We start from the raw sequence: 68,430 nt of genomic DNA, 5'->3' as shown, positions 1-68,430 counted from the left end.
CGAAAGACCCATTCGATTAATCAAAATTGAGTATTTAACTAGTACCATAAATACTCTTTAAATTTCAATATTCAAATAATCTGTTTCTTTAAAGTTATATTTAAAAAAAAAAAAAAATCAATTTGAAATATAAAATTGTACCCAACCAAATCAAAATTTTCCCTCTGATGAATGGTTAAGTAAGAAAAATATATATTTTTTTAAGGGAGAGAGTATCCATGAACTTTTACAAGTTTAAGAATAATTTTGAAACAAAGTATTAACAATTTTTATCATATTATCATATATTAATGCTTATCAAACATACGTTTGGCGAGTATCGCATCTTTCATGTCACTTATCTTTGGTTGTTCTTTGGAATCATCAATGAAGTACCCTCCCTCCATCAGTCCATTGAGACTTGATCTTGCGAAGAATTCTCGAGAGAAGGGGTTGATAGAATCCCTGTGCCATTATCAACATCATACATAACAAAATAATATATAAGAAAAGAAGCATATTTTACTCAAAGCAACACAAGAAACCAATCAATCAAGTTGGCAAGGATGTAAGCTCACTCACCTGCTTGGCAATTTCTCCGATTGATCACAATCTGTATAGATTACTCCTGGCCCCCTAATATAATTTTGTATCCCATGGACCTTTTGAGTGAGATGGACACCAAAGCTTCTTATACTTACCTTAGCCCTATCACGTTTTATAACTTTAAATTGTACTGTAACATCATTCCAATCCTTCGTCATGAAGGAACATTGAGGAGGAGAAGCTATTAACCACGTATATTCTGATGTTGATGATGGAAATATTCTCCTAAAAGAACTTTGGAGTATGTAGCCGATGAATATGTTACATAAAATTAAGGCTCCCCTTGATATGAATCTCCATCCACTTTGAACTTAGCATAGGTAGCTAAAGTTCTTTTTATACTGGGATCATGTAAAAAGCTAACTTTCATTGAATTTGATATCGTATTGTGGCTAAACCATTCTGGGATTTCTCCGTTCATTAGAATGAACTGTCTACGAATGTTACCACCCTGTGTAATGTTATGTGACAAAAGAATTAACATGCACAAAAATATTAACGATAGAGAAAAATGCAACATAAACAAAGAAAAATGAAATGAGAAGATATAAACCTGCTTGCTTGATATTATATCCAAAATGTTGTGTGGACTTCTAACCAACGATTCACAACCAGTGGCATCCATTATTTCCATACATGGAGAAAGGTTTGGAATTTATCGAAGAAACTTGCAATTCCTCACTTTGAGATTCGACAAGAACATGAAATTTTGGAGACATGAGGGCAGACTACAGAATTTGTTACCCGACAAGACCCTTTAAGAAAGGGTTGACACACCATAAATGTTCCAAAAAATCTGCATTTGATAGGTTGCAATTTTGAAGATCCAACGAAATGAACTTGGAAAGTATATGGTTTGTGCGTAAGTTTCCATGGATTGGTGAGACCCTTTTATGGGGAAGCATTTCAATTCTAGAACACCCATCAAGAAAAAGACTTTTAAGCGGCAATAGCGAATAAATTGCATTAGGAACCAAGATGAGGTTTGTGCAACTATTAAGGTTTAAGAGCTTGAGCCCAGTAAGGTTTCCAATCGATGAAGATAGCTCCTTTATATCGATAAAATCCAAATACAATGAGTAACGATTTCATGTCTTTAGTAATTTTTGGAAACATTTCAAGCTTATAGCATCCAGAGACTACTAAACGTAGAAGAGATTTTAACCTAAGGCGGCTTGGAAGCTTCTCAAATTTAGTGCATTGACTAAGGTCCAAGTGAGTAAGACTGTCTAAAGATCCAATAGACTCATGAATTACTCTTAAATTTGTGTAGTTATTGAGATACAAGATTTCAAAGTTTGATAGTGCAGAGAAGTCGTGAAGTTCCTCAAGTTTATTGCAATAAGAGAGATCCAAATATTTAAGAGACTTCAACATGAGATAGTTTGGAAGCTTTTTAAGGTTCGAACAATGACCAAGGAATAAGAAAACAAGCTTATCTAGAGATCCAAGCGAGTGAATCATTCTTAAATTTGTGCAGTAATAGAGATCCAATTTTTCAAGGTTTGATAGTGCGGACATGTCTGGAAGTTCCTCAAGTTTATTGCAATAAGAGAGATTCAAATATTTGAGAGACTTCCCCATGAGATAATTTGGAAGCTTTTTAAGGTTCAAACAATGATTAAAGTCTAAGGTAACAAGCTTACCAAGAGAAGCAACTGATATAGAAATTGTTCTTAAATTTGTGCAGTTGCTATGATACAGTTGTTCAAAGTTTGGTGATGCAGAGAAGCCTCGAATTTTCTCTAAAAAAGTAGAGTAACTAAGATCTACAAGCTTCAACCTTTTACAATCCTAAATACATGAAGAAAAAAAAAAAAAAGTAAATAAAGATCTAAGGTAATTTAGGTAGAATACAATTATTTAAATATCTATTTCTTAAAAATATATATATATATATATATATATATATATTTTAAGCTATCCATTAAAAATAAAATATATATATATATATATATAAGAAAAACTTCCGATCACAGTAAAAATATAATTACCTTCCATCCTTTCTCCAAATTTCGGATGCTTCCCCCAAAACTTCTAGTTTGTTTTCGTACATTCGATGGATCCACCTTATAGAAAATTGGCCAAACTATCTGGCCCTTAGGTTTCTTACCTTCCATTATTTTTACCAATTCATCCAGACACCAGAAAGAAAATGCATAATTTTCAGAGAATATAACAATAGAAATCATAGCTCCCTCTATGGATCGGAAAAGAGAATCAGAAATTTTCTCACCCTTGTTGAGCTTGTCGTCTATGAAAACGTTGACTCATTTTTGCCGCAAGGCCATGTCAAGATGACGGGTGAAATTGGAACGAGTATCCTCTCCTCTAAAACTTAAAAACACATCATAATTCCACTCTAAATTTTGAAACAAAGCCCATGAATCAGCAGAACCCATCAGAAAGAAACACAAACAAAATAATTTCGAAAATATTGGGAAAACACTTCAATTTAGAGCGTTTTGATTGAAAGTAGTTTGAGTGAAATTTTAATGATAAAATTTGAAGACATAATATGTGCGTGGGTGAAATTTCTTGACGGCTTCCTATTGTGTGTGATATTACTTCCTATTTTACTAGTTTTTAGTTGTGCCATTATTTCCGTGGAAAACTGACTTTTGGCTAATCGAAGGGGCCTTGTCTCTTATGGTTAGTGTAGCGCACCACTAACCGATATTGTTGTTTTTAGATTTTAACTTTTGGACTTCAAAACACTGTCCGTTAGTGAGAGGTTTCCACACCCTTATCAAGAATCCTTCTTCTCACCTACGACGAATGTGAATCTCGAAGTTACTTTATCACATATGAATTTAACAAATTTAAACAAATTTTATTTAAATTGTTTGCTGTCTCTTTGTCCATGTTCTTAGCTCATCCCGAAAACCTTCTCTCCAATAGGGAATCATAAAAAATTGTTTATTAGAGGATAAGTTATATGATTTAATTACACATGTATTCAAATGGATTTGCAATTATAACTTACTTGTGAATAGTGGGTTTTCATGAATTAATTATTTTGATAAACACTGGGAGGAGTAAAATGAGTTTGAATTAATCAATTTTATATTGTTTGAGTTTATAATTTGTAAGGCTATAATGTTATCTTGTATCCTCACAAAAACATTAAAAAAAAAGTCTTGCTTGAATAAAATGATGTAAAAGGTGATATGGATAAAAAAAAATTATGTGAATTAGATAAAACTTAGGGTAAAATTGTGTTCAATTACAATGGTGATGATAGAGATACCTCGAAGAAATTTCAAGAAAAAAAACCTGAGGAAATTATCAAGAAATTGCACTTACACACCTTTATATCTTGAATCGAGAACTTTTATATCTTGAATCGAGGAAAAATAATAATAGAAATTGAATCAACCATAAGATTTGTATTACTTTGATGATTCTCTTTTCTCACGTGATGGGTCCAAATTTGTAATGATGTAAAGAAATTCAAGAAATTTCACACACAAATATTATGTCTTCAACCTTTGTAATTTATTTCATAGTTTAGTAAAGATTCTAAGTGGGTTAGTGAAAAGCATAAAAATGATATTTTATATTTAATAATATTAGATAAAAAATATAAATCAAATGTTCTAAAAGTTTAATTTTAGTGTATATTTTCAACCTATACTATCATACTCTAAACTTAAAAAAAAATATATGTCTAGCATAAAATTAGCATAAAATTAATAAGATTATAATCTTTATTTTAAATCTAGTTTGAAATTAATGGTTTTTTTTTAAGAACAAAATATATTATAGTTTAAGAACAAATTGTTGATTTTTGTAGTATACACAATGATCGATCGATTCAGTGAGTTTAAACATACTGATTTCTAAAATCTTTTGAAACCTCCAAAAATTCACAACGCCCGTGTCTTGCAAGGCCGGCATTGGATCTCAACATAATCATTTTCGGCCAAAAATAATTCAATGATTTAAAATATTTTGAGATAAACTATATTGAAATATTTACATACCAATAGACTTGAAATTTCATAAATACAAGTTCATGAAAATTGTGAGACAAACATACTAGGAGAAAAAATACGGTATATTGTTACTATTAGTATCAACATTACTGTATTGGACTAAGCCTATGGTCACACCACATGTGGTTGATTGGATGTTTCCTAAAAAGACTTCAAGAAAGCTTTAACTAGAGACATTGGATACGTCTAGAAAAAGAAAGGTTTTTGGTTTTCTTTTTTGCCTCGTGCCATGTGGAGTATTCGACAAGGTGGCCCGTCATCCCTATGGTTAATGATGTTTACATTAGGTTCTTGTCTTTAGTAAAAGATAGGAGATTAAATGAACATCTATTAGCCTAGTGGTCGACAATGGTAATAGGGCTTAGAGTTGGAATGATTTCAAGTAATGGAAGAGGCATTACAAGAAATAATGGATACGATAGCATACGATGTAATGTGTATATGGCAGTGAAAAGGTTATTTTACGAGGTCATAAAAAGGTCCAGACTCTTAATATATCACAATGTTTTGTCATCCCACCTAAACCATACTCTATGCAAGCTATAACCAAACATTGGAACAATTTGTTACTGACTAGAAGCAGAAACTTACAACATCAACCAAGATACAACACATAAAGAGCATATAAATTTTCTACAAGAAAAGACCAAATATTAGTAACTTGAACCTTTCAATAAGTGACATTCTTTTTTTTTTTTTTTTTTTTTTTTTTTTTTTTTTTTTTTTTTTTTTTTACACAAAGGGAGGTTTGGAATTTCTTGAAGAAACTTGCAATTACTCAATACAAGACGCTACAATGTCGTAAACTTGTGGAGACATGAGGATAGACGAAAGAAATTGTTTGATAACAAAAATAGACTAGATAAGGATGGGGTGACATCACAAAATTTCTAAACAATCTGAATTTGCATTTGATATGTTGCAATTTTCAAGATTCGATAACAAATCAATTGTTTGTGGATATGTGAGTACGATCGATCTTGCTTCCACTTCCGCTACATTAATTGGTATCAGAACATTTTGGTCGTGGCATTAGGGTACAACAATCGGTATCAGAACATTTTGGTTGTAGCATTGGGGTACAACAATTAGTATCAAAACATTTTGGTTGTGGCGTTAGGGTACAACAATTGGTATCAGAGCATTGAGGTTGTGGTATTGGAGTACAACAATTGGTATCAGAGCATTTTGGTTGTGACTGAGAGTGTAACTTTGTACTTTCTTCATATAAGGGTGTGCAAGTGCGTTTTAACATACACAACACTTGTTTAACAATGTCTTGAATAAAATCAGCCTCATTCCTACCATACCTGTTGTTAAGCACGTAATCATACTAAAGTTAAAAATGACAAGTTAAATTGCATCTTGAGATAGAATAAATCCTCTAGTATTAAGAATATATACCTAGGTCTGAGATGCCAACCAGACAAGTTGGCAGCCGTAGTTAAAGCTTCCCTCCAAATTTGAATTTTCGTCTTGAACTCAGCTTGATGTTTGGCTAATGCTTCTCCAAAAGTTTCGGTTTGTTTTCGTATAGCTGATGGATCCACATTATAAAAAATTGGCAAAACTTTCTGGTCCTTAGATTTCTTACATTCGATTATTTTCACCAATTCATCCAGACACCAAGAAGAAGATGCATAATTCTCAGAGAATATAACAATAGAAATCAAAGCTCCCTCTATAGATCGGAAAAGAGATTCAGAAATTTGTTCACCCCTTTCGAGCTTGTCATCTATGAAGACGTTGACACACTTTTGCTGCAAAGCCATGACAAGATGACTGGTAAAATTGGTTCGAGTATCCTCTCCTCTAAAACTCAAAAACACATCATAAGAAGTCGATGATGATTCTCTCATAGCAATGGGATAACCTATGAAAAAGCTTTTTTCTTTTCGAGTGACCGTTTTTGAAGACTACAAAGCAAAAATGGATAAATAGGTATCAAATAAATAGCAAAGCAAACGCGTGGGCTTTTAATAATCTGACCATTTCTATATAGTAGACATGTTCAAATTTAAGACATAAATGCACATGTGGGTGCATTTTCTTGACAGTTTCCTTAGCTTTCCCTTTGAAATTCGTTTGAATTATTCCCATAATAAACACCATAATAAAAGAAAAGCATGAAAGTCAAAAGGTTTGGTAGCTTCTACAAAGTTAGATATATTAGTTCGTCCACTTGATGGGAAGTTTTTATTTTCTAAACTTTATCATATTTGTCATTTCATTAATAATAATTATTTCTTTTTTTCTCGAATTTGTTTTTAATGGGTTTATTTGCTCTTTGATGTTGTTCGTAGCTTGAGATGTCTGTTTTACTCGAGGAATTAGGTCCCAATCCATACGGGGAGGGGATTTCCTATTTAGACACGAAGGCAGTGGGAAAAAAAAATTTCCCGTTGGATAAATGGGATAGAGATGGAATTATATTCTCCATCTCCATCCCGGCCTAATTCTCCACCCCACTTAATATAAATAAATTATAATTATATATTTATATTCAAGACCATGTTGTAGATTGTTTATGTTGGCCAATTCTTCTTCAAATATTTTAGTTTATTTTCATTCAAGTGTACCATTGTTTAAAGAAAATGTTGACAAGTAGTTTGAAACAATAATCAAAATATGCCTTAAAGGACTAAATGTTTTATCTATTTTTAATAATTTAGTTTATAACAATTTAAATCCATTGCTAATATATAACTATAACTCGCACCCAGAACAATATCCACTATTTGGTTCTGATACTATTTATAACATCACAAGTCCACCGCTAATAGATATTGTCTGTTTTGACTCATTACATATTATTGTTAGCCTCACAGTTTTAAAACGGGTCTATTGTTGAGAAATTTTCATGCCCATATAGATAATGTTTTGTTTCCCTCTCAAATTAATGTGGGAATCTCACAATTTTTTTTAATTGAAAAGATAATTTTTTTAAAAATGATTATAAGTCACTCAATCTCAATCCCGAGCAATCTCAATCCTGAGCGAACTACGAATTACTGCTTATCTGGTCATCTTTTGATTTCAAAAGGTGAGTGATTTTTTAACTGAAACCTATTATTCCGAGGACTTTATCAAATAAGAAGGTAAGAATACAATTAACTCTTTCCCAAATAGGATAAGTAGTTTATTTAAATGATTGTTTCAAAATTTGGACAATAAAATTCCACCCTCTCAAGATTTTGGCTTTTAATTGGATGATAACAAGATTATTTATCCATGAGACGAATATATTAAAATGAACTTTGGACTAAATTGTAATTCTAAATGATTTGTAAATGATCAATTTGGATGAACTAAATAGAACTTCTCCTATATTATTGGAGAGTGTTATTGTTTATCTATAATAGAATGACATAATACTTCCCTGTTTTTTTCTATAGCTTTTTCACTACTCTCTTACTCTGCTTCTTTAGTTACTCGATCTTTAAAACTATCCCTTTATTCGAGGTACATAGTTTACATAGAAGAAGGATTCTTTTTTTAAATAAAAAAAGGGCTCAAATAAAAACGTTAGTTCATATTTCTTGGAACGTCTTTTATCAAAATAAGAACTGAACACCCAACACACTAACAAAAGAACTCTCATTCTATATTCCATAAAACTTGATAAGGCAATCCTAATCCTCAGTACAACGATCCAAGCTTTTGTTGAAACAAGAACCTTTGAATCAAAGTAATTAACACCTCCTTATACGAAATTTGGATCAACCAAGAGATAATGCTAGAATTAGATTACCTCTTACGATTGAAGATCTAGAAGCAAGATTTGGAAACCTTGTTCTAAATTGAGTCACTTCACAATCTAACTTGATCAAGGCTTGATTGAATGGCTCGAGTGCAATTCTACCACAAGAATTGGTTGAAACTTAGAAACGGCAAATATGATACTCGGATTTCTAAGGGAAACGTCTCAATTTGAGATCTGAATTTTACATAACATATTGTGGGTATTTATAGTCTCCAGACAAAAGACGTTTGTGGATGGGATTTATTCGAGATGTTTGTGGATGGGATTTCTTCCCGATCCCCTCCAATCTCCACAAAGAATAAGTCAAATTGACCATTTGACTTTTACATAATTTATAAAATTAAACCTAGTTTTTTCTAACAAATGTTGATGTGCTTGAGTGGTTAATGCGACAGACTTGAAATCAATTAAGCTCTCCGTGACACCGTGATTCTTATCAAAACTAGTGAACATGTTGAAAGATATATTAATGACTTAGATGGATGATATTCTTTTCCAAAGAAGCATATCTACTAAAAAGCTTTACAACTTTTGGGGTATTGAGGGTCATTCTAACTTTTCCATGTATTATCAATGAGGCTACTCTCTCATATAAGGTTCTATTTCATCATCAATCCTTAAAAATCTTGAAGAATTCAAATGACCATCTCCATCATCAGCATTGTTCAGATAGTGAAATCTATACCCACATTAAAAAACTATGAGATATTTTTGGGAAGGCAGTCTATTGCTTCTGATACAAATTTGAGATCCTTCACAAAATCCCCTTTTATTCATTAAAATAAATGCACCACACTCATTCAAAGCCTTTCTCCCAAAGGAATGGAACTCATCCTTTATGTTCAATAATTTATCGCATAATATTTGCCGAGTGTAGTCTCTGCCATGCCATCCATTACATGCATGGGAAAGTTGTTCATAAGTTTTATTTTGGAATCATTATCAACTAGGAAGTTTACTACATGCAACGTTGCATTGCAATCTAATTTGGCGGAGACTTCTTTAGTGAAGGATTTGATAGCATCCCTGTGCCCTTATCAACATTATACGTTGATAAAACCTAAGAAAATAATATATATGAAAAGAAGCATAGTTTACTCAAAACAACACAAGAAACCAATGAATCGAGTTGGCAAGGATGTAAGCTCACTCACCAGCTTGGCAATCCCTCTATGTCATCAATATCTGTATACATTACCCCTGGCCCCTTAACATCATTTTGGGATATCTCATGGATCTCTTTAGTGAGATGGACACCACAGCTTCTATTAGTTACATTAACCTCACGACCTTTCACAACTTCAAACCTACTATAACATTATTCCAATCATTCACCACTACGGAGCTACTAAATATTGGAAAAGAAGTTGTTACTAACCATGTATATTTTGATGTTGATGATGGGAATTTTCTCATAAAAGAATTTTGGAGTCTATACCCGATGAATATGTTATATGAGATTAAGGCTTCCCCTTGATATGAATCTCCATCCACTCGAAATTTAGCATAGGTAGCCAAAGTTCTTTCTATATTGTGATCATGTCGAAAGCTAACTTTTATTGAATTTGATATAGTCTGATGACTGAACCATTCTAAAATTTCAATGTGTATTAGAATGAACTCTCTAGGAAAGTCACCTAGTGTAATGTGCTGTGACTTAAGAATTAACATGCATGGAAATATTAACGAGAGAGAAAAATGCAATATGAACAAAGAGAAATAAAATGAGAAGAGATAAACCTATTTGCTTGATATTATATCTAAAATGTTGTTTGGATTTCTAGCTAACGATTCACAACCAGGCATCCATTCTTTATATACATTAAGGAAGGCTTGGAATTTGTTGAAGAAACTTGCAATTCCTCCAGACGAGGACATGAACTTAAGGAGACATGAGGGTAGACTGTAGAATTTGTTTCCTAACAAGAGTAGGTTATTTAAGAAAGGGTTGACATCACATAAAGTTTCCAAAAAGTCTGCATTTGATATGTTGCAATATTGAAGATCCAACAAACATAGGGTTTTTGGGTAAGTTTCCATGATTTGAAGAAGAGCATATTGGATGGATTGGTGACTCCCATTTATGGGGAAGCATTTCAAATCTAGAACACCCACGAAGACTAAGTTTTTCAAGATCCACAAATAAATTGTACTAGAAACGGAGATGAGGTTCGTAAAACCCTCAAGGTTTAAGACCTTGAGTCCGGTAAGGTTTCCAATTGATGAAGGTAGCTCCTTTATGTCGGTAGAATTCAAATACAACGACACTAAAGATTTCATGTTTTCAGCAATTTTTGTAAACATTTTGAGCTTAGAGCAGCCACAGAGTTTGAGATGTCTAAGAGATTTTAACTTGAGGTAGCTTGGAAGCTTTTCAGGCTTAATGCATTGTCTAAGGTCCAAGACAACAAGATCATCCAAAGATCCAATAGACTCGTGAATCACTCTTAAATTTGTGCATTTTTTGAGATACAAGCTTTGAAGGTTTAATGCTGCAGAGAATTCTGGAATTTCCTGAAGCTTTTTGCAGTGATCGAGATTCAAATGTTTAACCTAGTCAACTTTTTCTCCCACTAGAAAACAAGAAAACAAGAAATATGGAGGAAAATCTCGTTTTCTTTTTCTTCAAGCCCATCAAAACTTATTTGAAGAATATCACTTATTTCTTTGTTCAGAGAATTCTCAAATTCATCTAATATACTTCTCCAATCTGCTTGGTCATCTCTGGTACAAAGGAAAGAAGCCAAAACAACAAGAGCCAATGGATGACCTTTACAATAATTTGTAGCACGTTTTGAAAGGTCTAGGTATGTACTTGGTGGATGACTTTTCTTAAAAGCATGCCAACTAAAAAGTTCGAGGGCGTGATCATGATTCATTCCTCTAATACCATACTTTTGATCAAATTCATGGGTAGAAATCAAATGATTGTTTCTTGTTGTCACAATGATCATACTACCAGCGCCAAACCAATCATGTCCACTCACCAATGCTTCTAACTGTTCAAGTTTATCCACATCATCAACAACTATAAAAACTTTTTTTGAACGTAGTCTATTCCTTATAATGTTGATTCCTTTGTCAAAGATTTCCAATCTTCAAATCTTCCTTTAAGATCTCATGGAGTAAGTATTCCTGAAGTTGAACAAGGCCATTGAATTGCTTTGAAGCTTCCCTAACTTTTGATAGAAAGCAGCACGCTTCAAATTGGTTAGCAATTTTGTTGTATAAAGCTTTGGCCAAAGTCGTCTTACCCATGCCTCCAATCCCATATATCCCCACCATGTAAATACCATTACTAGGCTCATCTTCTGTCCAATAATGGGAGTTTGACCTTAAATTTTCTAGTTGAGAATCAATTCCAACCGGATATTTTGCTACATATAAGGGCGTGCAAGTAAGATTTAATATCGACCATACTTCTTTAACAAGGTCTTGAATAAGATCAGCCTCCTTCCTGTTGTTAATCATGTAATCATATTGAAATTAAAGATGATAGATATTGGATGTAATAGTAGAGGGAGTTAAATTTCTTAGAAATATATACCTAGCTCCGAGATCCCAACCAGACAAGTTGGCGGTAGTAGTTAAAGCTTCCCTCCAAATTTGAATTTTCGTCTCGAACTTAGCTTGATGTGTGGCTAATGCTTCTCCAAAATTTCCGGTTTGTTTTCGTACATCCGATGGATCCACCTTATAGAAAATTGGCCAAACTATTTGGCCCTTGGATTTCTTACATTCGATTATTTTCACCAATTCATCCAAACACCAAGAAGAAGATGCATAATTTTCAGAGAATATAACAATAGAAATCAAAGCTTCCTCTATAGATCGAAAAAGGGATTCAGAGATTAGCTCTCCCCTGTTGAGCTTGTCATCAATGAAGACGTTGACACCCTTTTGCCGTAAGGCCATGTCAAGATGACCGGTGAAGTTAGATCGAGTATCCTCTCCTCTAAAACTCAAAAACACATCGTAACTCCCCTTCAAATTTGGAGAAAGAGCCGATGATTCTGTCATAGCAATGGAAAAATCCATCGAAAAGCAAGGCACACAAAATAAAATTGAAAACGATGAAGAAACAATTGAAAACGTTTGGCTTTGTATAGTCTTATCACTTCTCTTTACCTTTACCTTTACCTTGTAATTTCTTTGAGGCCCTACCATTAACATCATAATTAAAGGAAGCATAAAAGTGTAAATCCTAGTTGGTTCACACTTGTTTTTATTTTCTCAACTTTATAAAAGTATTGTCGGCAGATGTATGTGAAACATGTTTAATATGTTATAATGTTAATTATTATTTATATTATTATCATTGGAGCTCCTAGCTCACCCGGTAGAGCTTCCTAGGGGTGTACATTCAACCCGACAATTCGAACTAACCCAACCCAAACTATAATGGTTGGGTTAGGTTGGATTAGCATTTCGAATAGCGTTTGGTTCATTTTTTGAAACTCGAACTGAATCGGTTTAGTTTTGAGTTCGTGTGCAAAACCTTCCGATTGGTCCAAATCAAATAAAAATATCTTTTGGTCAAATAAAATATATTAAGAATTCTTGTGTATTAATAGGTTTGCCTGAGTTTGATCACAGGCCAATACAAGTTTGTTTTTTATTATTTTTAATTTTTTTTGTTATTTTATTTTATTTTTCTTTGTTATTTATATATATTTTTATTTTTAATTTAATAAGCTAAGATATAATTATTAATACATTTTATTATTATTTTTAATTAACTATTCACATTTAAATATATAGTTATTATATAATAGAAAGATTTATTAATTATGATTTATCCGTTATTTCAAAGTTCATAAATTATATATATATCATTTTGAAGCATATTCTAAATTCTAATGTATTTATTATCCGTGTTGCAACATTATTATATCACAGTTTATATATATTTTTATTTTTTAATAGTTTAGAGCTCTCTTAGATCACGAAGAAATAAACATATTTCAATTAAAATATTTTTATATATCTTTTATTTTTGTTATATACCATATCTTTAAACTAATCGTTTTTTTTTTTTTTTAATTTTATGATCTATTCTTATATATTTGTTACTTTAACCAATTCTAAAAAAATGTCGGTATTTAGTTGTCTTTCATTTTATGACAATGTCGAACTATGTTAATATGTTACAATTTTCGCTCGTTGTTTTTTTTTTTTTTTTTTTTTTTTGTGAATAATTATAGATCAATTTGTGTTTGTTTGTGAACTTTTAATATATTTTATCTAAAATTACATCCCAATAATTATAAATGGTAGATAAATAAAACTTACAAGAAAAAATTGACAACCCAACCCGAAAATAGAGGGTTGGGTTCTGAAAAGTTTCGGGTTGGGTTGGGTTACCAATCCAACCAACCCGAACTTTTGAGTTAGGTCAAAAAAAATCTCTCAACCCGACCCAACCCAAACCATGTACACCCCTAGAGCTTCCCTCCATGTTTGCTAAGGCTTCTTCAATTCTTTGGATTTATTTTCATTTTATAAAATGGAAGTATAGAGAAAGAAATGTATTATTGAGGACCCATGTGAGTGGAATTATCGATCAACTATTTTATCATTCCTTATACTATGTTATAAGTTACACTCTGATAAGTTATGTTACGAAACTATGTTATGTAATTAATTTTGTATGATGCATCGGCCTCCATTGGACATGCCGTGTAAACTATATTAATATGTTCACTCTATGCCTATGAGATATTAGAAATTCAGGTAAGTTAATCATGAAAGATATGATAAGTAGTACGTATGTATATCTCATAAGGATGCTATGTCATGAAAAGGATGGAGGTATAACTTGCATAATAAGTATATGTCATGATTTAATACTATGGGACCTCATGTATTTTGCCGGTCAAGTACATCAGGATAGTTCTTTGTTATGATTAGTACGGACAGATACATTATGATATTTATGTAGTTTCCGATAGCATGAGTGTGTGTAAGTTGAAATGCAGGCCCAGGGTACATATACAAGCTTGCCTAGTCGGTCCATGTGGGTTTGTGTGGGTCATGTGTTGAGAAGTATTACACATCTAGTTTTTCACGAGCTTAACCGCAATAATAGGATTACTTTTTGAGTATTTAAATACTTATTCCACGTACTACCTCTTACTACCTTTTTTTTAGATAAAGGTAAGGCACCCCTTTTTTTTTTAGGTAAGGCACCTTTTTTTTTAAGGTAAAGGTAAGGCACCCCTTTACCTATGATTGTGGCGTTGTGAAAGCTATGGAAGCGAAGAAGGGTAGTTTATGTTTGATGAAGTAACCCGAGGTTAGATTAGAGAGTTTGCATTGTTTTATTTAAATTTATGTTATTTATTTTCGTTATTTTTGCTAATATCGTTGTGGTACATGAATTTCTTATATACATTCAAGTCCATAGCATTATTTATGAAATGTTTTGAAGAAATTTTTATACGCATAGCAGACATGTCATGCATGTAATTGTGACCCTGTTTTTAATAGGAAAATAGAGTCGTTACACTTGGTACCATAGCTCTAGGGTTATAAATTTTGTAGACCAACCTACTATATAGACTCATAATGTTTCCATGGCCTTGCAATGAACGCTTCGTCACAATCAGGTATGCCTTAAGAAAGATAATAAATGAAGTCTATATGTTATGATTTCCTATGATTGGAATGTGAGTACACATAATGTGTCGATGCTATAGAACATGTTTAGATTTAACAAGATTTATACTGTGATTGCGAGCTATGATTAGGTCTCACCTCCCACTTTCGAGATGCTAATGATTCACTTCTAAGGCAAGGTAAGTCAATTGGCATGCAAAACCGACAAGGAACTTCCTTATTCGGCAATGAACATGATATAATTCGGGGTATTATATGAAAAAAAAGGTAGAAGCAGAAGGAAAAGCTGAACTCTTGTTCTATAACAGGTTTGTTGCAAGTGATGTTGTAGCGATCCTATTTGTAGAACATCATGGTTATACATATGAATGTGAAGGAAACAGAGGATTGTTTTACTTCTTGGATACATAAGCATAATACTGAGCCATAGGAACAACAAAGGCTATCACCAACAAACCTCCAACTACAAGAGAAAACTGACCTCGTTTCTCCTCTGTCTCTTCTCGTGATTTGAAGTTAGATTCGCGCTTATTTTCCTTAAACGAAGGACCGCCCGGATCTGGAAGACCGTCGATGGCAGCAACTAACCGCTTCGCGCTGCTATATATGGCTTCATTGTATTTTTCATCGGTAGCTAAGACTGCAGTTGCATAATAAACAATCTTACTCAATCTGCACTTTGTCATAAACTAACAACTACAACCATAATTCACATAGGATTAGAAAGGGGCACAAATACTTCGAACAAAGCACTCCATATATGGGGGTAGCAATACAAAACAACAACTAGTTCATTTGTGGTTTTCTTTTTGTAACTGTTCAAGCCCACCGCTAGTAGATATTGTCCGCTTTGACCCTGTTACGTATCGTCGTCAGCCTCACAGTTTTAATACGCGTCTACTAAGGAGAGGTTTCCACACCCTTATAAGAAATGCTTCATTCCCCTTTCCAACCGAGGTGGATTGTGAGATCCCCCATCAATATCAGATGCATTTTAAAACTTTGAGGGGAAACCCGGAAGGGAAAGCCCAAAGAGAACAATATCTGCTAGCGGTGGGCTTGGGCTGTTACAAATGGTATCAGAGCCAGACACCAGGTAGGTGTGCCAGCAAGGACGCTAGGCCCCCAAGGGGGGTGGATTGTGAGATCCCACATCGGTTGGAAAGGAGAACAAAACACTGCTTACAAGGATGTGGAAACCTCTCCTCACCAGACGCGTTTTAAGACCTTGAGAGGAAGCTCAGAAGGAAAAGTCCAAAGAGAACAATATCTGATAGCTGTGGGCTTGGGCTATTTTACACTTTTCCTTAAAAAATGAGAAACTTATAAGCAACGGCGACTCGTATCAAACACACGGTGTGAAGTCCCACATCGGTTGAAGAGGAGAACGAAGCATTCCTTATAAGGGTGTGGAAACCTCTCCCTAGCAGACGCGTTTTAAAACCGTGAGGCTAATAGCGATACGTAACGAGCAAAGCGGACAATATATACTAGCGGTGGGTTTTGACTATAACAAATGGTGTCAAAGCCAGACACCGGGCGGTGTATCAACGAGGACGTTGGGCCTCCAAGAAGGGTGGATTGGGAGATCCCATATCAGTTGGAGAGGGGAACGAAACATTCCTTATAAGGGCGTGGAAACCTCTCCCTAGCAGACGCGTTTTAAAACTGTGAGGCTGACGGCGATACGTAATGAGCCAAAACGGACAATATGTACTAGCGGTGAACTTGGGCTAATACACAAAGACACTCGATTTTAAGTTCAACAACAAGATACCAATGCACTTAAGGCACCTACTAGTTGTAATGTGTTACAATGTAAGTTGAGCAAGAGGCAGTGGAGATTGTTAGCTAAGGAAGCTGATGAAAATTAGCAGCTTTAAGTGGGAGCTTTGTTCAACGTTCATGACAGATTTGACATAACATTCATAAGTGGAGGAAGTGGTACCTGGGAGGTTCTCTGTTACTGTAGCATCAAGTATGTTTTCTCCAACTGCTTGGATAAAGGCAGGGCCACCAGTAATGGCTCCTTCTTTCTGACTGGTGACAAGAACAACTATACCTTTGTTGTTGCCATCTTCCACAGTGGGATACCAACGCTCCAAAACTTGATCAGCATACTCAAATGCATCAGCTTTGCTCTGCATCCAACAGTTGATAAATTCATATCAGAGTTCATACAGATCTTTTCGTTAGGCATCTTCATATATTTTTGTAACGACTCAAGCGCACCGCTAGCAGGTATTGTCCTCTTTGGACTTTCCCTTTCAGCGTTTGGTAAGGAGAGGTTTCCACACTCTTATAAGAAATGTCTTGTTCTCCTCTCTAACCGATGTGGGATCTCACAATCCACCCCTTTTGAGGGCCTAGTGTCCTCGCTGGCATACTGCCCAATGTCTGTCCATGATACCATTTGTAATAGCTCAAGCCCGCCGCTAGCAAATATTGTCTGCTTTGGGTTTTCCCTTCTGGGGTTCCCCTCAAGGTTTTTAAAACACGTCTGCTAGGGAGAGGTTTCCACACCCTTATAAAGAATGTTTCGTTCTCCTCCCCAATCGACTTGGGATCTCACAATCTACCCCCTTTGGAGGCCTAGCGTTCTCACTGGCACACTGCCCGGCTTTGATACCATTTGTAATAGCTCAAGCCCACCGCTAGCAAATATTGTCTGCTTTGAGCTTTCCCTTCTGGGCTTCCCCGTAAGGTTTTTAAGACACGTCTGCTAGAGAGAGGTTTCCACACCCTTATAAAGAATGTTTTGTTCTCCTCCCCAACAAATGTAGGATCTCACAATCCACCTCCTTTGGGGGCCTAGTGTCCTCGCTGGCACACCGCCCTATGTCTAGCTCTGATACCATTTATAATAGCTCAAGCTCATCGCTAGCAAATATTGTCAGCTTTGGGCTTTCTCTTTCAAGCTTCCCCTCAAGGTTTTTAAAATGCATCTGCTAGGGAGAGGTTTCCACACCCTTATAAAGAATGCTTCGTTGTTCTCTCCAACCAATGTGAGATCTCACTATATTAGATTCCCGAGTCCACTTCTTGCCGTTTGCAACCATTACCGCCCACCTTACCACTCTTTGGATAAGCACTGCTCAACCAAAACCAACCTTGAGAGACAAGAAGGATTACTAAGTTTCCCCCAAAGAGCTTAAACCAAGACCTTAGGTTAAAGGTGATATCTCTAGACATTCCAAGTTTTGGTAGCCTTCATTTCAAACAATCTATCACAATATGATACCCACTTTCTGATAATCACTCTTCAGTAAGATTTTCAAATCTTCATAAACAATCATCAGCCTATTAACACATTTCCTCTAACATAAAGTACAATTCTCTTCCCATAATAACAAAAATCAAATTATTTTTCATGGGTTCTACGATTTGTTTCTCTATCAAGAATTTGAAGGACTTACAGTAAGCTTTCTAACAGTGACAAAATCAATGTGAAAATTCTTCCTCGACTCCAAATCCGTCAACAGCCTCTTCAAATCCGACTTCGTGACTCTACTGAGAACTCCAGCATCGTCCACTAGATGCGACTCCTTCGGCGGCCCATCATTGAGCACATCAAATTCAGACGCCAGAGCATTGTGGGTGGCCAACAATGGGGAAAAGTTGAGCGCTAAAGAAATTGCTAGCGCCGCCAACCCATGTTGGAGATGGGAGAACCAATTCGAGGGAACTGGGAGAGATGATCGGAGAGACTTGGGAGAGGGGTTTTTGAGAGAGAACGAAATGGGGTTAGAGAAAGAAACAAAATGTCTTCTGGGTTGGAAGGAATAAGGGAAGAGATTCTTGGGAGAGGAGGGTTTGGGGTTGAGGAGAGGAGAGAGTGTGTGTGAAGAGAGAATGGTTTCCATGGGAAGATGGAGAGATTCAGATATGGTGAGACATGGATTGCAGAGGGGAAATGGGGTTGAAGGTGTGTTGGTTCCATGAGGAATTGAGTGGTTTGGGATTTTCTTTGGTAGGGACAACTACTCTCTTGCCCACAACTTTCTTTCTTCTTTAGCAAAGATCAATTTCTTCCCCTCCTTTTTTTCAGTGTCCAAGGGGTAGGCGTGTTATCCCTGCTTACATGCTCGTTATATACCAAAACTCTTGTCTTGTATCACTTTATCGCTTTCCTGATGCTCGTTATATACCAATACATTTCGGTAGAATCATGTTTACGATGGATAGACATGAAATGCCATAGAATGTACTATAGAAGGATGTGACCAATCGTCAACTCCTCTCACCTAGATTTTGTATGACCGTTCTACGAAATCACTCTAGGCCTACCACACCTAAATCGTCTTAAAATGTACTCTATCGGGTGCGACTAGTTGTCAAATTCTCTCTTTCTGAGAAGTAATATGTTATTTAAGTCGTTATGTTGCCTTCTGCCAGTAGTCATATAACATTGTTTTCAATCTTTCTCTCTCAATCTTGCTTTCAAACTCTCTTAAAAAAATTTCTCTGTCTCGTTTTCTAAAATCTTATTCGTAGAAACAGGGCTAGAGGCTTAAACATACGTTGTCCGGCCGTAGGCGACGCAATCCTAAGTTGCTTAGTGTCACGGTCCTATATTCTTGACCGTGCGGCGTCGTGATCTATACACGCTCACGACTAGCCTTAAGGGGAATTAAGCCCCATATATACTTTTCACCCCGGCTTTGTGGCTTCGTCGGACCTTAGGCGAGGTTTGTCTTCGCCAATCGAACATCGCTTGTGCGGAATCCAAGCTTGTCCAACCACACACGCCGCCTGTGCGTGTATGTTCATCTCATCGGGGCTTCCCGAACATCCATCCATCCGGGTTCTATCGAGGCATAGGCCCTCCCGTGCCCATACCGAGTCATTTACGGATACCGTACCGGATAGCAGGTGTATGTAGCAACCTCCAACACGCGGGCTAGGGCGCAATACCGGCACACCCGTGCCGTCCGGTACTGTCCTTCAAAAACCCATTTCAAAGGAAGTCGCCCGAGACACTCGTCTCGGCACGCTCGCCCACACTGTGACACACGTATGTGCCACAGGGTAGCTCACTTAGGGCACAGGGCCCAGGGGTGGTGGAGAGCTAACACCATGGTACCCCTATAGTACATTTTGAGCCATTTTCATTCTAACACGAGTATACATGATTTTCGTGAGGTGTCATACGGTGTCGTGCATTGTCTGTCCAATGTCCGATCGACACCAAACTTGGCGAGCATTCATATTTCATATGGACGGACTTAACTCCCGAACCGCATGACCAAATTCCTTCCGAAACCTCGACTTTTGAGGCTAAGGCCCGGGGCCCTACCCAGCCCTTCAACAAGCCTATCTTGTCCTTCATGTCTATGTTGATGTCTCTGTTATGCTTGTGTCTCAACATGTCTTCAATACCCACTTTGCGTGGTGGTGTGTTGGATGATGCATCGTCCTCCTTGATCGCATCATGGCATTCTTCTACGTTGGCCCGCATATGGCCGGATGGGCGTCTCTTGAGGGACGCCCCTTTGCTTGTCATGGCGTGAGGGTCACAACCTACTCTCTTCATAGTAAGGTTGTGACATTCTCCCCCACTTAACTTAGTCATCGTCCTCGATGACTTACTCGGGTCACAATCATATTGCAGATTGTGACACTTAGCTCGCTCAGTGCTGAGAGTGAGTATCGCACAATCGACAAATCTATTGCTAAAAAAAGTGTCATTGTGACATGTAGCTCGAGAGGACAAAAATGAGAAAGATATAAAGTAATATAACATGTTCATACCAAGTATCTCATTCCTACTTGAGAATGAGTTTAGGACATCTCTTATCAAAACGAGACAAGCGAGCATGTAGATAGAACGTGAGATGAATCACAGGATCCCCTAAAAGTAGACTATTTTCATACAACCAAAAGAGTATGAGCATTTGAAAACGTTCCCTTTTCCATTCGATTATACTTTATCATCAACTGGATTTCTCTGTACATGTCAATATTACTCGAGATCAACGTCTATAGGCTCGATATCTACTAAAAAAAGAGAGAACTCATTTCCGACATCCTAAGTTTGTAGACCAGATTGTTGCTTAGCTCCTAAAAAAGCTAAAAGATTAAGCCAATTGTGTGTAACTTGTAAGTGGATAGAGTTTTAAAGTATTATGAAGCCATCCTCGTTGTAATTTTAAATAAAATAAATCAGCTTTATCTACATTGGATATGAAAGCTATCCTAATTTCCTTATGGCCCTTCTTCTTTCTTTATGCCTCCACCCTCCAAACCTTCAGCAAAACCCCACCGCCGCCGTCCCCCACCCGACCACCGTCGGATTTCACGAGCCTACATCGCTGAATTCCAATTCCAAGAGACATTTCATCCTCAAAACAGCTTCACTCTGTCTAATTTCATTGATTCCAAAATGCCCAGTTGCCCAATCTTCCCAAATTTCGCCTACTTCGAAACAAGGCCTTCCTGGCCTTGCAAATACAAAGTCTTGGTTTCAGTTTTATGGTGATGGGTTCTCCATTCGTGTGCCGCCTCAGTTTGAAGACCTCACGGAGCCTGAGGTATGAACAAAATACCTCACTGATTTCTGTTTGTTTAATCGTGGTGTTGTGTGTGTTACCTCTGCTTCCACCAATATGAATAGTTTAAGGTTATTTACGCTTCATATTTGTTTGGAAACACACATGTTTAGTTGCTGTTAATGTCAATGGCATTAAGCAGAAGGCTCCAGCTTCAGGGCTTTGAGAATACCCCTTAATGTTTTGATTGGGAATTCTAACCTCAAGCTTTAGAATTATTATTGGCGTTGCTAGGTGGGGTTGAGAGACAGAGTCAGATTTTGGGGTTCTTCGATTGTGAGATCCTAGAATGGTTGGAGAAGAGAACGAAACATTTCTTATAATAGTGTGGAAACCTCTCCATAGCAGACGCGTTTTAAAACCTTGAGGGGAAACCCGACGGAAAAGCCCAAAGAGGAAAATATCCGCTAGTGGTGGGCTTGGTACTGGGCGGTGTGCCAGTGAGGACGTTGGTCCCTAAGGGGGTGGATTGTGAGATTCCACATCAGTTGGAGAGGAGAACGAAGTATTCCTTATAAGGGTGTGGAAACCTCTCCCTAGCATACGTGTTTTAAAACCTTGAGGGGAAACCTAAAGGGAAAGTCAAAAAGGACAATATCTACTAGCGGTGGGCTTGGTAGCGGGTGGTGTACCAGTGAGGACGTTGGTCCCCAAGGAGGGTGGACTGTGAGATTCCACATCGGTTGGAGAGGAGAATGAAGCATTTCTTATAAGGGTGTAGAAACCTCTCCATAGTAGATGCGTTTTAAAACCTTAAGAGGAAACCTGAAGGGAAAGCCCAAAGAGGACAATACTGGTATATGGACAACTGTGTGGACCGATGGGCTTAATCTGCTAGCGGTGTGCCAATGGGGATGTTGGGCCCCAAGGGGGGTGGATTGTGAGATCCCACATCGATTGGAGAGGAGAACGAAGCAATACTTATAAGGGTGTAGAAACCTCATCCTAGCAAACGCGTTATAAACCTCGAGGGGAAACCTAAAGGGAAAACCCAAATAGGACAATATCTGCTAGTGGTGGGCTTGGGACCGGGCAGTGTGCCAGCAAGGACGTTGGGCCCTTAAGAGAGGTGGATTGTGAGATCCCAAATCGGTTGGAGAGGAGAACGAAACATTCCTTATAAGGGTGTAGAAACCTCTCCCTAACAGACACGTTTTAAAACCTCGAGGGGAAACTCGAAGGGAAAGCCCAAAAAGGACAATATCTCCAGCGGTGGGCTTGGGTTGAATTTTTTCTTGATTTTATTAGTGTATTCCACACAAGAGCTTGATGTGATCTTCATGTAAAGAAACAACAGCTACTAATTAGACTATATCTTTGTTCAACTCCTCTCCTACCTTTAGGCATTCTTATAACCATTCCCTTATGCTCGGTAGCTGTGGCCTTTTCTTGTACTTGTAAAAGGCTTATCATTTGCAGCTCGCTAAGTTATGTGCTTGGGGCTTGTAGGATTTCAATGCTGGACTATCTCTTTATGGAGATAAGGTAAAAACGAAAACGTTCGCAGCTCGGTTTGGATCTCCTGATGGGTAATGATATTTCTCTTCGTTCATATTGTTTGCTTTATGTATTTGGCTTATATTCATTCTGCTTTGTTCGTTAACACAGCTCTGAAGTTCTAAGCGTTGTCACTCGTCCAACGAATCAACTTAAGATCACCTTTCTAGAGGTAGCACAATGATGGCTGTGAAGTTTTCATTTGGTAATTCTAAAGAGCATCAATTTCTTACTAAACAGTTCATATCTAGCAAACCGTTTCTAAGCTCGGTGGCTCTTTCGTACTAAGAAGCTCTACCTAGAGAAAATCTCCATCAAATCTTAAACTGTTAAGTCATGTTTTGGAGCTTTTAAGCCCAAGATTGTTTGCTTACTGTTAACTCTGAGCTTCCCAAAGAGGTTTTTGAAGTTTCTAGTCACGAACTTCGATAAAAAAGATTCTGTTTTAGTTCTACGTACGTGCTTATTGAGTTATGTTCGTGTTTTATGGATAACGGTTTTAGGAGCTTCCGTTTTTTCTTGCGAAAAACAGGCGAAAGATATAACTGATATAGGTTCCTTGAGGGAGGCTGCAAAAATCTTTGTTCCAGGTACACATTTTGTGTTCAATATGCTAAGTAACTTTTTTGTGGTCATTTGGCTGCACATTTCATTCTAGCTATTGGGTTTGGTGTTCTTACAATGATAGGTGGTGCAACGTTGTTTTCGGCCCGAACGTTTAAAATTAAGGACGATGAAGGTTTCAGGTAACTATGCTACCAAGGCGTCCTTAGCTAGTTAGATTTATTTTTATCTTTTCGAGCTTTGATTAAGATCAATGAAACAATGGAATTGCATAATACAAAATGAAGAAAAGGCCACTTTAGCAAAAGCTTGTAGAAAGAAAGTCGACTCGAGATTACGAAAATGGTTGTGGTTGTTGAGAAGAAGAGGCAAAGGCTAGTTATAGAAATCCTTAGAAATCAAAACTCTAGAAAGGAAGGAACCTAACCATAGAGCATGCCTCTCAAAGGGCTCACGAGCTATCTAAAGTGCGGATCGATTGTTCCACAAAATAGGTAGGAAGTGTCGGTACACCAAAGAGTCCATCATTGAGCGATAGATTGAATGAGTTCAAGCTATGGTAGCCATGTACCGGAGGTTTATTGTAAATACCCAGATCCACCGCTAGCAGATATTGTCCTCTTTGGGCTTTCCCTTTCAGGCTTTAAAACGCGTCTGCTAAGGGAAGATTTCCACACTCTTATAACGGGTGGTTTGTTCTCCTGTCCAACCAATGTGGGACATCACAATCCACCCCCCTTCGGGGCCCAGCGTCTTCGCTGGCACTCTTTTCTTCCTCCAATCGATGTGGAACCGCCCCCAAATCCACCTCCCTTTGGGGCCCAGCGTCCTTACTAGCACACAGCCTCGGGGAACAGCGAGAAGGCTGGCACATCGTCCGGTGTCTGGCTCTGATACCATTTGTAACGACCCAGATCCACCGCTAGCAGATATTGTTCTCTTTGGGCTTTCCCTTTCGGGCTCGCCCTCAAGGCTTTAAAACGCATCTGCTAGGGGAAGGTTTCCACACCTTTTTAAATGGTGGTTTGTTCTCCTCCCCAACCAATGTGGGACATCACATTTATATTTTACGAGTTTTCTTGGCAACCAAGTATGATAAGGTTAGACAACCGTCTTAAGGTTTAGATGGAATGAGTTCAAGCTATCGTAGCCATGTACCTGCGGTTTATATTCTACGAGTTTTCTTGGCAACCAAGTATGATAGGGTTAGACAGTTGTTGAAGTTAGTGGATCCTAACTCACACTCAAGAACATAAACAATGCTATGAAATAATAATCTAGATCTAGTCTTCTTTGCCTATATAAGCTTTCATATTTCCATTTGATTACCTCTGTTTCGTTAAATTCAGGACGTATTACTTCTACGAGTTTGGGAAGAACGAAGAACACGTCGCGTTAGTAGCAACTGTTAATAGTGGACAGGTTTGTGATATACAATTTACCTTACATACTAAACTTCTTACTCTGATGAAGACGTGAGTTTGAGCCCTTTGACTTGCTTTATGACATTTGGATGAAGTTGTAAAATGGTAGAACTTGTATGAATAAGAGTTGATTCAAAGTTAAATTGTTCATGCCAGTAAATTCTTATTAATTGGTATGTGAATATGGCAAACATAACTTTAAAATTTTGAGTTCTGTCTGGCTATGAGATTCCATATCGGTTGGAGAGGGAACAGAGCACTTTTTATAAGAGTGTGGAAACCTCCCCCTAGAAGACGTGTTTTAAAACCTTGAGGGAAGCCCAGAAGGAAAAGCCCAAAGAGGACAATATCGGCTAGTGGTGGGCTTGGGCTATTACAAATGGTATCAGAACCAGAGACCGAACGGTGTGCCAATGAGGACGTTGGGCTCCCAAAGGGGGTGGATTGTGAGATCCCACATCGATTGGAGAGAGGAACAAAGCATTTCTTATAAGGGTGTGGAAACCTCTCTCTAGAAGACGCGTTTTAAAACCTTGAGGGGAAGCCCAGAAGGGAAATCCCAAAGAGGACAATATCGGCTAGTGGTGGGCTTGGGCTATTACAAATGGTATCAGAGCCAGATGCCGAGTGGTGTGCCAGCGAGGACGATGGGCTCCCAAGGGGGTGGATTGTGAGATTCCACATCGGTTGGAGAGGGGAAAGAAGCATTTCTTATAAAGGTGTGGAAACCTCTCCATAGAAAATGCGTTTTAAAACCTTGAAGGGAAGCCCAGAAGGGAAAGCTCAAAGAGACAATATCTGCTAGTGGTGAGCTTGGGCTGTTACAAATGGTATCAGAGCCAGACGCCGAGCGGTGTGCCAGTGAGAACGCTGTGCTTCCAAGGGGGGTGGATTGTGAGATCTCATATCGGTTGGAGAGGAGAACGAACCACTCCTTATAAGGGTGTGGAAACCTCTCCTCATTTTAAAACCTTGAGGGGAAGCCCAGAAGAAAAAACTCAAAGAGTACAATATCTGCTAGCGGTGGACTTGGGCTTGGGCTTGGACTGTTACAAACTCATCCAATTTGTCTTGACATAGCGTCTTCTTTGTCGTAGGCGTTTGTTGCCGGAGCAACCGCACCATTGTCCAAATGGGATGAAGATGGCATAAAACTCCGTTCTGCTGCTATATCTCTAACCGTACTATAATCAATTGCTGATCAAGTTATTTTCATTAGCTTGTGAGTACTCCTCAAAACTTTACTCTCATGAATTGAATATCATATAAAATCTCGAATAAATTATAAATTTATATCGTGAACTTTGAATATTATGCCTATTTAATCCGTAAACTTCAAAAAAAAAACATATGATTTATGTTTCTTAACTCTTGATGATGCTCGTATTTAGCTGCTAAATTAATACCGTTAACGACATGCTCGTAACATTAATATTGATTGAGTTGACATGATATGCTGAACTAAATTATCGTAGTGTTCAATATCTAGAGAATATAATCGAACCTAAAGTCTTCGTTACGGTGAGCATGAAGTGAACTATTTTATGATCACTAGGCCTTAATGAACTTCATTTTAACATCACTCGACCTTTTTGTAACTATGATCTTAGTTTGATTAGGTTGGATTGGAACACTTTCTTCGGTCATTTCTTTCCATGAAAACACGGTTTCTTACTAAACGAACATACGTTTAAGATCCTATTGTTGCTGTCGTATGAACTATAGTTTGCTCTTCCCTATGCAAATATTGAGCTCATTTGAAATGCTCGGCTTGCTCTAAAGATTGTTCGAACCTAACTTGTGAGAATTGTTTGATTCTGTTTGATTGTTGTCAAACTTGAACCCAAGATTATTACGTGTTGAAAATGATCGTTTTTTCTCTTTTGATAAGGTATATAGAGATGTCCACGGGATGGAGAGTGGAGACCGGGATGCTTTCCTTGTCTCTGTCCACGCCTCTTGTTTTAAACCTCATTTTCATGAAATTCTCTATTTATGTAACAGTTCAAGCTCATTGCTAGAAGATATTGTTCACTTTGGCCCGTTACGTGTCTCCGTAAGCCTCAGTGTTTTAAAATACGTCTACTAGAGAGAGATTTCTACACCCTTATAAGGAATGTTTCATTCCCCTCTCCAATCCACCTCCCTTGGGGGTCTAGGGTCCTTGCTGGCACACCGCCTAGTGTCTAGCTCTAATGTCATTTGTAACAGTCTAAGCTCATGGCTAGTAGATATTGTTCTTACAATCCACCTACCTCCCTTGAGGACTCAACGTTCTCGCTGGCACAATGTCCTGTGTCTAACTCTATAACAGTTCAAGTCTATTGCTAACAAATTGTAACGGCCCAAGCCCACTGCCAGTAGATATTGTCCTCTTTGGGTTTTTCCTTTCGGGCTTCCTCTCAATGTTTTTAAAAGGGGAAGGTTTCCACACCCTTATAAAGATTGTTTTGTTCTCCTCCCCAACTAATGTGGGACATCACATAGATATTGTTCGCTTTGGCTCGTTGCGTATCACTGTCAATCTCACGGTTTTAAAATGCACATATTAAAGAGAGGTTCCCACACTCTTATGAATGTTTCATTCTCCTCTCCAACCGATATGAGGTCTCACAATATTTTTTAAAATATTGAAAAGCCTCACTATTTTTATTAATGAATTATTTGATTCCATGTCTAAACATAAGATCCATTGTTCATAGCCATTATCAGATCTTAGTTGTGTAATGAATGCAAGGCCACTAGAACTTGAACTCTAGAGGTAAAGCCAATTTGTTGTCGAAGGGTGGATCGGAATATTTTCCGGTGAGTATTTGTGACGACACAAACTGATTCGCAGCTTCTGAGTAATGAATTCCATCCCAATTGATATACTTCGAGCTATTGTCGCACCCTTTTCCCGTGACTGTCGTCCCATTCAACGTCTTCGTCTGTCCACAGCCGATATCCCGGTCGTAGTTTAGAGGTGGACCTCCGTAGCCACAGCAAGCCATGATAGGTTGTTCAAACCCTGCCATACAACAATGCTGCAAGTCATCAAGATTTTACAGGATTAACCGAGACTATATATAGACAGAAGTAGAGCAAGATGGGTGACCGAGCCGTGAATAATTGGCGATGAGATTGGATTTTATCGAGTAGATATCGATGTATGTGACCGTGCCATCGGTGTATTGGCCCTGCAGTTTCTTACAGAGAGCATGAAGCTGTAGATTGAAGAGCTTGGCAGCTTGGTTGTGTGACGTGACGCATCCAAATTCATCGAGCTTTGATGGGTCGGTTCCAAATTTAGCAACGTTCTGAGCTAAGCATCCTAGGGGACCTGTGTTGTGTATCCAAAAATTCCTGGCCCCTTCATTGTACAGTTGCTGAAAAATAGGCATAGCGAAGGGACGATCGAGCAACAAGTTAAAAAATACTCTTAAGCTTTCAAAAGTTTCTTTATTGTTAGTTTTGAATGAAAATCGTTAATATTTCGTTTAAAAAATATTATTGAATTTTCCCGAGTGTTTTCAACTTTCAAAATTACATTTATACCCTTTCAAGTTTTTTATTCGTATCTTTAATATACGGACAGAACCGATAGTATCATGTATTAAAAATAACTATAAATTTTCAAGAGTAGCATTAATATTTTTAATTTTTTTTAAAAAAGTTAAAAATAGTTTTACCCTCGCTAGGTTAAAGTAGACGAGAGAAAGAAAATCAGACAAAGAGATGATCCATACGACGTTGAAAAATGGTTAACAATATTAATGTTACATCTGATAGTTCATTAGTATTTTTGAAACGTAGTACTCAGTCCATATAGCAATAGTAAGAGTATTTTAAAAAACGTCAAGTATTAACGATTTTCATCCAAAACTAACTATAGGAAGAAACCATTGGTCTAACCTGAATTCCGTTCTCAAACTCGGCTAAAATGGTTGGTATCGAGGCAAGAATTTGATCGAGGGTTTTGGAGTAAAATGCACCAGCAAGATCATTTTGACCAATATCGAACATGTATAGCCCCTTTTGGAAGTAATCTTCATCTGGTATGTATTTATCAAACTTCTTACCACCTATACAAAGCAACACAAACCGTCTCGGGATGTTCGTAAAAACTCGATAACTCGAAAATTCCAATTATTCCAAATCAATTCTTTCGGGTTGAATTGGGTTATGAACTTATTTGAGTTGGATTAGGTTCCAATAAATAAAAATATTATAGATTAGATTAGTTCATACACTATACTAAAATCAGACTATGTTAAACTGAACCACTCGAATTTACTGTGAATTTAAAAAAAAAAACTGCTTACTATCCTATTAGACGTGTAGATATATTTATTTTATCTTGATTTTTATTTAATTTCATAATTATTTTATTATTATTATTTATTCTTCAACCCTCTCCAAAATAACTTTTTAACTATTTGGAATATTATTTTTCAAAATATATATTAAAATTGAGTTGCTAATCTTAATTAAATATTTGATAATAAATAAATAAATATTTTAGGAACTAACATTTTATTTTTATTAAAAATAAAATTTTGAATAAATAATTCAAACAACCGAGCCAATCCAGCCAAAAAATAAAATTGGGATAAAATTGGATTCATCTTACTTAAATATCTAAAAATAAATAAATAAATATTTTACAACTAATATTTTATTTTTATTAAAAAAATTAAATAAATGGCTCGAACAATTTAAATCAACCCAACCCAAAATTTTATAGTTAGGCTAGATTCAACCCCACCCAAAAATTTTATAATCTAATTGGGTTTATCTTAATTAAATATTTAAAATAAATAAATAGGGTTCTAATTAACATCTTAAAATTTAAATTCTGAACTATCGAAATCAACTCAACCTAACTCAAAAAGATTTATGATTAGTCTGTATTGAGTTAAATTCATTATTCAATAACAGTTATTTGGATAACTCGAACCATAACAATTATGTAAACATTTATGTTAGACGAACACAACTCTCCACAATGGTATGATATTGTCCACTTTGAGCATAAGCTCTCATGGCTTTGCTTTGGGCTTCCCCAAAAGGCCTCATACCAATGGAGTTAGCATTTCTCACTTATAAACCCATGATCATTCCCTAAATTAGTCGATGTGGGGACTTCCATCATCCAACAATTTAAACTTGATCGAACTCAAACAAGGGTAGAACGATAGCAAAATTACCTTTGACGGCTCGAAGCTCAAGAACTCTCGCTTTGAAATGGAGAAACTGATTCAACTGAACCCCAAGGGAAAAAGGGGAGACAGCCGTAGCAGCTGCCGGAAGAATAGTGGACCCTGCCGCTGCATAATTGCACCCCTTCCGAAAACTTGGCGCGCCAACCGAATCCAGATACGGATTCAAGTACGGCATATCCATCGCATCCACTGCACCAAAAACACATCCCAACAACATCCAACCCAAGCTTACCATTAGTATATGGACGACATCGTAAATAGACGTTTCAACTCTTTTAAAAGTAATATTAATATCCTTAATTTTATAAAAAAAATAAAAATTAAAAAGTCGTTATTACAGTTAGTATATAGACGAAAACTATCACTCCAAAATTTCTTATTCTTTTTTCTCGCATTTTAAATATTATCTTAATTTTCTTCTTTCGTTTCTCGATCTATCCATATCGATGTATGGACAGATATTTAAATTTGTCTAAAACAAAAAATTATCATGAAATAGGTAAAAATAAAATTTTAAATTTTATATACTTCCCTTTGGAGCCAATGTACTCGCTAGCATATATTAGACGAACACGACTCTCCACGATGGTATGATAGTGTCAACTTTGAGCATAAACTCTCGTGGCTTTGCTTTGTGCTTCCCAAAAGTCCTCATCACAAGGGAGAGTGTTTTCGATTATAAAAACATGATCATTCCCTAAATTAACCATCGTTCAAGCCCACTAATAATAGATATTATCTATTTTGGTTCGTTATTTATCCTTGTCAGTCTCATAATTTTAAAACAAATCTACTAAAGAGAGATTTCTCCATTAACTATTTATTATAAAAGCGAAGAGTATGGAGTGGAAGAAAATTTACTGAGAAAATCAACGATGAGGCGGCCATTGCAGAACCTTCCAGTGGAAGGAGTTTTGAAGTAATTTTGTCCGTAAGGCAAACTCAGGCTAAATCCCTTGCCGGCGACGAGATCGCCGGTGTCGGAGTTCGAATCGCCGAAGTTGAAGACTGCCGGATAATCGAATACAGCCGAACTTCCGATCCGGAAAATCGTCGAACACATTGCGAGGAACAGAGGAATCGCGAAGGATTTTGTTAGAGAAATCGCCATGGCCGATTGTTCAGAAATGATTTCAGTTTCCCGATGATGAAAGATCGTTATTCCGGTGGGATTATTATATCGGCGGAGAAAGAACGTTAGGGTTTAATTCAAGGGAAGGCAATATGAAAGGTTGAAGCTAAGCTTTCCCTTAGAGCCTCAATTCACACACTAACTCCCAATATATTTTTTGAATGGAAAATGGCTGTTTTAAGCCACCAAAATTAATTCAATTGGATTAAAAATTAATTTTTAACCTTTTATTTTTTTAATAATTTACCGAAAATTAGATTTACATTTATTGGTATTTGGATAATTTTTTTTTTTTTTTTTTTTGTAATAATTTAATTTTTTTTTTTTGTTTCATTTCTATAGTTTTTAGGGTTTTTCTTTAATTATTTTTTTATTTTTAAGATGTTTGTCACACTTCATCACAAAAGTCGATGACTAATTTAAACGAGGGAAAACGTCACAACCCTACTAACAAGAGATTATATTGTGGTTAGTAGGGTTGGTTAGTAGGGTTGTGACCCTATGTCTAGAAAAAGGTGACACCATCCATCGGACCACGTGAGAACCAATAAAAATAATTGTCATGACACCGAATATGGGTGTTCATGGGTTGGGCTGAGGCAAATCCCGTGATGTCCCACATTGGTTGGAGAGGAGAACAAACCACCATTTACAAGGGTCTGGAAACCTTCCCGTAGCAGACGTGTTTTAAAACCTTGAGGGGAAGCCCAAAAAAGACATCGTTACAATCCCAGTTGTTCAAGTTTCAAACAACTCTTATTAAATAATAAACCCCAATTTTCAAGTTGTTCCGTTTATTTAAAATTATGTTTTTAATAAAAATAAAATGCAAAAATATATTTTTATTTAAATTGACAACAAATTCAAAGGTTAATCTAGAGAAACTTATAAACCAATCTAACTTATAATTTTTTTATTTATTTGAATTCGACCTCGTCTCAATAAGGTCATAATTCAACCCAAACTATACGAGTTAGGTTGGGTTGATCGAGTTCTCGGGTCATCAATTTTTTGAATCTCCTACCGACTCGAGATTAATTGTAAAACTAACCATTGACTTTTAAAATTATAATTAATGTCTTATTTACCCGATTGATAAGTCAGATTTCTTTAATCCTATCTTATAAAATTTCAAAAAAAAAAAAGGGATTATTTTGCAATTAAGCAAAAGGGGTAAAAAATTATTTAAAGGAAATTTTGTTTTTACTTTAATTTTAAAAAGTTTAAAATGGAAGTAAAAGAAAAAATTATTAATTTGAAAATATTATATGGGATATTTATAAAATATTTTTCTAATTTGAGAGAATTTTATTGGGTGGAAATTTGCTAAATTAATACGTCAATATTTGGTAAGCTGAACCTGTATGATTTGAATTTGATTATGAATTTATTTCGATTGGATTGTGTTCAAATAAATGAAAATTTGTTGAATTAAATTGGTTCGGTATTCTCCTAAATTTAAATTGAATTTAATTAAACTCACTCGAATTGATTTTTAAAAAATACATTTTTTTTATTTAATTTCATAATTATTTTTTTAATTATTTAAAACGGAGTCGTGAATTTTAATTATATAGTACTTTACTTTTATTAAAAATAAAAATTTGACAAAATAAATGGGTTAATTTACAAAGTTAATCTTTTTCTTTATTTTTTATAAAACTGAAAATTTTAATTTAATTTGATAAATATTTAATAATTAATAATTAATAATAGTTCATTAAAATAAAATATTTGTATTAAATAACATATACAAATAAAATCAGTCTATATTCTTCTCATATTATTTTAAACTTTTTTAATTGATGCAATTCTATTTTAGTAAGTAATTATTTGTTAATGTTAAATAAAAATTATTATATCACTATTATAAAATAATAATAAATTTTAACCATATAATATAATTTTATATCATGTCGAGTATGTCATTTAAATTGTTCATACATAGATTATTACATTATCATCGAATATTTTCTATTATAACCGTCCTCATTGAAGCTGCCACAGTGACGGGATCATAGTTTCGAATCGACAATTGAGTTATTGTTACCATATAAACATACACGAACTGTGTTATAAAAGATGTGAGATAAAAATTAGGATTTAGAACTTGAGAAAGAAAGGCCTTTTGTGATCCAACGAGAAGGGTGGATCAGAATATTTTCCGGTGAGTATTTGAGATGAAACATACTCGTTTGCAGCCTCGGTGTAATGAGTTCCATCCCAGTTGACATACTTCGAGCTATCGTTGCACCCTTTTGCCGTGACGACCTTCCCGTCTAACGTCTTCGTTAGCCCACAAGTGATTCGATTGTCGTAGTTGAGCGGAGGACCTCCATAGCCACAGCAAGTCATAATAGGTTGTTCAAAACCTACCACAATTGTAAAAAGTAGTGATTGAGTTATGACGCGAACACGTTTTTATTGTAAGTCATTTCAAATCGATCTTAAATCGGCTGACCTAGTTGGGAATAATTTGCGACGAGATTGAATTTTATCGCGTAGATGTCGACGTATGTAACGGTGGCATCGGCATATTGGCTTTGTAACGTTTTACAAAGAGCATGGAGCTGTGAATTAAAGAGGTTTGCAGCTTGGTTGTGTGAAATGAGGCATCCAAATTCATCGAGCTTTGATGCGTCAGTGCCAAAAGTAGCAATATTTTGAGCCAAGCACCCTAGAGGACCCGTGTTGTGAATCCAAAAATGTCTCGCCCCATTCTCGTACAGTCTCTGAAAAATAAGCGAGTTTTTAGTGTCACACAATCACTTCATGACTTTTAAAAAAATACGATTATGATAATTAGTATTCGGGTCGAGTTGGCTCCTAGAGGTGGAATCAGTAAATATATAAACAACCAAACGGGCAAGTCTTATGTTGACTGATTGACTGAGATCAAAAGGCATATGCTCTATTTGCAAGAAGTTATTGACAATGTTTGATATTTACAATCTCGTTGGGATGAGATTGCACCAAAGCTAATAAGATTGATGCAATAACTGGTGTAACAGCCAAACGGACAAGTCCCACATTTTGGCTCGTTACATATCACCTCACCCTCATGGTTTTAAAACACGTCTACTAGGGAGAAGTTTTCACATCTTTATAAGGAGTGGTTCGTTCCCCTCTCCAACTGATATAGAATCTCACAATTGATTGCCTAGATAGAATGACTGTCAAAGAGCTGATGTTTAAGGTTGAGTTATTAAAAGACAAAGCCATACGATTCAACAGCTTCGAGCGTGGGATAGCTCGACAAGCTTGGCTACCCACATGAAGGAGCATGTCAAAAGTTTAAACAACTCCCCGTAACCGATAGTTAAGATGATTTTAGACCTTTCTTAAGATGTTGTCAAAGTCGAGGTGGCAGAGGAGAACCAAACCCTAAAAGAGGGTATAGTCCAATACAACATAGAAGCCTAAACCCTTCTGTAAAGTTCGAGATGTCAAGACTCGAGAACTTCATCTTCAACTTCAAAAAGTACTTTTGACGTACTAATACAATGACAAAAGAAAACCCTAAAATTAATCACTCGCAAACCTAAACATAACTCAACGATTTTGGGTCGTGTATGCTTGTCAGAAGTACAAATCTAATCCTCTTTTGAACGTAAAAATTATTCAAATTTAACTAGAAAGAAGGTAATATTGATTGAGAATGAACCTGAAGGCCAGTCTGAAAATCAGTTAAAATGGTGGGTATTGCTTGATCCAGAGGAGTTTTGGAGTAAAATGCAGCAGTAAGGTCATTCTGACCTATATCAAACATGTAAACCCCCTTCTTGAACGACTTTTCTACCGGTAGCAACTTGTTCACTTTTTTATTACCTGAAGCATAAACAATATTTTTAAACATTCTCGAGTAGATATTGTCCTATTTAGACTTTTTTTTTTTTTTTTTTTTTTTATAGTTTTTTCTCAACGTTTTTAAAACGCATCTATAGTAAGATGAGATGCGACGTTGTATTGAGAGACTCTAGCCTGAGTAGAGCCAAGGTCGAACCGAATGACTTGGCATAGCGTAGAGGCAAGTCGGATGTGTCGCAGACGATTGAACATGCACACGTAGGCGGCGTGTACGGTCGAACAAGCTTGGATTCCGCACAAGCGATGTTCGATGAGCGAAGAAAAACCTCGCTTAAGGTCCGACGAAGCCACGAAGTCAAGGCGAAAAATATATATGGGGCTTAATTCCCCTCAAGGCTAGTCCTGAGCGTGTCAAGATCATGACGACGCACTGTAATAAATGTAGGACCGTGACAGTTGGTATCAAGAGAGGTTTTCACACTCTTGTAAAAAATGCTTCGTTCTCCTCCCCCAACCGATGTGGGATCTGACACGAATTATGCTCAAACCGACGTGTTTCTTATACCCATTTCTCTTTTTTTTTTTTTAATTCTTTTTTAATCAAAATTCAAAAAAAAAAAAAAAATTAAATCATGAATTATCAAGTATTTACTCAAAAACTTTATTACCCGTAAAAATAGTGTTTATAAGCTTAGTTTTAAAAGTCAAATGATTGTGAAAGGAGACTATAAGGAGTGTTCGACTTATTTGACGTTTTAGGCACAATAATGAGGTATCGTGAATCATGAAAATCGTCGTTTTCTTCGTAAGATCAACGTTTCATATTTTTCAAAATGAAAATGATATCGAAATGTTATACCTTTGGCTCGAAGCCGAAGAACCCTATCTTTGAAATGGAGGAACTGGTTGAGCTGAACCCCAAAGGCAAAGGGGCTAATAGATGCAGCAGTTGCAGGAAGAACAGTGGAACCACCAGCCGCGTAATTGCACCCTTTTCTGAAACTTGGCCTCCCCACCGACTCCAAATACGCCCTCAAATGTGGCTTCCCCGTTGCTTCCACTGACACCCAAGTAGAAAAATCCGTTAAAAAAGATGGAATATTGTAACGTTTGAAAAAAAATTAGATAATCAAAATTTTAAGGGTATTTTCGTAATTAAACCTAACACAATTACGGTCGAATATGAGTCAAAGCTAAAAAAATTAAACGTTCAACCTCGAAGATAGTAATATTGAGTACAGAATGTAACGACTAAAGCTTATCGCTACCCGATATTGTCCTTTTTAAGCTTTTACTCTCGAGCTTCCCTAAAAAAATGATTCGTTCTCCTCCCCAACCGATACGAGATCTCACACAGAAGTAACTAAGTACTCATAATCCCTTGTTCCCACTCTAGAACATGTGTAAATACTCTAATTGTTTTAATGACGTGATATATTTTAAATATTTAATATTTATTAGCCTCTGTTTGGTTGTTAAAGTGAACATAACTCGATGATAATTGTTTTAAGGTTTGAATGTTCAAATTTTCATATTTTCACTTCTCGTAATAAAAAAAATTAAGATATTTTTTAATGTGTATTTAGAAATTGATTTCTAGTTTAAAATGTGTTCGGTGAACTAAAAGTGTGTTCGATAATTAAATTACGAGATATTTTATGCTATGAAATTAGTATAATCAAATTCTCATGTTCTATATTAATTTAATAAATTTTTTTATTAATATAAAATTAAAAATTTTAAAATGTTAAGGCGAAAATGATTTGGGAATATTTAGATAATAATTTATTATTTAAAAAATGACGAAAATGATTTTTTTTTTTTACAAAAAAAAAAAAAAAAAAAAAAAAAAATTAAAAGTAAAAACAGATAAAAGTTCAAAGCATTGAAGAAAAACGGATTGAAACAGAAACTGGAATAGTAAAATTGATGAACAGTCGAGAAGTTTACTGAGAAAATCAACGATGAGGCGGCCATTGCAGAACCTTCCAGACGAGGGGCTCTGGAAGTAAGTTTCTCCATAAGGCAGGGGGAGGCGGAATCCCTTGCCGGCGAGAAGCTCGCCGGTATCGGAGTTCGAGTCGCCGAAATTGAACACCGCCGGATAATGAAAAACACTGGAACTTCCACAGCGGCAAATCGTCGAACACATTGAGATCATCAGCGGAATGGCGAAGAATTTGGTGAGAGAAATCGCCATGGCGGATCCAGATTCAGAAGCAGAGTTCCGATGATGAAAAAATCTGGAATCCGGCGGGATTTTATTGGCGGAGAGAAAGGCTTAGGGTTTAATTCAAGAGAAGGCAATATGAATGATTGAAGCAAAGCTTTCTCTTCCCCTAAATTTAACTTTCATCCATCGCCAAAAATTTGCAGAGAAGTCCAATCGAAAATGGCGGTTTTAACGCAGAGCAAAAAAATTAAAAAAAAATAAAAAAAAAAAATTGAAAATTTCTTCTTATTTGCAATTTAGTCCCTTTACTTTCTATAATTCATTATGGTGCGGAAAAGTAATTTTTTTAAATGGAATTATAAATTTATTTAAGTTTATATTTATTTAGATTCTTAAAAAAAATATATTATATGTAAAAAAGGTTCTTATATTTTTTAAATTTTATATCCGATAGATATTCGATTTATTCAATATTTTTAAATAATTCACAGATCGTAACTACACAAAATTTTTTATTTTATGTTTAATAAATCGATTCATTTTAAAAAATTCAAGTAAGCTAAAATACAAAATTAAAATTTTATAAACTTATTAGATATTTTTTAAGTCAAATGATTGGTCGGGTATACATTTAAAAATTTTAAAATTCATAGGCTAAATTTTTAATTTTTTTTAAAAAAATTAGAGTATAATATTTGAAATTATTAAAGGTACTATAAAAATAAAATTTTAAAAATTATTGGTACTAACTTAAAATAAAAATTTATTTTCAAGGAAAAAAAAGGCACATTTTGCAAGCAAAATGGTTGTTCAAAATTCCCTTACAAGGGGCAATTTCTTTTTCTTTCATTTTCATAAATGGGAAAAATTGTTTTTCTTCAATTTAAAGGTCTTAAAAAGGAAGAGAAAAAAAATAATTGTGAAAAATATTACCAGTGAAAATAAATTAATTTTCTAATTTCAGACTCGTGTAGATTTAAATTAGATACTATATTAATGTGTTTTGGATAAAGTTTATATACCAATTTAAGTTTATATTATAGACAATATATCATTTTCGGTCTTAATAATTTTAACAATGTAATTATGATATTTATTCTGGAAAAAAAATACTATTTATCGAGTTCCGTCAGGGAAGAAAATATCGATGAAAGGGAAGGAGCTTGACCTGATGATAAAAATTTTAATTTATCAGTAATTTGTAAATATGATAAATTAGAATTAAAAAAAAAAATTGGTGATACAAGAAACCTGATTAAGCCAACTTAATCTATACGGTTTGGATTGAATTATCAATTTATTTAGCTGAGTTCAAATAAATAATAACTTTAGGTCTAAAATAATGCTTTCGTATATATATAATTTAATATTAAAAAATAAATAAATTGAGCGGGAACCACTCAAAACTAACTTAAATAAAAATTTGAATAAATAAATAAAGACGGTTTGGATTGAAAAAAAAATACAATTCAAATAATTGAATTGATTCTAAGTAATTTAACTTGCATGGTCGAGATTTTGCATGAAATTTGTTAGATAAATGAGGTCGGGGATAGGTAATATATTCCTCCTCCCCACCCATATAAAGGTGTGTGCGTATGTATGTATGTATGTCATGTTGTTGATAATGTTTAAACAAATTTTTTTTTAAGGGTGGAAAATTATCTTTTAATATTAAAATTTAAAATTTAAAATTATGTTAGTAAAATATTATATTATAAAAATTACCGGGTCGACCCGCTCCAGCCGTTCAAACCCGGTTCAACTAAAAAAAATAAAAAACTTTTCCGTACCTGAATTTGCTTGGATTTGGCCCATTTCTCTATTCTCGCTACTTTCCAGTTTCCATTGCGATTTGATCGCTACGGCGCGCACTGTCTGTACAATCCGACCACCAACCATGGCGGAGGAGCTCGGCATCGACGTCTCTGTTCCTCCTAGCTTCCATCTCATCTCTGCTTTCCTCGCCATGGAGCCAGCTGATTCTTTACTTTGCATAGCCAGGTACCACTCTAATACCCCCACTTAACTTCAGCTGAAATGCTCTCATTCTAACGCGCTTTCTATCTCTGTGCCCATTTTATTGGAGTTTTATATCATTTACCGAATGGATTACACGTTTCTTCTCGATCCCTTTATTTGCGTTTCTCATAATGGAGGTGGATAATGTGTTTTTTTTTTTTTTTTTTTTTTTTTTTTGTCTCTTTTAGGGAATTGGGTGGCGGATTAGTGACCGAGACAGTGCAGAGGTTCATTTGGGATCATTGCATTAGCAAAGCTGTTGAGATTCTAAGCCATTTGATCTCCATTTGATTGTTTTAATTGAATTCAATATAAATTCTCTGCTTGCTTATTAGTTCACTTAGGATTTAAATTTTGTTGGTTCCCTGGAGAGTAACAGAATGTAGATGTTATTGGCATTTGTTGAACAGGATTGATATTTGAGTTTACTTATTTCTCTGTTTCCTACTTTTTGTCAGCAAGAAATCAACCATTTTCATGTACCATATCTGAAGAATTTTATGAAAAAACTGATATCTGAAGTTGAATCAAGTCAAGTTGAAGTGTTAGATGAGTTCTATGAATTGTATGCTCATTACATGGTTTCATGGAAGGTAAGCTGCTGAAGAAGGAAAAACTATAACATTGATTCATTTGCACATTAGACTCCCTTGGCTATTTTTCCTTTCTCTTGAATGATAAGAGTTCTTGTTTGATAGGATGAGAATCTGGGCAAAGAAAGTGCAACAATCTCCAAATTTGTTTCTTTTCTTTTTCCACATGGCAAGTATTTTCTTCGTTTTTGTTCTATCGCACGACTGAAGTAGTCAATAATTTGGTTTTGCTTCCTTGCTAACAAATATTGAATTAAATTGGTTCGTTTAGGTTCTTCGAGTTGCCAAAAGTTAAGGAAATTTGTGGTGCCACTACAATGCTCTCTCAATATGCTTGCAGGTGATACAGGGAATGCTTCACACTCACAACTTTGTTTAAGTTATCTTATGTTCATCATCATGTGTTAGCACAATAATTTGTGGAAGATTTTGATCTTTAGAGTTTCTGGTTATTGTTCATCTGATTTACATTTTTCTCTTTGAGCGTTGTGTTCATATATCGATATACTTGGAACATTGTTTTACCATCTGGATTGATGTGCATTTGCTTGAAGTTAACTGCTAAACATAATAGATTTTATGCATTTATTCTCTGTTAGAGCTGATATTCAGATTTCCATCTTTATTGTTCTCGGGTATTGCCCAAGTGATGAGACTTTTGTTCTTTCATTCTTCTTAATGAGTGGTTCCTCTCTTTATATAAAGAAAGTACATTGTTGGTTAAAGTCTTATTGTTTGTGAGATCCCACATCAGTTGGAGAGGAGAACAAAACATTCTTTATACGGGTGTGGAAACCTCTCCCTAGCAGACGCTTTTTGAAAACCTTGAGAGGAAGTCCGAAAAGGAAAGCTTAAAGAGGACAATATCTGCTAGCAGTGGGCTTGGACTGTTACAAATGATATCAGAGCCAAACATCGGACAATGTGCCAGCAAAGAGGCTGAGCCTGTGGACATGAGGCGCTGTGCCAACAAGGACATTGGGGCTCGAAGGAGGGAGGGTTGGGGTATCCCACATCGATTGGAGAAGGGAACAAGTGCCAACGAGGACACTGGGTTCTGAAGGGAGTGGATTGTGAAATCCCACATCGGTTTGGGAGGAGAATGAAGTATTCTTTATAAGGGTGTGAAAACTTCTCCTTAGTAGACGTGTTTTAAAAACTTTGAGGGGAAGCCCGAAAGGGAAAGCCCAAAGAGGATAATATCGGCTTGCGGTGGACTTGGGTTGTTACATTTTTAGTCCCTGAACTTTCAGGTGGTTTTATTTTGGCCTCTAAACTTTCAAAATGTGTCGGTGGAATCTCAATTTTAGGAATCTAATTTTAGTCCCTAAAATTGAGATTCCACCTTTATTAGTCCGGGGTATTCCCCCTTTTTTTATTACTGATGAGCTTTTGTTCTTTCATTCTTCTTAATGAAAGTGGTTCTTATTTTATAAAAGAAGAAAAAGAAAGAGAGTAAGTATTTAAGTTAAAATAATCTTGCAAAGTTGTTTCAAGTCTGTAGATCTTTGTGTGATACAGGTGTTCAATTTGGCCTTCGAGTCTATACCTTTCGGAATTGATACTCTCGTTTCCAGACATTTTCTCAACAAGAAAATGCTTTGAGGTAAAGTTGTACATGTAGTCCTGCCTTAAATCTAGTCCAAAAACTCCTTACTTTTGCAATCTGAATCGTTGTATACCTCGATGGTCGGTCACTATACTCAAATATTTTGCTTATTATTCCGATCATACGTTGTTAGGAGGAACATACCCTTTTGATGATCTAAGCCTTTTCATCTTTATCTACTTAATTTTTTTTGTTGATAAAAAGAAATAAGAGACGAGTACTATCTAAGCCTGCGCGTTTACACTGGCTATTCTGTGTAAGATCAGGTGATGTTTGGCTCACAGTTTTAGTAAGTTTGAGTTCATGAAATCTGGGATTAGGAGAGTTTATGAATTGTTTAAGCTAATGAGTATAAAAGATTAGTTTCATAATTTGGAATATGTAACCTAATGACTTTAACTTCGGTTACACAAACCTAACCTTTGATCTGAATGCCTTGGAAGATTTCCATAATTTTCTAGCTATGTTTTACATGAAAGCAGGTTGGTTCGGGTGTGGGTTTGGTTGGAATCTGCCTTGCTCGCGTCAAAACGTCATCGGTAAGTTGCTGGAAAACCTTGAAAGCTTGCATTGTTCCCATCAATGGAGACTTTTCAACTTTACCACAAACTTGACAACCTTGTGTTTTAAACAGATAGTGTTGAGTGATGGTGACCCGTCAACATTAGCAAATATGAAGGTTAATTTAGGGTTGAATGGGTTGTGCTGCCTCAGCTCTGCAACTGCTACACCAGAAAGAACTAAAGAGGATCTTCAAACTGTAAGGGCACAATTATCAGGAATTTCTACATGTTTTTAGCTATCTGTTGACCTCAATCTCTGCATGCTTACAATTGAAATGGAAGCAAAATGTTTGAAAGTTATTGCGCTTCTGTACGTCTTCCTGCTTTTAAGACCATTCTTAAGCTTTTTCCTCCCTTCCTTTGATTGAGATCCCACGTCGGTTGGAGAGGGGAACGAAACATTCCTTATAAGGGTGTGGAAACCTCTCCCTAATAGACGCGTTTTAAAATCGTGAGGTTGACTGCGATACGTAATGGGCCAAAGCGGACAATATCTACTAGTGGTGGGTATGAGCTGTTACAAATGGTATCAGAGCTAGACACTGGGCGGTGTGCCTGCGAGGACGTTGGGCTCCCAAGGAGGGTGGATTCTGAGATCCCACGTCGGTTGGGGAGGGGAATGAAACATTCCTTATAAGGGTGTGAAAACCTCTCTCTAATAGACGCATTTTTAAAACCGTGAGGCTGACAGTGATGCGTAACGGGCCAAAGCGGACAATATCCACTAGCGGTGGGCATGAGCTGTTACAAATAGTATCAGAGTCAGATATCGGGCGGTGTGCTAGCGAGGACGCTGGGCTCCGAAAGGGGGTGAATTGTGAGACCCCGCATCAGTTGGAAAGACGAACAAAACATTCCTTATAAGGGTGTGGAAACCTCTCCCTAATAGACGCTTTTTATAGCCGTGAGACTGACAGTGATACATAATGAGCAAAAGCGGACAATATCTACTAATAGTGGGCATGTGCCGTTACAAATGGTATCAGAGCCAGACACTGGGCAATGTGCTAGCGAGGATGTTGTCTCCCAAGGGGGATGGATTGTGAGATCCTACATCGGTTGGAGAGGGGAACGAAACATTCCTTATAAGGGTTTTAAAACCATGAGACTGATGGTGATACGTAACGGGCTAAATCAGACAATATCTATTAGCGGTGGACATGGGCTCTTACTAACTTATTATAAAGTTTGTTTAATGTATGAGACTTTCATGTATCAGTTTATAATGAGAAATATATGAATCTCAGGTGGAATGCATGCATCTGCCATGGGAATCAGCATCTGAAAGTGAACTCGAAGCTTTTGCACCAGATATTGTGTGAGTTTCTACTTTATGATTTGATATAACTTTCTTTTTGTACAAGCTCTCCTTGTAATATAGACCATGACTCTTCTGCTTAGAAATGAAATGTGAACAATCCTCGTTATGTAGGTTAGGCGCAGATGTAATATACGATCCAGTTTGTCTCCCGCACCTTGTTCGTGTCCTTTCCATTCTTCTGCGCCCAAAGCAAACTCATAGTTCCACACACTCTTTCCCGGGGAGTGAACATGTCGATGATGCAAATCACGGAAACGATGTAGACAATGGAAGCCATGGACACAAAGCTTGTAGAAGCGAACGGCCGGTGGCATATATTGCTTCCGTAATTCGCAATATCGACACGTTTAATCATTTTCTGGGTATCGTAGAACAGTCTAATCTGAGTATATGTGATATAACTGATGAACTAAAACCCATGAACTTGCTACCTTACATGTACTCTTATAATAGATCAAGTATTAGATTGTTTACTCTGAAATTCAAGTAGCTTTCTTCGTTAAATTCATCAAACATTGTTCTAAATGATTATTGTAAAAGAAACAATAGTGGGAATTATAGTTTGAACTTTACAGATTGATTTAGTTCCATGATTAAAGTTCACTGATAGTTGTAAGTGTTCAATATTCTGCTTTATTGATTAATAAAACATCGTAAATTTTGTACTTTGTCTCAAAAATACGTTGAAAACTTTAATTTTTTTTAATAATACCTTTAGTTTATAAAGAAAGTTTAAGAAATACTCGGATGGTAAGTTGGCAAAATAAAGATGAAAGAATGTCTTAATTGGAACTGCAAACCCAAGCTGAGTGGGTTAAAGTATGTTTGAGCCTAGAACGGGGTGACCCGATATTTGATAGTCAAGACCATAACCCAACTCTTGTTCAAAATAATGTTTGAGCCTAGATCGGGGTTGGACCGAACTTGAGCCAGACTTGGTTAGCTCATGAGTACTAATGATTTAATTAAATTTATAGAATTTATGTTATTTTTTTTATATTATAAAATTTTATTTAATATTTCATTTATAAATTAAAAAAAAAAAGACCTTTTATTACTAACTTAAAAGCAATGATATATAAATTAGAAATTTATTTAAAAGTTTAATTTTAAAATATATAAAATATAATTAAATTGACTTTAATTATAAGTTGATGGGACAAAGTCACTATTATAAAAGTAATCTAATCAGTAAAATTTAAAGATTAAACCAAAGTTTGACCGAGTCAGAGGTGAAGTTGGGGTAATGTTTGGGCCGAAAGCCCATTAATAATAGACTTTTAATATATTAATTAGATCCCCACGATGCTCGTGTGGAAGGAAAAAACAAAAAAAAAAAAAAAGGCAAATAACGGGATTTCTTGAGAATAAAGTGAGGTGAATACTTTAGAGAAATGATTTGCCAGTGATTTCATTGCTGTTCTTGCATTGCCTTACGTGGTGTTCGTGTAGATTTGCTTGTCTTTTCAGCTTTGATGGGTGTCGAGGATCAATTGAGTGGAGCACAACTGATCAATTCAGAATAAAACACTGCAGAAATCGCTTGGATTCTTGTACCTTTTTAAGGGAAAATCAAACAGGTAAAATACCCATTTCGTGTACGCATTTAATCTCTCTTTTTCAAGAAATCGAACTTTTCTCCTGGTTTTGTGATCTTGCATTTCATCCGCGTGAGGGTCTGTTAGCTTAGTTTCAGCGCATTTTGATTCTTGAGCTCTGTGGCTTGCGATGGGGGAGGTGGAGGTGATTCACTTATGGTCTACTCCGAGGTCGCTCAGTACTAGCCTGATGTACTCTTTTGCCCAGGTACTATTCGAGTTTTCTTGGTGAATCTCTAGCTAGGCATTCCTGTTTACTCTGTTTGGTTGCTGAGAAAATAGGGAGGAAAAGAGTAAGAAAAGAGCTGGAGAGTGTAGTGTTGGTGGCTGTTGCATTGCTTTGGTTGCATGAGTGACGTTTTTTCTTTAATGGGTTTCATGAATTCTAGCTTTTCTCTTCACCCATTGTTGTCAATTGTCTGTGACTCACTGATTTACGTCTTGGTTTTCTCTGTCGTTCTCTATCTGACATTCCATTTCTTGCTTACTCTGTTTGGTTGCTGAGAAAATAGGGAGGAAAAACGTAAGCAAAGAGCTGGAGAGTGTAGTGTTGTGAAATTTTATGTGTTGGTGGCTGTTGCATTGCTTTGGTTGCATGAGTAATGTTTTTTCTTTAATGGGTTTCATGAATTCTAGCTTTTCTCTTCGCCCATTGTTGTCAATTGTCTGTGACTCACTGATTTACGTCTTGGTTTGCTCTGTCGTTCTCTATCTGACATTCTATTTCTTGCTTACTCTGTTTGGTTGCTGAGAAAAGGAGGAGCAAGAGGGGAAGATAAGAGCGGTAGAGTGTAGAGTTGTAAAATTTATGTGTTGGTGGCATTTTATTGGTTTTGGTTGCATGGATGATAATGATTTTTCTCGAATGGATTTCAAGAATTACTGCTTTTCTCTTCTTCCATTATGGTCATTATGTGTTAAATGATTTACGTTTTGATTCACTTAGTCACTCTATGTAACGGTCCAAGCCTTCCGCTAGCAGATAGGGAAAGGTTTCCACACTCTTATAAAGGGTGTTTCGTTTTCCTCCCTAACCAATGTGGGATTCTCACTCGCTAACTAACACTCCATTGCTTGCTTACTCTGTTTTGTTGCTGATAAGATGGAAAGGAAATGGGATGAAAACAGCTAGAGTATTTTGGTTTTTATGTGTTGGCTGTTGTACTCTTTTGGTTGCATTAGTAATGGTATTTCTATAATGGGTTTCAATGACTATAGTTTTTCTCTGCTCCCATGGCGGTCACTTGTTTATATAGGTGATGTTTTGATGGTTTTTTTCTGCTCTTGTGTACATAGTTGCTTCTGCTTGGGACAGGTTTTGCATTATTTTGGAAATTCGACCCTGAGTCGAAAGTCATGGTTCAACTTGTTTTTTTAGATCAATATTGATTTTAACATCCGGTATAAGATTTGGAGGACAAGCTTTGTTGGGCTCTGTTGTTTCTTTTTGCTCTTTTAATACTGTTTGCATTGTTAAAGTAATATGTTATAACTATCTTCTTCTTCAATCTTTGGCAGCAGAGCTATATATCTGGATAAATCACTTGAACTAATTGAAAGTAGATTTTATGGCTACAATTGTCATTCATTATGAGTTTCTGATTTGAAATGTATTTGGGAGCAAATGTACTTTGAGGACGTAATGCCATTTGATACTCTTTGTGCTGTTAAGTACGAGGAAGATCAGATGCAACCACTATATAACATGGAATGTTTTTTTTTTTTGGGTGCATAATTTTCAATGAGAACTTGTTTCTTGCTCGTTTTTGTCCTCAGAGAGATGACATGGAAGTGCTAGACGAACCACTCTATGCGAATTTCCTTCGGGTGACAGGTTACGATAGGCCATACCGGGAGGAGCTACTATCCAAAATGGTTTGTATATCATCATAGCATCTTCACTTGTTTCAACTTCCAGTCTGTGTCATTTGTTTGAAACTCCGAACGTAGGGAGTGGTATGTATATATCCAGGAACAACTTTCAACAACCAACGCTAAAACTTTGTTCGTCATTTTGGAGCGAGAAAGTGCCAATTTTAACCACCATGGTTTGGCAGGAGAAGTATGAAGCTTTATATCTAGATGCCTTTTAAGGCCGTTGGTTCAAATTATGATGACTACCTAGTACTTTTCTGTTAAATATTCTACATCTTTTAGATGTCGAATGTCGTAGGATAGATCTTGTTTCAAGTAGCCAATATCAACTGATCTTCTCCCTACGGTACCCTTGCACCTTGCTTGAAAAGTATAAAAGAAAATTGACCATGTACGGGTGGTTATGACATTATTATCATTTGGAATAATAAGCAGAAAAGTTCCCGTACGCTCTCATTGCCTTTTTTGCATGCTTGCTATAGGAACCTGATGGAAATAAGGTCATAAAGGACATCATTTTTGCACCAGGAAAAAAGAAGTACCGATTTTGCAAGGTAATGCAAATTTTCTTCACCATTCGTATATCTAATTGTATTCCTTATTGAATTGTGTTCCTTGACGTACATGTACATGTCCTCTGGATGGATTGACTGTATGCTTTTCGATTAATAAGACACTGAAAACTTTTGAAAGGATCGTTGCCAGGATGACGAATTGCTTATCATAGATGCTCATATAAAATATCAAAATGTATAATCCGTGCACGATGTATGGTTGAGAGAGAGTTATAGAGAGAGAGAGTAAACTTTCTCTATTTGATTTCGAGCTCTTCACTTCAAAGCTGATGGACGGTTCATTAAGCATTACATGGGGAGTAAAGAAATTAGTATTCAACTAGAATGCTTCGGCTTTGATGATTGTGTATAGTTCATCTTTACGTGCACGAGGATAATCAAAAGAAAAGAAAAAAAAGAAAAAATAGGAAAATGAAAAGGAAACTGATGTTTGTTAACCTACTGCACATCATTTTCTAGTTTTATGATTATTTTTTCCATTTGATATCCAAACAGCACATAGCAAAACAAAAAGTACCTGGTTTGGCAAGTGATTTGATGAAGAAAGGAAGGCACTTCATATTGATAAGAAATCCACTTGATATCTTGGTAAGATACTTAGGAATTTATTTCTCTTTACCTTTATGTTGTCATTCGACAAGGTTACGAAAGATTGAATAGTCATGTAGTGGTATTAACCTCCTAATATTGTTACCTCTCATATGAATTAAGCTAATCTTTGAAAAATAAATCACTTGAATACAAATTTTGGAAAATTTCCTATTTCTTCCTTGTTACTAATCAAGGGTGTACTTCTTATGACAAAGGAATATATTCATAGCTTTTAAGTTCATTTTTTGTTTGTAGTTGTGGAGTCTAAGAACCATGCATATGTGTTGTATTCTTGGGTTGTTTGTTCCATGAACAGTACAAGTTTCGTCGATGGCCACCTCATTCTTTATTTACCCTTCTTGACAATCAATGAACTTGTCTCAGCCATCCTACGATAAGGTCATACCTGCAACCTTTTCTGAATTGGGCTTCTCAGAATTGGTATCTGTTTATAATGAGCTCAAAGAGTTGGGAAGACCCCCTCCTATCATCGACGCAGCTGAGCTTCAAAAGGATCCTGAGGTTCTACTTCTTTCTGATTTACCACATCTTTTCTCGCACTAGAGACACGATTATGATATAATGCATAAATTTTCATGTTTTAGTTTATGCATCTGCCACTTTATTCAAATTCAAATTGATATCATGAATGATATAACACATTCGTTCTGGTTCTTAATCCTTGTGGAGACTTCACTTCAATTATTAAGACTCTATATTGCATTATCATCTACTCTCAGTTGTTTATTCTTTTTAATTTAGATTAACGCGATTCATCATATCGGTTGGTAACATTTTATCTTCTTTCTTTTATTGGTCCACAGGCAACTTTACGTGGTCTTTGTGAAGACCTCGATATTCCTTTTGAACACAAAATGCTGAAGTATGGAGCTCTTGTTCCTTTAAAAAGTTAAAATAACTTCATATATTACCTTTTCATTTGTGATCAAAACTCGATGAAAATTGAAATCGTAATTTTCTTTGAAGTTGTGAAACTAGTAATTGTGTCGGAGCCTATTGTACCATGTCCAACCTAAAAGTTGTTGTCTTCTGGAGGCAGTTCCACTATTGGCTTGGACTGTAGAAATATAATCTATTTAATTACAGGAGCCATCATATAATGCACGTCTCTCTCTCCATCTCTTGGCTATAGTTGGCTTTTGATATTCAAAATAGTTAGTCAAAGTTTTCTCGACCTGTTTATTGCAGATATCGATAAGCTTATCATAATAACCTACAATCATTTTCAGATGGGAAGCTTGTCCCAAAGCAATAGATGGTGTATGGGCTCCATGGTGGTATAAAACTGTACATAAAAGTACAGGTTTCGAGTCAGCAAGGAAATATCCTTTGGTATATCTTTTCTCTACACCTTTCTAGGAGTTGCATTTTGGTTGAAACTTTCATATCTCTTTTCGTATTTTTGTTCTTGATACTTAACTCTTAACCATTAAAATTAATGATATGTTGCTAATAGTAAAATGAGTTCACTATTTTTACAACATAACATGATAGGGTGATACCATTTGTGTAGTGATTCTTTACTTCTTTGATTTGTATTTAGTACCAAACACTTATCTCCTTGCCGACATGTACTCCCTTGACGAATACCTTAACGATCATTTCTGTTCATCAACTAATGAGATTGTGTCTTGAATTTTCTATCTGTATCAGCCATTCCCATTTACTCTATATGATTTACTTGAGCAAACCACACCGCTCTACAACTTTCTTAGGCGCCATGTAAAGCAGAAATCACTTCTCCTGATGTCTCCCTTGCCCACTCCTGATCTTCCAGTTCCTGCAAACGAGAAGCTGCTTGCATGGGTGGGGGATGAGATCTTACCTCGTGATAGCGCGAAGGTACTATAAACACATGCAGTTAAAGTACTACTTTCTTTAAATTCTGCATTTTCTAATATTGTCATTCTTGACTTCCAATTGTTGTAAGGTTTCTGTGTTCGACTCTGTTGTCCAAGGCGGAGACTCAGTATGGGAGGGACTTAGAGTTTATGGAGGAAAAATATTTAAGCTTGATGAACATTTGGATAGGTTAGTGGAAAAAGGAGCTCAAGCTAGATGGCTAATATTACCTGCACCATGACATTTGAAGAAAAAAAAATTCTCTTCTGTAGGTTATTTGATTCATCAAAAGCTTTGGCTTTCCAGAATGTTCCTACTAGAGACGAGGTACGCATCAATGGAGTCAACTTTGTTTCTATCCATTAAACTGAACATCAATATGTATAGTATGTTGTCTTCTTGCAACCTCTATGGTTTTGGCTCTTGGGTTATCTAATACAGGGAGGAAGGTTCTCTTAGACACTTTCCTGAAGTCTTAAAAGAGGATGCATTGTTTATCCTTGTAAATCTTTTTATGCAAATGTAGGTGAAGGGTGCCATTTTCGGAACGCTCATTCGGAATGGAATGTTCGATAATGCACACATCCGATTATCTTTAACACGTGGGAAAAAGGTTGTGTAATCTTAAAGTACCTCTGGCTCGCTTAGTTTGCTAACCTTTTCCGTGAATTATTTCTGTAGAAAGCTGTTTTTATATTTTTATTCCAAGTAGCTAGTTATAACAAGAAAAATGGCATACTCCTTTGGTAGGAAACATATTTTCATCATCAGAGTTTTATGTCAACTATTCTGACAATAAATCACAATTCGTTGGTTACATTTGACTATTTATTTTCAAAATAAGGATTGAAATCATCTTTGTTTGAAAGTTTCAATTTCTTCAATGTTTAAACTAATGTGGCTTATTAATGAATTTCGTAAGGAGCTGTCATGAACTGAATGATTGTTCCACTAGGAATTCTAACATCCACAGTACATCTGTTTAATATTTACTTACAAGTCAGATTGAAGAGCTAGGAGTTGTACTATTCTTCTTTTACTTTTGGTTGAATTTGGAAGAGTTTATCTTTATTTACTTGTTTTTATCCTCTTTAGGTCACTTCTGGAATGAGTCCCGAATTCAATCTCTATGGATGCACCTTAATTGGTAATGCAAATTCTTGCTTTAGTGTCAATGCAGTCAGCCTGCTATTAAGATTTCTTTTATGTTCTTTCAGGTTTTATTAGATGGAATAGTTATGCAGAAAACTTTATGTTGGCCTCAGCTGTTTTCGTATGTTCCAACAGGCGTCTGAAAATTTTAAAAGAACATGATTAAGCTTGGATTCATAAGAAGTCAACAGTTAAAATAGAATCCAAAATCTCATGAGACTTCTCCCAAGACCAGCGAGTCATACTAAAATCCCCTCCAATAATCTATTGGTCTCCTCCTAAGCCAGCTAAGTCATGCAGCTCGTGCTGAAAATTATCACGGAGTTCATTTCTGGAATGCCCATGAATATAGCCAAAAGCCAAAAAGAAAAGGCATCAGCTATAAAAACGTGGATAGGGACAAAGAAATGAGCTTGTATAACTTTCTTAATGGAAAAGTTTGGTTTGCTCCACAATAGGATACCCCTGGAATCTCCAATTGCATCAAGAGAAGTCCAGCCAATATGAGAAGAAGTCCAAACAGATTTAATGAAATTACTGTCAGTATCTGCCTTCTTTGTTGCCTGCAGAAGGACATTACCCAGGTTTTGTTGCTGAACAGTACTTTTAATCAATGCCCATCGTCCATGAACCCAACCAACAAACATTCCATGTCAGAAATTTCATCAATCAACAGATTGGGACGTGGTGGGCCCATAACCTGAAGGGAGGTGGACACGAGGCGGTGTGCCAGCAAGGACAATGGACCCCGAAAATGGATGGATTGGAGGTCCCATATCGACTAGAGAAGGGAACGAGTGCCTGCGAAAACGTTGGACCTCGAAGGTGGTGGATTGTGAGATCCTACATCGGTTGGAGAGGAGAACGAAGCATTCTTTATAAGGGTGTGGAAACCTTATCATAGAAGATGCGTTTCAAAAACCTTGAGGGGAAGCCTGAAAGAGAAAACTCAAAGAGGACAATATCTGCTAGCGGTGGGCTTGGGCTGTTAATACCATAGAGGTTTCTAGGTTTTGGAGCTCCCTCTTAAGTTTGAGCTTTTTCCCCGTTGTTGCCATGACTTTTTCCTTTTGGGTGGTTAGGTTAGGGATGGGATGGCCAGTTCTTTTCTTAGGATCATCTATGCTTCAAGATGAGCTGCTTTAACTGTAAATACTTCAGTAGTTTATTTGTATATGGGGGTGTGTTTTAGCTTTAATGATTTATTTATTTTCTGCTTGTAACTATATATAGTGCTTGCTGAATGGAAACCTCCTGTCTACGACAATACGAGCGGAATAACTCTAGTGACTGCCACAACACGTCGTAATGCACCTAATGTAAGACAATTCCCTTCATCTTATATGTCTCTAATTCTCTATAATTTGTTTTGTACTCATAAGTTTAATTAATATAAACGTCGATTAGTCCGTTAGAATCGGTACTTATTTATTTATCGTGGCTCCAGAATTTGGATTCAAAGATTCATCACAATAATCTTCTCAACAACATTCTTGCCAAGGTATCGAATTTCCAACAGTGTGACCTTTTTGTACAAATTTCTTCAAGGAATGTAATTTTGAACACATTAAAAGTTTTCATGTTCTTATTATCATCTCTTGGATATATCATGCTGGCTAGCATTCAATACCATTCACATAAGTTATGTGATTCCATGTTAGCACATGAAGTGACTGCTTGATTTGTATTTGATTGAATCGATCATCTGTGGTTGACTCGAAACTATATCAAATGGATTGTGTCGAGTCTGTTTTGATTATCTCTTTCGATTGGTTGAGTTCATTGAAATGTGTAGATTGAAGGAAACAATGCGAAGGCTGGTGATGCTATCATGCTGGACAAAGATGGTTTTGTGTCTGAAACAAATGCGACAAACATTGTAAGTATCGGGTTTCGAAACTTCTGTATATTATCTTTGGAAGCATGGCATCGACTCTTCTGTATAATAATTTACATTTGGCATCATATGATTTGTTGCATGACTGGCACATTCCCTTCTGATTCTACTCCTCGTTTGGTCTTCTTATCGATGTCGAAAGTAAATGTATAAATTCATTCGCTTACATTCTATACTTCATTTGAGATAAGGATATAAGATTAATGAACTTGTGCGAATTTCGTGCAGTTTTTAGTGAAAAAAGGCAAAGTTTTGACACCTGATGCTGATTACTGTCTCCCTGGAATAACTCGTGCAACGGTACGATACTTCACCTTATATGTTGCCAACATGGGATTTATTGTAAATGTCATAGTTAGGCCTAAACCTCCCTCATTACATATCTAGCAATGTTATGTATAACGTTGTCATCCATTAGCCCAAGAGTCTCATTTAGCGACGAACTCCCTACCGTCCACACTAAGTTACGTATACTATCAATACATTACTAGGCTGAACAATAATGTGCAGTGGCTTCAACGTTTGGTGCCACATGGATGAATCATCATTCAAGAATTCCACCCATAAGGACCTTAACTTATGATTGTTTGATTGCATAGACAATTTTCCTTTCCTTGATTTAACCAATATTGATCTAATGGCTGCAGGTCATGGATCTTGTGGTGAAGGAGAAGCTGGTATTGGAGGAGCGAAGAATCAGCCTATCAGAATTTCATACTGCAGATGAGGTTTTCGTTTTTTACGTATTTAATTCGAAGTTGAATGGTTTGCGTAACATTGAGTTAGAACGAAAATGCTCATGAAAATCTTATAACATTGGTTTGCATAACATGATCGCACCATGAACTAAAAATAAAATGGTTATCAAATGGGATCGAATACGTCATCCGAAGCATCAAAAGCGTAACGGTTTGCTTGAAACAATTTTAACTGTAAAACTTATAGTAATGACTAGCTGAAGCTAAAACAATGGCAACGACGAAAAAGATAACGAACTTTCATCATGTGGAAGTGTTCGTTCGTATACAACTAAAGACGATTTTCTGCAGGTATGGACTACTGGAACAATGGGAGAACTTACCCCTGTAAGTACACCTTATGGCTACACTTTTTTTTTTTTAATTCCTCTTGATAGGAAACTGAGAAATATGTTCATAAAAATATAAGAAATGCTATCAAAAGACTCATCCCTCGAAATTCCTTTGGTTTCTCGTGTCGAGGGGAAATATTGACACGGAACCTTCTAACTGAGATACCGACTCTAGAATCTGGATGTCTAGGGAGGAGAACGAAACATTCTTTATAAGGGTGTGGAAACCTCTCCCTAGCAGACACGTTTTAAACCTTGAGGGGAAGTCCAGAAGGGAAACCCCAAAGAGGATAATATCTGCTAGCGGTAGGCTTGGGTCGTTACAATGTCTCTCTTAATCTATAGGCTTATTGTTTTAAGTATAGCTCGGGAAAACATGTATACTTCCTTGATTGTTCAAGTTTTATCATTTTCATTTGAAGAAATGCTACTAATGATGCGAATAACAGGTTGAAACAAACCGAACCGAATCAATTTGTTTGTTTTTATAGGGTCGAAAGGTTTTAGTTAGATAACTCGACGAAGAATTGAACCAAACCGAACTAACACCCGAACACCGAACGGGGGAACTCCCTTTGATTTTTCAGGTTGTGAAGATCGACGGGCGCGTGATTGGGGATGGACAAGTTGGACCTGTGACAAGAAGGTTACAAAATGCTTACAGGAAACTGACAGAAGAATCAGGAGTGCCTATCCCAACCTATCAAGACACTAAAAAGTGAACATCTCTCCACAAGGTGCACTTTCCTTGCTACAAATAATTGAATCATCTTTGTACACTTGGTGACAATGAATCGGAATTTCTACGTTCACTACTAATAAATGAATGTTCTAGTCGAAGCCTTGAGGCTTACGTCGTTTTCTTAGTTTGAAAAGAGGAATACGACACGTGAAAGCACGGCTAGGCTTATAAGCCTTGTGCCCTGTACGATGGTTAGAAGAACAATATCTAGTTGTTCTTCAACGTAAAAAAAGACCATCTTGTGCATGCTTTTACTGGTCAAGATATCGGTTATCGACTTTTAAGGTCGAAATGTCAAATAACGAGAAATAACGCTATATCGTTTCAAGAGCTTTTATTTCAACTTATATTCTTGTTGTATAATTACAACAAATCAAGTACTTCCCTTTATCTCAAGCTTTGACAAACTCAAAAGGAAACGCATTGCCATCCAAAGCCAGCAGCCTCACTCCATCCTCCACCAAAATCCCAGCACTTCCACACCTTGGCCTCCCTACCATCTCAGGGCACCATACTATATTGTAAACACCATTGTTCCTGTCGATCCTAAAGATCCCAGTCGGACTGTTATCGTTCCCGACCCCCACGAACCTCCTCCCTGTTGCAGACTCCATCTCATCCACTCTCCATTGTGTCGATGTTATGCACGTCGACGATGCTTGAAACGCAACATTGAAACCCATACTTTCTTCAATTATATCTTCGCCCGCCACGATGGGAGTGAAGGTGACTGGGAGACCGATATTTGTTGAAGCAACTGGTTCTTGACCGACGTAGAGCGGGCAAGGAGCATTGCTACGACTTTTTAGGGTGAGATTACCTGCAACGTCGGTGATTGCAGGCTTGATGTAGTACTCAACACCACGTTGTAGAGGTTGACCGTCGGTGTCGAGCACTGGAGGAAGTTGAGCTGTGGAAGTTATGGCCATGAAGACTAATAGGTAGCTAAAGATGGCAAGTGAATTATGCAACATCTTCTTTCCTTCCACTACTTTAACAAATTAAAATTTGGAGTTGAAGGAAACAATGGCTTGGGATTGTGAATTTGTGTTGTTCCACTATTTATAGATTGCTTGAAGGAGATGAAAATGGTGGAAAAGTCCAATATGCTCTTATTACTTAGAAGACTTTGCTTTTTGTTCTTTTCTTTTCTTCTTGTCAAAGGTTTGACGTTTTGAGTTTAGGGTTTAGGGTTTAGGGTTTATGCAATATCACAATTTCTTACGAAATTATCGGATCAGATGAGTTTGAGATGTGTTTATCTTCACGTAGGCACTTTTCGAAAGCGTACATTTTCAAAATCTGATCTGTTTGATTTTTCTTAGTATGAACTTTAAAATAAGACTTTTCTTGAGGGAGCTTTTGTGGAAGGCTTAGATCGAAAGTTAGAAAAGAAAGTCAAATAGTTATGGATGAAGTTAGGTAGTCACCAAATTTGAATTTGTTCGATGTACCAATGGTCTAGTCTTATCTTAGAAATAGGATTATCATAATACCATTTCAAAAGTCGCGTGTTGTAATGACCCACGTTCAAGATTCAGACAGACCAACACGAGTCATTCCAGCATGGCTTGTCTGAGGTCACCCACCATAGAATTATTCCAAACAAAGCACGTCTAACCTTGGATTTCTTATGATTAAGCCACTAAAAAAGACGAAAGTGTACATTGTTGGTATAGGTAATGATTTTCCACTCTTTTAAGCTCTTATCCATTTTTTCTAAGCATCGCTCTTATTTGCTCTCATTCATATGTAGTCTCGGTTCAAGAAAAGAAATGTTGCTAAATAGACACATATGTTCGGTAACACTTTTGTGTTTTTGGAATATATATAATCTCTTTATTTCTTTCTTATAATTTAATACAAAACTTTATGCTTAAAAGGTTGTGTCCTTATCACAAAATCTATGAAACAAACAAATCATTTAGATTACAAACTTTTTCTATATATATAATAATTATTTTAAAAAAAACATTTATAAAATATTTTATCTTCACTCCCGAGCTTCCTACTCAAATTTAAAGATCAGTTGACATATAATTGCTCTAAGTTAGGAGTTTTTTTGATTGATCAACCGAAAAAAAGATTACTTTATTGGTATAAGTAGCAATAGAGATGTCCACAAGACGTGGTAGAGACGATCCATCTTGTCCCCTATTTCAATTTTTATACCCGTAAATATTTCAATTCTTTGCGGGGATTTTTGTCAAGAATTTTCCATGGAATTTTTTGAAAAAATTATTTTTCAAAGATTTTTTAATAAATAATTTTTATTAAAAAAAATATGGAACATCTTAATAAATCCAATAATATAGAAAAAATTATAATATTACACGTAAATTCTTAGATGCAACGGTACAAGCCCACTATTGTCCTCTTACAACTTTTCCTTTTAGATTTCCCCAAATTTTAAAACGCGTATCTTCGATAGAGGTTTCTACATACTTATAAAAAAATGTTTCGTTTTCTTCTCGAACCAAAGTGGGATCTCATAGGTTATACATAAAAATAAAAAATAAATAAATAAAAAATCTCAAATGCTCAAAACCCAAATTATGAACTTCCACACACTTAATCTATGATTGAGATCAAAATAATATAGTAATCAGTCTCTTCTTTTCATCAATATTCTAATGGTTCTTCTTTTGAGCTTTTTATGAACATTTGTCACTCCATGACTTTACATCTCTTTCACTTTTACACTTTTTTTACAACGAAAAAGACGTTAATTATATCTTAAGTAACGGTTCAAGTTTACTGTAATAGTATCCGCTTTAGCCCATTACGTATCGTCGTCAGTCTCACGATTTCAAAATGCTGTCTATTAGGGAGAAGTTTTCATACCCTTGTAAGGAATGATTTGTTCCCCTCTCCAATCGACGTGGGATCTCACAATCCATCTCCCTTAGGTGGCACATCAGTCAGTGTCTGACTCTAATACCATTTTTAACATCTCACATCGATTAGAGAGGAGAACAAACCATTCCTTACAAGGATGTAAAAACCCTGACGATGATACATAACGGGCTAAAACGGACATGTCTTAAAAGAACAAAACATGTTAAAATAATTTAGAATTTAAGAAGAAAAAAGGGTTTGGAATCTTTGAACCAATATTTGAGGTTCACTACAAAACAATAAGATGAAGACAAATTGAAGGAAAGGGTAAAAGAGGAATCTTCTTTTAAAAAATTTTGTAACAAAAAGAAACCCTAATAGTTTCTTTGAGAATTGAGGCTTGTCTTCTTTTATGAAAGATTAACCCTTTTTCAATATCTCATCTTCAAATCAATTCATCACATGCTACATACAACAAAATACAACCATTTTTTAAAACTTCAAAATTATGGTACGGTTACATCTCGAAACTTTATAATGTATGTCTAAAATTTGAATCGGAATTTTGAATCTGGGTTCAACTGTGAGATCCCACGTTGGTGGGAGAGGAGAACAAAACACCCTTTATAAGGGTGTGGAAACCTTCCCCCAGCAGACACGTTTTAAAAACCTTGAGGGGAAGTCCGAAGGGAAAAGCCCAAAGAGAACAATATTTGCTAGCAGTGGACTTGGGCCGTTACAGTTGGTATCAGATATCGGGCGATGTGCCAGCGAGGAGGTTGTTTCTAGAAGGGGGTAGACACGAGGCGGTGTGCTAGTAAGGACATTGGGCCTCGAAGGAGGGTGGATTTTGGTGGTAGTCGCATATTGATTGGAGAAAGGAACGAGTACCAGCAAGGACGCTAGACCTTGAAGGGGGGTGGATTTTGAGATCCCATGTCGGTTGGGGAGGAGAACGAAACACACTTTACAAGAAATGCGTTTTAAAAACCCTGAGGGGAAGCCCGAAAGAGAAAGCCCAAAGAGGACAATATCGGCTAGCTGTAGGCTTAGGCCATTACATCAACACCTAATGGTCCCGACATGATCACATTGTTGATTATCTACTATGCATGACTAGGTTGCTTGACTTGGAGTTCTTATAATTTAATCACCTAAAAAAAAGGTACACCTTGTTAGAATAGATAGTAACTATATCCTTTATTTACAGCCACATTAAGCATGTATTAAAGAAAATATAATTTCATATCGTTTATGTAAATTTATGTGATAGCTGAATACCGAATATCATCTGAGAATAAATAAATAGTAACAACTATCTCTCAATCGGACTGACTTAACTCAACACATAAAACGCTCCTACTTCAAACATTTGAACTATGTTCATGTTAGCTTTAATTCTTCGAATTAGGCACCGAGCAGTGTTGTAACAACTCAAGCTCACCACTAACAAATATTGTTCTCTTTGGGCTTTCCCTGCTTCCCTTCGAGGTTTTAAAACGCGTATGTGTCTATTAGAGAGAAGTTTCCACACCCTTATAAAGAGTATTTTGTTCTCCGTCCCCAACCAATGTGGGACGTCACAAGTGTGCAAGCGAGGACGCTAACTTTCAAATGGAGTGTATTATGAGATCTCACGTCAATTAGAGAAGAAAACGAAAGCATTCTTTACAAGAGTGTGAAAATCTCTCTCTAGTAAACCGAACAATGAGCTTAAACCATTTCAGATTCAATAAGAACTCAGAAAACAAGTTCAAATCTCGTAAAAAATTCAACCATCTATGAATGCCAATGATTCTAAGATCAGAAAAGGTACACACAAACACAAAAAAAAGTGGTTTTAGAGATGTTCTTTGAATCTTGAATATTAAACAAAGTGATTCAAATTTCAATTCAATGTCCTTTTTTGAAGCATGGAGAGTTGCAGAAACAGAGCTGAGCACTTCTAAAACTGCCCATGCACTCAAGGACACAACTTTCTGCTACCAAACTCATCTTTCAAACCACATCTTCTCAACTCATTGGTCATCATAAATCTTTTAACCTTTTTCAATCTTAGATCAGAAAAAGCATCACTTTTTAACAAGAACATGAAGAACAGAGCTCAAAACCCAGATCAAATTCCTCAAAGATTCAACATAAACAACAGAGATTCCATTAGTTAGAACAAGATTACAATCTAAACCCATAAACAAAAACTTCAGTTCATCACTGATTCTTCTTCGATTCTACAAAGCAACTGATGCAGAGCAGATGCAATTTCATCGACAGAATTCAGCTTGCAATCATCTTCAACCTGCAATGAATCCATTCCAAAACCCTTTTTCAAATGAAAAAATTGATACCCATTTCAGAAAAAGAGCTCAAGAACTGACCTTCACGCTTAGACAGTAAAGAACAATTTGGTTTATGGTAGAGATATTGAGATGAAGAACAGAGAGGCAAAGAGAATGCAAGCCAGCAACGATTTTCAAGGCTTGTTTTGGCCTTCTCTTTGATCTGATTTTCAAATTTGCATGATTTTCCACCATTGTTACTTCGATATCAGCAATGGAAGAACATTGGGTTTCGTTTTCACCCAATGAACAACAACCCTCCATTGATTTGAACTGAGGGAAGGTGAAGAACTCAGAAAAAGGGGGCTTTGATGAAGAACAGCCCTTTGTTTTTGTTTCCATTGTTGATAGAACTTGAACTTGTTGCTCAAGCTCCTTCACAAAATTAATAGCTCCCCCAATAATTGAAGCTTGATCCCCCTGAAAACAACAACAAAAAAAACCCATTTAATTTCTGTTTGGAAGAAGGAAAATGAAGAACAGAGGAAGAGAGAGATACCCTTTGAACATAAGACTCTGGCATTAAGGATCTAAGAACAGAGAGATACTCATTCATCTGTTTTCGTCGATTTCGTTCAACAGCGATGTGGGTCATTCTCTGATTCTCGATATCTTCCTTGTTCTTGCGGGATTTGGGTCGTCGTTTTCTGGGTCGAATTGGGTTTGGAGTTCTTGATTCAGCCTCCAATGGCGGATTTCTGGAAATGGCAGGTTCTTCAGGGGAAGGAATAGGAAGCAAAACAGAGGAGGATGAGTTCCAATCTTCAAAAGGGTAATTTTCTGTTTGTTTCTCGGGAAAATCATGAGGGATTTGGGGAAATTGAAAGCTCCCATTTGTCCAAATCCCTCCACCAAACGAGGTGTAAAGATCTTGAGAAAAAACCACAGCTTCTAATGCCATTTTCCTTTTGTTTGTTCTTAGTTTGAATCTAAATGAGTGCTTTTTGAGGGAAACCCATATGAAAAAAAGCTCAAAAAGTGGAGAAAAATGGTGGGTTTTGGAATTGGGAGCAGAAAAATGGGGTTTTTAAAGGGGTTTGTGATGAAGAAGGAAGCAAATCTACAGAATATTGCACGTGAAGGAGGAAAAAAAAGAAAATAAATAAATAAATAAATGAATTTTTAAAGAACAAAATAAGACATTATCAAAACAATATTCCATATCACACATGAGGCTTTCAATTCAAAGAAACACACCCATCTCATTCTTGTGACCCCCACAAGTCATTTCGTTGCAATTCTTTTCAAAATGATGCTAACAATAATTTAGAAAAAGAAAAATTTTGATAAAATGAATGCGAGTTTAATTTGAGCGATTCACGATCAGGTTTTTGTTCGGGTATGTCGAATTTATTTCGTTGTTCTTATGATAATTGATTGATAATTATATCGTGTCATTGTCATGTCCCTTTGATTATAACATTAGGGTAGAAATGATCTGTCAATATTGTTTTTAAATTGTACACAGTGTATTTACAAAGTTGTGATTGTGGAGGAATTTTGTTCCTGTGATACTCGAGTAAATGAGTAATATTGGTTTGTGAGATAGTCTTCATTCTTAGGAACGATTTGAGACAGGTACGTAGCTTGGTTGTGTCAAAGAGAAATGTCGGGACTATCAGATTTTTCATTTAATTTTATTCTAAGTTTAGTAAACTCTCGAGCCTCTACGGAATTTCGCTCGCCTCAGTTCTTAGTAGAGTTGACAAAGGAAAACAACCTTCTTTCACTCTGTCTTCGTCTTTGCCCATATTGTCAAGTTGAAGGGCAGCACTTATAGGCAGCATTGTTTATCGTACTATAACGAAATATGTTTAGGGTTTAGGGTTTAAGGTTGAAAAATGATTATTAAGGTGACGGAGGATCACTCGATCTTAATCTACTCGCTCAGACTTGAAAAATAACCGAGCTTACGAACATAGTAATTTTAATCCATTTTTTACTAAAAATACATTGTAACCATCATAAATAACCTAGCGTTTTTTTTAACTCGATCGAGAGTGAGGTCATTTGTTGTAATATAATTGAATTAAATGGAATGAAAATGCAAAACTTTTGGGAGTTAAAAGTGGGTGGGGAATATTTTGATGGTGAAAAAAGTGGGAAAATTAGGTGCCCAACATCATAATTGATCATATTTTTGTCACAAACATTTTTAATTTATAAAGTAATGTGTCATTCAATTGAAAATCAGAAAAGCTATCACTCCTAAATAAAAGTTCTTAATTTTCTCTCTTAGAAAGAAAAAAATAATAATAATAATTGAATTTTCGACCGCTAAGTAGTCAGACAACCTCTTCCCGTAAATTATATATGCATATATGATCAATTTGATATAACTCAACTAATTAAAACGTTGATCGTCGACTAAAAATATTATTTATTCAAAACTCTAAAAAAATCTCTCTAGTTTGATCCAAAATAAATTTTGGTTTATTGATTTGAGTGTCGTTCTAATGATTTGGTATTAATGTCTACTTTTTTTTTTTTTTTGTGTTGCATAATAATTTCGTTGAGAAACCCCGAATTCTGATTCTTTAAAGTCGGGAATTAAGACGACTTTTATTAATTATTTAGTTTTTTTTTTATTGAAAATTATGAGTTTGTTTTCTCACAATTTATTTACTACGGTTGAAAAAAAAAAAAACTCAATTAGTGGAACTAGGGCTTATAAGCTCGGAATACGGATTCGACACCTAATGATCGATGTGGCCACAAGTGAAAATTATCTCGATAAACCAACACAGGTCCTTATAACCTCTTTTGTCCTTACTCAAATGTATCTTAGAACAAAATCTAAGAGGTCACCTGTAACGGCTAGCAAATACTGTCCTTGGCTCGTTACGTATCGTCGTTAGCCTCACGATTTTAAAACGGCTTGGGCTGTTACAAATGGGCCCCTAAGAGGGGCAAATTGTGAGATCCTATATCAGTTGGAAAGGGAAACAAAACATTCTTTATAAGGGTGTGAAAATGTCTCCCTAACAAACGTGTTTTAACCGTGAGGCTGACGACGGTACGTAACGTGCCAAAGCAGACAATACCTACTAAGCATGGACTTGGGTTGTTACATCACTCAACATAGAATTGCTCTAAGTAAAGCACACTTAACCATAAAGTTTCTATGATTAAGTCACCGAAAAAGAAAAGTGCACCTTGTTGGTATTGACAATAACTTTCAATTCTTTTAAGCTTTTTTTAATCATCCTATTTTCAAGATCGCTCTCATTCGAATATAATTTCAGTTCATTCATGTACCTCTCATTTATTCACGTATCACAACTACTCAAGTACTGATCAAAACATCGAAACCCTAAACACTACTCTCGGGATCTGTTCAATACATCGAAACCCTAAACACTACTCAGGATCTGATCAAAACATCGAAACCCTAAACACTATTCAGGATCTGATCAAAACATCGAAATCCTAAACACTACTCGGGATCTGATCAAAACATCAAAACCCTAAACACTACTCGGGATCTGATCAAAACATCGAAACCCTAAACACTACTTAGGATTTGATCAAAACATTGAAACCCTAAACACTACTCAGGATCTGATCAAAACATCAAAACCCTAAACACTATTCAAGATTTGATCAAAACATCGAAACCCTAAACACTACTCAGGATCTGATCAAAAAATCGAAACCCTAAACACTATTCAGGATCTGATCAAAACATCGAAACCCTAAACACTACTCGGGATCTGATCAAAACATTGAAACCCTAAACACTACTCAGGATCTGATCAAAACATCAAAACCCTAAACACTATTCAAGATTTGATCAAAACATCGAAATCCTAAACACTACTCAGGATCTGATCAAAAAATCGAAACCCTAAACACTATTCAGGATCTGATCAAAAAATCGAAACCCTAAACACTATTCAGGATCTGATCAAAACATCGAAACCCTAAACACTACTCGGGATCTGATCAAAACATTGAAACCCTAAACACTACTCAGGATCTGATCAAAACATCAAAACCCTAAACACTATTCAAGATTTGATCAAAACATCGAAACCCTAAACACTACTCAGGATCTGATCAAAAAATCGAAACCCTAAACACTATTCAGGATCTGATCAAAACATCGAAACCCTAAACACTACTTGGGATCTGATCAAAACATTGAAACCCTAAACACTACTCAGGATCTGATCAAAACATCAAAACCCTAAACACTATTCAAGATTTGATCAAAACATCGAAACCCTAAACACTACTCAGGATCTGATCAAAAAATCGAAACCCTAAACACTATTCAGGATCTGATCAAAACATCGAAACCCTAAACACTACTCGGGATCTGATCAAAACATCAAAACCCTAAACACTACTCAGGATCTGATCAAAACATCGAAACCCTGAACACTACTTTCGGGATTTGATCAAAACATCGAAACCCTGAACACTACTTTCGGGATATGATCAAAACATCGAAACCCTAAACACTACTCGAAATGATTATAAACAATGTGAGGCAAACATTCCGAAATTCACAAGCATATAAAAGTCAAAACTTTGAATTGTGTATGAGATAGGAGGGCATGTGGAACAGTAATGGCATGGTGATTTGGAAATAATGTTAGTGCATGGTACGAGCTCTGAACAGAGATGATAGATGGTAAAAGCCTGCCATTTTGCTTACACAACTTCTGAAAGATACACTGCCCATTTGCTTAAACAAGCTCTTGCTTTTGCCTTTCTCTCTCTACAACACAGAAAACAGGTTAAGAAACTTTTTGAGTTTCCATGAGATCACACACACCCACAAAGTTTCATAGCTTTTACCTACATTTGTCAGAACCTCTGTGTCATCCTTCCAGCTACCACAAACCCTCTCATTCTATGATTCAAGGGAACAACAAACACTTTATAATTATGTGATCAACTTTTAAGTTTGTGTCCAATTAGTTGGTGAGAGCTTTAACAAGTATTCGATACATTCGTAATATTCGGTCTTTTTTTTGTTAAGTGTTTTTTTTGTGAGATCCCACGTCGGTTGGAGAGGAGAACGAAACATTATTTATAAAAGATAGGAAATGCATTTTAAAAACCTCGAGGGAAGCTCGAAAGGGAAAACCCAAAGAGGATAATATTTGCTAGTGGTGAGCTTGAATTGTTACAAATGGTATCAGAACTAGACACGAGGCGATGTGCCACATGAACGTGAGACTCCCTAATCCACCCCCATACAGAGCTCATGTAGTGAGTGTAGTATTACCTCGGTCCCACATCGATTGGAGAAGGGAACGAGTGTCAGTGAGGATGTTGGGCACTGAAGGGGGGTGGATTATGAGATCCCACATCAGTTGGGGCGGAGAACAAAACTTTCCTTATAAAGTGTGGAAACCTCTCCCTAGCATACGCGTTTTAAAAATCTTGTGGGGAAGACTGAAGAGGAAAATATCTGCTAACGGTGGGCTTGGGCTGTTATGAATGGTATCAGAGCCAAACACCGAGCAATGTGTCAACGATGAGGATGAGCCCCAAAGGAAGGTGGACACGAAGCGGTGTGCCAATAAGGATGCTAGGCTCCAAATGGAGGTGAATTAGAGAGTCCCATGTTGACTGGAGAAGGGAATAAATGCCAACGATGACCCCGACGGCGGTGGATTGTAAGATCTCACCTCGGTCAGGGGAGGAGAACGAAAGGGAAGCTCGAAAGTATTTTAAAAACCTTGTGGAAGCTCGAAAGGGAAAACACACTTGTAGTGAAACTCGAAAGAAAAACACACTTGTGGAGAAACTCGAAAGGGAAAACCCAAAAAGAACAATATCTGATCGGGATGGGAAGTTACATTTTTTTTTAATAATTTCAAATTTTAAGTCAAATTTTAAAAAATTAAAAAAAGAACGTTTTTTAAACCTGTTTTAAAAAATTTTGGGTTATCAAATGAAATTGATTGGCTTTTTGGAAATAAGTTTTTTTTTTTTCACTCCTTGGTAACATCAACCAACTTTTCTATGCATTTTTTTTTTTCTCTTTTCCCCTCAGTGTCGCTCCCCTTATACTCACTCTCTCACATTCTCATTCCCTCTACACATAGATTTCTTGAGCATTACATGTTCGTGTTGCAAGTCTCGAAAAACATCAAACGTCTGGCATTCGTCAATCGTCACTACTATCTTGCAACGACATATTACTAGTGGGTCATGCATCAGTAAGTCGTTAGAATCGAAGTAATACCACACTCACTACAACACCACATGAAGTTGTCGCTCATTGATCAGAGTTGAAAAGTGTGATCACCAGAAGAAGAAGAAGACACAAGACAACGACTAAACACAAGAGAGGGAGGAAGAAAAGACAGTCAAAGCTACGCACATCGAGAGTAAGAACGAGATGAGGTCAAAAAAGAGTCGGAAAAAAAACTAGATCAAATCTGATTCGAATACAACTTTTTAGGTCATTCTCTCGAAATATTCGAAAATTTTACATCTCGAATGCATTGAACGGGATTCAATGAAGATCAAAAGGGTTCGAGTTTGAAAGGGGTTCGAGATTGAATGAGAGATGAAATGGAAACAAAATTATTGAGATTTTGTTGTTGGGGAGTGAGGTGTAAATCAAAGACCAATATCACCATTTCTACTCTATGTTTGTAGGCTTTGTCTCTTTGTGTTTGCAATTTAACGTAGAAGACACACACAATTCACAATTCATGAGAGGATTTGTCTGTCCCTTTTTGCTTAATCATTGAACATATGAACCCTACATGCAATGCCCACAACACATTATAAATATATATATTATTCTTTTCATTCCAATCATTTGTGTTCTATCTTTCTTATTAAATTCAACATTTGTTCTATCTCAATTAATGGAAATTGAGAATCAAACCATGATTGTTTTTATACAAAATCATCACAAACAAAAGGAATAACATTCGATTCTTACTATCATTGATTGGGTAATTGGGTAATGATTCCTTCGTCTATTGATTAAGAATAGGCGTTTGTTCACGAGTGATTAAGAATAGGCGTTTGTTCACGAGTTTAACTGAAGATTGATTTCTGCTCCTTAGAGACGAAAAGATTCGTAGTATATAGTGACATGATTTGGCTTGTGCTTTTTTGCCCGTCAATAGATTTCGAGTGTGTCACAACCCAAGTCCACCGCTAGTAGATATTGTCCACTTTGGCTTGTTACGTATTGTTGTCAGCCTCATGGTTTTAAAACGCGTCTACTAGGGAGAGGTTTTCATACCCTTCTAAAGAAATACTTAGCTCCTCTCTCTAACCAATGTGAGATCTTACAATTCACCCCCTTGGAGGCCCAACGTCCTCGTTGGGACACTGCCTAGTGTCTAGCTCTGATACCATTGTGGAATTTTTCGATGCATGATCTTGAGCTAGTTGTCGTGGTCTTTGACCTAAAAATTTGGAGGCATTGTCTATACAAAGAGAAAACTCAAATCTTAGTAGACCACATAATCCTAGAGCATCTTTTGAGGTAGAAAACATTTAATATGAGACAACGTAGATGTATGGAGTTAATAAAAAAGAGTACGATGTGAATATTGTATCGTCCGAGTACAGCAAATGTAGTGGCTAGTGTCTTGAACAGGAAATCGGCCCACACTTCAGTCTTGATCATCAAGCGAGTTTCATATGTATAGATCTGAAATGCGTCAATCAACAATCATATGGGATTTAATCATTTCTAGATTTTGTTGTCTCACCTCTCGTGATGGAGACATGTTTTATTGGTTAGTTTAAGAATCAATATAAGTCAACCATAGATTTCTAAGATAATGTTGATTGTCTTATCTACCAAAATTAGGTTCGTTTTTACTTCCTCTTAATATCATTACAATTTAAAAAAATAAATATTTATCCTGTATGGTATAGAGACCGACCTCTTCGTATCACTAAAATTTGAAAAATAAACATTTATCTGGGAACTTATAATCCCAAAAGTTTATACCGAGAAAAACTCTTACTCTCTGTCTTTTGTTAGTTAAAAAATTAATCTAGTTGTAGATTAGAGGTCGAACTAGTGTCTTATTTATCGAAACTAGGTTTATACTGAACGTTTTACTTTTCTTCTCGGTATCATTACAATTTGAAAAATAAACATTTATGTGGGTCCTATAATAATTGGTAAGGCTTATAGTCTCAAATTAACATGTGTATGATAGCGATGGAGATGAATGGTACCTACATTGAACCAAACCAAGATATGTCTAATTTTGAAGCTCCCCTTTCAAAAGTTTCAACTTTCGACACAAGAAAAGGTTAAATTTGCAAAAAGGCAACAATTATTAATTAGAGAGATTATTAGCCTTCGTTTTTGTTACCTACGATAACACAAAAAGAAACCGACAAATGTCTAGAAATAGTTCTCGAAATTATTATTGTTTCAGCACCGACATAGGCCCATTATTTTTTCTCGATCGGAGCATCCAGTACCACAACCCGGTTCTACTTGACT

The 68,430-nt window shown here is 36.2% G+C and overlaps 8 protein-coding genes and 1 pseudogene across 16 annotated transcripts; 3 read left to right on the top strand and 6 right to left on the bottom strand.

Moving 5' to 3' along the window:
- Positions 1-287: 287 nt before the first annotated feature.
- Positions 288-12,485, bottom strand: LOC111785037 (disease resistance protein RPP4-like; annotated as a pseudogene).
- A 2,749-nt stretch (positions 12,486-15,234) lies between these two features.
- On the bottom strand, positions 15,235-18,928 carry LOC111806138 (UPF0603 protein At1g54780, chloroplastic). The gene is made up of 3 exons (XM_087128117.1): positions 18,381-18,928; positions 16,913-17,105; positions 15,235-15,604 (listed from the first exon to the last, which is right to left on the bottom strand). The coding sequence occupies exons 1-3, from the start codon at positions 18,825-18,827 to the stop codon at positions 15,357-15,359; spliced, it is 888 nt and encodes a 295-aa protein (XP_086984243.1). The 5' UTR covers positions 18,828-18,928; the 3' UTR covers positions 15,235-15,356.
- Positions 18,929-21,133: 2,205 nt separating this feature from the next.
- Positions 21,134-27,040, top strand: LOC111804892 (tagatose-6-phosphate ketose/aldose isomerase, putative (Mog1/PsbP/DUF1795-like photosystem II reaction center PsbP family protein)). 5 transcript variants are annotated; one of them, XM_023689707.2, is made up of 8 exons: positions 21,136-21,494; positions 22,962-23,041; positions 23,121-23,181; positions 23,542-23,599; positions 23,698-23,755; positions 24,923-24,995; positions 26,095-26,219; positions 26,897-27,040. In XM_023689707.2, exons 1-7 carry the CDS (start codon positions 21,171-21,173, stop codon positions 26,185-26,187), a joined length of 747 nt encoding a protein of 248 aa, XP_023545475.1. In that variant the 5' UTR covers positions 21,136-21,170; the 3' UTR covers positions 26,188-26,219; positions 26,897-27,040. The 5 variants fall into 5 exon arrangements, 3 of the variants coding, with proteins under 3 accessions (XP_086984244.1, XP_023545475.1, XP_023545474.1); XM_023689706.2 differs by having other exon boundaries at positions 26,889-27,040; XR_015422834.1 differs by lacking the exon at positions 24,923-24,995 and having other exon boundaries at positions 21,134-21,494.
- Positions 27,041-27,652: 612 nt separating this feature from the next.
- Positions 27,653-31,470, bottom strand: LOC111804890 (GDSL esterase/lipase At1g54790). Its single transcript, XM_023689701.2, has 5 exons — positions 31,063-31,470; positions 30,187-30,390; positions 28,892-29,061; positions 28,095-28,365; positions 27,653-28,007 (listed from the first exon to the last, which is right to left on the bottom strand). The coding sequence occupies exons 1-5, from the start codon at positions 31,310-31,312 to the stop codon at positions 27,739-27,741; spliced, it is 1,164 nt and encodes a 387-aa protein (XP_023545469.2). The 5' UTR covers positions 31,313-31,470; the 3' UTR covers positions 27,653-27,738.
- A 1,746-nt stretch (positions 31,471-33,216) lies between these two features.
- LOC111804891 (GDSL esterase/lipase At1g54790) lies at positions 33,217-37,573 on the bottom strand. Its single transcript, XM_023689702.2, has 5 exons — positions 37,091-37,573; positions 36,000-36,200; positions 34,998-35,161; positions 33,795-34,065; positions 33,217-33,705 (listed from the first exon to the last, which is right to left on the bottom strand). Exons 1-5 carry the CDS (start codon positions 37,338-37,340, stop codon positions 33,437-33,439), a joined length of 1,155 nt encoding a protein of 384 aa, XP_023545470.2. The 5' UTR covers positions 37,341-37,573; the 3' UTR covers positions 33,217-33,436.
- Positions 37,574-39,120: 1,547 nt separating this feature from the next.
- Positions 39,121-44,045, top strand: LOC111786604 (S-adenosyl-L-methionine-dependent methyltransferases superfamily protein). Of its 2 annotated transcripts, none has more exons than XM_087128115.1 (10): positions 39,121-39,317; positions 39,524-39,593; positions 39,794-39,928; positions 40,034-40,097; positions 40,200-40,279; positions 41,451-41,534; positions 42,020-42,076; positions 42,172-42,297; positions 43,348-43,418; positions 43,533-44,045. In XM_087128115.1, the coding sequence occupies exons 1-10, from the start codon at positions 39,214-39,216 to the stop codon at positions 43,909-43,911; spliced, it is 1,170 nt and encodes a 389-aa protein (XP_086984241.1). In that variant the 5' UTR covers positions 39,121-39,213; the 3' UTR covers positions 43,912-44,045. The 2 variants fall into 2 exon arrangements, with proteins under 2 accessions (XP_086984241.1, XP_086984242.1); XM_087128116.1 differs by having other exon boundaries at positions 42,020-42,080; positions 42,176-42,297.
- Positions 44,046-44,741: 696 nt separating this feature from the next.
- LOC111804888 (D-aminoacid aminotransferase-like PLP-dependent enzymes superfamily protein) lies at positions 44,742-54,902 on the top strand. Of its 3 annotated transcripts, XM_023689697.2 has the most exons (21): positions 44,742-44,798; positions 44,874-45,001; positions 45,112-45,227; positions 46,796-46,894; positions 47,377-47,448; positions 47,965-48,057; positions 48,445-48,582; positions 48,885-48,943; positions 49,311-49,413; positions 49,735-49,923; positions 50,012-50,112; positions 50,196-50,250; positions 50,450-50,536; positions 51,019-51,070; positions 52,309-52,394; positions 52,523-52,576; positions 52,871-52,954; positions 53,201-53,272; positions 53,620-53,700; positions 54,022-54,057; positions 54,650-54,902. In XM_023689697.2, exons 3-21 carry the CDS (start codon positions 45,150-45,152, stop codon positions 54,782-54,784), a joined length of 1,674 nt encoding a protein of 557 aa, XP_023545465.2. In that variant the 5' UTR covers positions 44,742-44,798; positions 44,874-45,001; positions 45,112-45,149; the 3' UTR covers positions 54,785-54,902. The 3 variants fall into 3 exon arrangements, with proteins under 3 accessions (XP_023545465.2, XP_023545466.2, XP_023545463.2); XM_023689698.2 differs by lacking the exon at positions 44,742-44,798 and having other exon boundaries at positions 44,805-45,001; positions 45,118-45,227; XM_023689695.2 differs by lacking the exon at positions 44,742-44,798 and having other exon boundaries at positions 44,805-45,001.
- A 221-nt stretch (positions 54,903-55,123) lies between these two features.
- On the bottom strand, positions 55,124-55,810 carry LOC111804893 (kunitz type trypsin inhibitor 111). The gene has a single exon (XM_023689709.2). The coding sequence runs from the start codon at positions 55,776-55,778 to the stop codon at positions 55,197-55,199; it is 582 nt and encodes a 193-aa protein (XP_023545477.1). The 5' UTR covers positions 55,779-55,810; the 3' UTR covers positions 55,124-55,196.
- Positions 55,811-59,741: 3,931 nt separating this feature from the next.
- LOC111785660 (transcription factor bHLH94) lies at positions 59,742-60,994 on the bottom strand. Of its 2 annotated transcripts, none has more exons than XM_023666040.2 (3): positions 60,478-60,994; positions 60,018-60,398; positions 59,742-59,962 (listed from the first exon to the last, which is right to left on the bottom strand). In XM_023666040.2, the coding sequence occupies exons 1-3, from the start codon at positions 60,877-60,879 to the stop codon at positions 59,843-59,845; spliced, it is 903 nt and encodes a 300-aa protein (XP_023521808.1). In that variant the 5' UTR covers positions 60,880-60,994; the 3' UTR covers positions 59,742-59,842. The 2 variants fall into 2 exon arrangements, with proteins under 2 accessions (XP_023521808.1, XP_023521809.1); XM_023666041.2 differs by having other exon boundaries at positions 59,742-59,938.
- Positions 60,995-68,430: the final 7,436 nt, after the last annotated feature.

This window comes from Cucurbita pepo, chromosome 11 (assembly GCF_057944985.1).
Source record: "Cucurbita pepo subsp. pepo isolate OVF chromosome 11, ASM5794498v1, whole genome shotgun sequence".
NCBI classification, from domain to species: Eukaryota; Viridiplantae; Streptophyta; class Magnoliopsida; order Cucurbitales; family Cucurbitaceae; genus Cucurbita; species Cucurbita pepo.
The sequence above is the reverse complement of the archived record's forward strand: the minus strand, read 5'-3'. Positions and strand labels throughout refer to the sequence as shown.

What these genes read in the sequence shown, in the direction of transcription:
- LOC111804893 (XM_023689709.2), bottom strand. Translation starts at nt 55,778, where the DNA reads ATGTTGCATAATTCACTTGCCATCTTTAGCTACCTATTAGTCTTCATG.
- LOC111804891 (XM_023689702.2), bottom strand. Translation starts at nt 37,340, where the DNA reads ATGGCGATTTCTCTCACCAAATTCTTCGCCATTCCGCTGATGATCTCA. An exon ending in CCTCATCGTTGATTTTCTCA is followed by an intron (nt 36,201 to 37,090) that starts GTAAACTTCTCG and finishes CTTGGGTGTCAG; the next exon opens with TGGAAGCAACGGGGAAGCCA. An exon ending in CGCAAATTATTCCCAACTAG is followed by an intron (nt 33,706 to 33,794) that starts GTCAGCCGATTT and finishes CAATTGTGGTAG; the next exon opens with GTTTTGAACAACCTATTATG.
- LOC111804892 (XM_023689707.2), top strand. Translation starts at nt 21,171, where the DNA reads ATGGCCCTTCTTCTTTCTTTATGCCTCCACCCTCCAAACCTTCAGCAA. An exon ending in TGCAAAAATCTTTGTTCCAG is followed by an intron (nt 23,600 to 23,697) that starts GTACACATTTTG and finishes TTACAATGATAG; the next exon opens with GTGGTGCAACGTTGTTTTCG. An exon ending in CAACTGTTAATAGTGGACAG is followed by an intron (nt 24,996 to 26,094) that starts GTTTGTGATATA and finishes TCTTTGTCGTAG; the next exon opens with GCGTTTGTTGCCGGAGCAAC.
- LOC111785660 (XM_023666040.2), bottom strand. Translation starts at nt 60,879, where the DNA reads ATGGCATTAGAAGCTGTGGTTTTTTCTCAAGATCTTTACACCTCGTTT. An exon ending in CAGAGTCTTATGTTCAAAGG is followed by an intron (nt 60,399 to 60,477) that starts GTATCTCTCTCT and finishes TGTTGTTTTCAG; the next exon opens with GGGGATCAAGCTTCAATTAT. An exon ending in TTTACTGTCTAAGCGTGAAG is followed by an intron (nt 59,963 to 60,017) that starts GTCAGTTCTTGA and finishes CATTTGAAAAAG; the next exon opens with GGTTTTGGAATGGATTCATT.
- LOC111804888 (XM_023689697.2), top strand. Translation starts at nt 45,150, where the DNA reads ATGGGGGAGGTGGAGGTGATTCACTTATGGTCTACTCCGAGGTCGCTC. An exon ending in AGCTTCAAAAGGATCCTGAG is followed by an intron (nt 48,583 to 48,884) that starts GTTCTACTTCTT and finishes ATTGGTCCACAG; the next exon opens with GCAACTTTACGTGGTCTTTG. An exon ending in AATTTCATACTGCAGATGAG is followed by an intron (nt 53,701 to 54,021) that starts GTTTTCGTTTTT and finishes GATTTTCTGCAG; the next exon opens with GTATGGACTACTGGAACAAT.
- LOC111786604 (XM_087128115.1), top strand. Translation starts at nt 39,214, where the DNA reads ATGGCGGAGGAGCTCGGCATCGACGTCTCTGTTCCTCCTAGCTTCCAT. An exon ending in ATTACATGGTTTCATGGAAG is followed by an intron (nt 39,929 to 40,033) that starts GTAAGCTGCTGA and finishes CTTGTTTGATAG; the next exon opens with GATGAGAATCTGGGCAAAGA. An exon ending in CTAAAGAGGATCTTCAAACT is followed by an intron (nt 42,298 to 43,347) that starts GTAAGGGCACAA and finishes TATGAATCTCAG; the next exon opens with GTGGAATGCATGCATCTGCC.
- LOC111806138 (XM_087128117.1), bottom strand. Translation starts at nt 18,827, where the DNA reads ATGGAAACCATTCTCTCTTCACACACACTCTCTCCTCTCCTCAACCCC. An exon ending in TCACTGTTAGAAAGCTTACT is followed by an intron (nt 17,106 to 18,380) that starts GTAAGTCCTTCA and finishes TGTTGGATGCAG; the next exon opens with AGCAAAGCTGATGCATTTGA. An exon ending in AGTAACAGAGAACCTCCCAG is followed by an intron (nt 15,605 to 16,912) that starts GTACCACTTCCT and finishes ATGCAACTGCAG; the next exon opens with TCTTAGCTACCGATGAAAAA.
- LOC111804890 (XM_023689701.2), bottom strand. Translation starts at nt 31,312, where the DNA reads ATGGCGATTTCTCTAACAAAATCCTTCGCGATTCCTCTGTTCCTCGCA. An exon ending in TGAGCTTCGAGCCGTCAAAG is followed by an intron (nt 29,062 to 30,186) that starts GTAATTTTGCTA and finishes TGCTTTGTATAG; the next exon opens with GTGGTAAGAAGTTTGATAAA. An exon ending in CGCCAATTATTCACGGCTCG is followed by an intron (nt 28,008 to 28,094) that starts GTCACCCATCTT and finishes GTTGTATGGCAG; the next exon opens with GGTTTGAACAACCTATCATG.